Below are 64,879 nucleotides of genomic sequence, written 5' to 3' on the forward strand. Positions count from 1 at the left end.
CCTTTGTGTTCTCCAACGTCCGCTAAGTTGTTTTCGTTAACAAGGGACTGTAGTAACGCTGCACTAGGGTCAAATCTGGCCGTGAATTGGGAACGAACATTAAAATTTAACGCGCAGTTGAAATCTCCAAGTAACAGTAATTTTCTATCGGTGCTAAAGTATGGTTCCATAAGTAAAACGAAGCCATTACGTGCATTCACAGCGTTGGGAGCGTAAACACACATTATGCGCCATTTGTCATTGCCATAAGTAATATCGCACACGATGAAGCGCCCCTCCCGATCCGTGGTGAGAGCTTTAGCAGTCAGACCCGTTCCTTGTTTTAGAAACAAAAAACACCCAGCCGAGGTTCCCGTTGCATGGGTGACACACACTTCGAAATCATGCAGAAAAGGTTTCAAAGCCATCTCGGTTTCTTCCACGCCGGATAATTTTGTTTTTGTTCAGCTATCACGTCTACCTGTTGTAGGAACATGAGCTCAAGAAGCTGACACTGCTTTCACTTAAAGTTAAGGCATCTCACATTTAAGATAGCTACACAGAGCTGAGGGACGCTGGACATGCAATCGCTCATGGTTGAGCGTCATCGCTCATTGGGGTGTCTTCGACCATCTTAGGGCCAGAAAGTGGCTTCGAATACGGCTTGTGCCGTGTTCCAGCTTGTCGTCTTTCGGACAGTTTTGATCTAGTTAAAGGGCCGTCATTCAATGCCGCGTTTGTAAGGGCTTTAATTGCGAGTATGGGATCGGCCGCATCGTCAGTTTCGTGACTTGAGTTACCTATATCCTCAACCTCGGGGGTGGTTGTATTTCGTTGGTCGTTTGTGAGAGTCTCTCTGTGCTCTGGCGACTAAGAAGTGTTCAGTGTACTTTTTGGGTTGGTCGGAAGGCTGGCGGGTTGTTCTGTACCCGCGTCGGGAGGGGGAAGGCCTCCTTCTGGCTGCTCTGGCGGGAGTGGCTGAAGTGTAGGGTCTGGAGGCTGTCATCACGGGGATATCCCCACTCGGTTCAACCACCTCGCTTGCATTCATCAGGTCTTCTGTGGTTGACTCGTCCGCTGTTCCGATCTTCAGCCTGTCGGCGTAGGTGAGGACGCAGTAAGCGAGGCTGTGTCCGTACCTTTGGCACTTCGTGCACCTCGGAGTCCGACATTGACGGCGAATGTGGCCCACGCGGTTGCATCGCAGGCACAGGGGAGGCCGACCGGGGGTCAGTAGCAAGCTCTGGCACCCGTAGATAGTCAGTAGATGAGGAATCTTGCTCACGCTTATGTCGACTCGGAGCGTCACCTGCACCTCTCTGTTGAGAGTGTCCATTCCTTCCATTCTTTCGCATTTCCATTTTTCTCGTACGATAAAGCGCACGCTGCCGAAAGGTTCCAGTGCTTCAACAACTCTGCGGTTTTCCATGTGGGGGGGGGGGGGGGGGGGGGGGGGGGGGGGCTAGGCTAGCCACAAAAGCCTGAGCTTCACTTCTTTTTTGACTCTGGGTCGACGGCGAGGCATTTTCGGCCTTTCACTTTCAGCTCTTCGCAGGAGACGAGCTTGGATTTCGCGAGGGAAGTCGCACACACAACCATCCAGCCATGCGACATCTGCTATTGTCCCATAGCGATGATGTCCTTTCGGTCAATGACGCCACTCAGAGCGTCACGGAAGTCCGGAGCTCGGTAGGGTCGAGGGGTGAGATCTCCATGCAGGAACACTGAATTCAGAACGAGGTTACCTGTAGGCAGGCGTGGCATCAGCACTCGGTAGTCATCCATCGGAGTAAGGTAGCACTTGCAGCAGTAGACGTATTACCTCGGCCGGAGGCCGATGTGTTTTCTTGGGCGGAGAACATGAAAACGCAGCGTTCGAAACGGCGTCTTCTTCTTTCTCCCCCTCGGCCACCGATCTCCTCGCAAAGCTGTATAGTGTACCTCCGGTAAGAGTTTTAGATGTGCTGCTCATGTGCAATGAACAAAACGGTCACCCATCGCACAACTACCTCATCTAATATCGTTACACGGCCCCATTTTAAAGGCCGACGAGTAGCCGAAGGGAAGGAAGCTCTCCCTTGTATTTTCCTTTCCATTGGAAAAAGAGGGTGACCCTCGCTTTTTCGGAACGGAGTACCTCTGGGCCACTCTGGACCCTTTCCTTTGTGGAGAGGGAAAAAGAGTGGTGGAAGAAGAAATGAAATTCCTTCTTCCACTATTTAGCTGAGATTGCAGGCAATGCAACAAGCACGAGAGCGCGAGATCACGGCTTTGAAACTCTTCCGCTGAACCAGCGCTCGCGCTAAAAAGGCACGTCTGAAAGCCAGGAGTGCTGGCTAGCTCGCACTTGTGTCCTTGGCTGTAGTCGCAGCTCAAAGGGACACTCACAGTACAGTGTTCTAGAGGGTGTAGTGGCAAGAGCGGCGACCGCTTACAATGAAGCGCGTGAAGACGGTCGATGTAGATACCGCGAGTGGCGCTGGAGTTCTGTGCCCTAGGAGAATTAATGGCACGTGTGCGATGAACGAAGAAGACGACGAGGGTGACGCGGTACGCTTCTCCAAAATGTAGCACCGTAGAACTTCTTTCGCAGCTGTTAAGCCTGCAGCCCTAGTGATAGCGTTGCTGAACGATGTGTAAGTACTGGGGGGGGGGGGGGGGGGGGGGGGGAAGGGAAGGGGGGAGTCAATATTAATTAAATAATCTCTCTCGAAACCCGGGAATATTTCAAATAAAGGATAGCACACACTCTAGAGGCATTAGTCCAAAGGCAGAACTACAATTTACTATACTTCGTTTCACCTTATGCTGTACCGCAGCGAAGGCTAGAAGCGCGAGCTCATAGCGTTGGCAGCTGCTCTTAATTCACGAGAGCGTGTGCCGCCGAGATGTGCCCTAGAGCAAAGAGCTCGCGCTTGTAGTCTTTCCTGCGGTGCATCAGAAGGTGAAACAGAGTATACAGAACAACATTAGCAGTTGTTTCGCACCGCGAAAAGCTCCAGTCAAACCACAGTAGTAAGCGCCGAACAGCGCTGATGATGGGGCTGACGGGGGCGCGCTCCTAGGGCACAGAACAGCAGCGCCATGGTGTCGTCTACGCGCAAAATCTTCACAAAGCGGCCGCCGCTCTTGCCGCTACAACCCCCTCTAGAACACTGTACTCACAGGGTACGTGTGCTCGCCAAATGTTTTTTTTTATTTTTTTTTTTTTATTTTTAATTTGTATATGACATATGAGAGTCCAACCACCCAGAGCACAACTTCCGGCTCGAAATCCGTTTCATTTCCGCCCGAAAACTGCCAATCGAGTCGTGCTCACTCTTCTCTCTGGCCACGTGCCGTTTTCTATGCTTTAGACGCAACCACCAAATATAATCAAAGTCATGGGACATTGAATGCACACACTCAATACTGAATATGGAAGAATATACCCATTTTTGTGGCTTCTATAAAACTGGAATAATGTTGATTAAAAAAAACGTTGCACAGCCACGTAACTTGTTTCTCTAGGTTTCTTCTTCTTCCCAGTCCAGCTTCAATTTCAGATTCAAGCAGCTGCGTTCTTTTTTTTTATGTTAAAATATACGTAAAAACGCCTCACAAAAAAATTTTTAAAATGTATTTTTTTAGGGGGAATTCAGTATAGCACGCGTTTCCACGTGTGTAAGGAAACCAAGAAAATAGTGCTCCGTAACTTGTCAAAATGTTCTAGCGGCATTTCCAGAAGCTTATTAACCTCTGTGTGTCTAAACTTTTTTTTTGTGTGTGTATACGATCTTGTAACATGAAACGTACTTGGGCAGGTGTTCGGCATTTCGTGAAGGCTGGGTAAAGGTGAATTCTGGTAAAAGCGTGGCTTTTTGAGTGGGGAATAGAGGCCGTCGCAAGAAGAAAGCGTCTGCACCAGGAGGGAGTCGAATGTCACCTGTGGTATTTATTAGAGCGGCAGCTGTTAGTGGCCCGTTCCCCGATATTGTGAGGGCGTAGGTGTAAGCGCCGTCACTTGGGAATCTAGATTTAGCGGAAAAAATGACACCGCATGAACCATGCACCAATTCACCTTCCCAGCTAAATTTGTCGGAAGAAATAATGTCAGGTGACGAATGTATTATTTCAGTTTCCCCCTAAATATGAAAGGAAAACAGATGACGACCTTAAAATCCCTTTTCATCAACAATGTGCCAACGCTAAATGAACGCAACGTAATTGAATTATCAAATCAACGTATGAAGCACGGTCGGCTCAATGTGAATCGATCATCATCGCCATATCATCAAATAAGCAGCTGAGGTGTCGCTCTCTAAACGCGTCACGTTGTGCGATCATCGTGTTTTTCTTTTTTTTTTTTCCCGGGTTTTGACAAAGTAGAAAGCTCTACAAAAATATTAGAAGTAATCATGTCGACCATACAATACGCAACATGACATGCTTAAAACGATATTTAATGCGCCACACATCCAAGCACAGATTCTATATGAGGAACACAACTTTGAGCCTTCTACACTTATAGTTTGCAGCACCATTTTGCAACACTAACCAAGACCCTATCTAACGTCAATGTCTGAATGCATCACGGCCATACGCGACTTTGAAATGCTATAAGGACCCACAAAAATCAACCAGATGAAACGGCACATCATTGCCACTTTCAACGGCTAAGTACCGAATGCCGTGCAGGTCGAAATGCAGCTACTACTTCAACGTACGTTGGAGAATGTCTGAAGAGAAGACCCCATCCCAAGTCAAAAATCGCATGTTCCATCATCTCTGAGTTCTTTCATAAAAAGATATATCCCCCTCCCCCCCCTCCCCTTCTATGCCACAAGTACACCCTTCCCATCAACCATTTCTAGACCATAACACACCGGCATACAATTTAAAGAAAAACGATTTCACGCATGGAGGCACCGCAACTCTCCTTCTCTCGCTGAAGATTTTTTTTTTTTAATTCGGGCATACACAATACAACGACCTGTAAAACAGAACTGGGAGAAGGCCATCGTCAAGATATCTAGGCTCTTTTTTTTTTTTTCGCAACATTTCACTTGAGTGCTAAGCAGGTTGATCCCCAAATGAAAACGGCAAAGTTTGGATGGATTTTCTATACGTTAACGCGCGACAAGGGAAACACTTGAAGTACATACCACAATTTGCTGGCCAAAAACAAGATGCACACCATGACCGGTACAAACATCGACAAGTCCCTGCCCTTCCATCTCTCAGATTCGTCGCGCAGCTGTACAGTTTGTCTGTTTCAATAGGGCTCGCTATCACGGTAATGTTCGAACGGGAAAAATAGGAATGCTGTATGTGTTCCTGCCCTGTTAATATTTTCAAACGCACTTGCCGTTGAGTCCCGTTCCCCATGCAAGGGACCAAGACATTTCAGCCAGTTTACAGAGCTCCCACAATGATTGTAAAAAAGGTATACTAACTTCCAATGTCTTTTTTATTTTTGTCCACACACACAAAAAAATGGCAATGTCATCAGCTAATGACAGCACACGTACCTCACTTGGCTGCAGTTGAAAACCTCGGATAATTTGACTACTAGGAATGTTTCTTCAAAACAGATTAAATAAAATGCAGAAAAGAAGGGGGAAGGGGGGGGGGGTGCAGAGCTGGAGTGGTATGCGCTTAGGAAATTATTTCTTCACAATAGATTAGTGGTGCGTCCTTCATACGCCACCTACAATCGCGATACACTGAAATACGAACAAGAGAGCGCGTGGTTTTCGGTACAGAGCGCGACACTGTTAGCACGAACAAGCGATCGCCGGTTTTTCCAGTTTTTCTCCTTGAAACCAAGGGGTGTCATCCAAGTTATTACTGCTACGGAAAGAGCTCGTTTAGTTCTATATCGTAAGCGAAAACTTTTCGTGCTCGCTAATACTATTTAGAAGTAAAATGCGAAAATGCGCCGATGTCGTGTTCGCGCTAACAGTGCCGCGATGTGTACATGCTGTACAGAAAGGCGACGGGCTAGGCAAGAATGCGCATGCGCAGGAAAGACAGGCGTACGAAGATTCGCATTCAACTACGACATATTTAGACGTTTCCTTGGGCCATCGCTTGGTTTGTGAGTGCTTGGCTTTGCGCACCGCGGCGCTAGGGGCCCGGTCGCGCCGCCTTTGTCTCTGCTCGCAGCTGCTTGGCGTTTAAAGATTGTCGCTGCCACAATGTTCACGAGGTGTGTTGTTTCGGCGCCACCGGCGCCGCGGCGCGCCGTGACGAAGTGCTTACGCGTGGAGTCAAAGAGCTTGCACACCGAGTGATGGTCAAGTGGTCAAGGCATATCATAGTTGGACGCAAATCCTCGTATCTGTGGCCTTACAGTGCATGCGCCATGTTCCCTAGACCGTCGCCAGGAGGCTGCACAGCACGTCCAGAAAGCCACGTGCTTCCTTGTTCGAATTACCATTGATCACTATTGTACGCCCTCGATAATGACAGAGCCTACGCTTACATGCTTTAATACATTAAGAAAAGGTCTTGCGAAACCTGATCAATAAATGTATGTAGGTATATCTGGAGTATCGCAACCGTACGATGCGTACTGTCACAGCATTCGAGAAAACTTCTAGGGACATGAATATTGGTCACAATCGAACGCCCTTTCACTGCGCACGTCTGCTTGGGTCCTACCGCAACTCGGATAACTAATTGTAACCGCCTGGTGGGAAGTTTCATTAATACTTCGTAACCAACTTTTGTTAGAAAAATGGAAAGATAAGCCGATACTTTGTCAGGGACCCAGAAACAATGTCATGCGGAGGCCTTATTTTTTATGTGGTATTGCTTATAGAATTATTATAATGTGCGCTAGGGGTTCCACTGGCAGTAGTGTATTGTTGCAAATCAAAGCAGAGAGCAAACCGTCGAAAACTGACTTCGGGTAATTCATTTCTAAGAAAAAAATAAAATTGATGATGTGTGTATGTTTAAACACCCTATAACTTAGCCTGCTTCACGGGCGACTTTTCTTCCCTCTGGAGATGAGTAATTTAGCCAGTGCAGTACAACCACTAGCCTGGGGTCTTTAGCGTGCACCACGCAGTACTGATACACGACCGCAGCCGGAACGATGCTTATCCAGATTGAAACGGGCAGGGGTGTGGATGGAACCCAGCATCCTAGGGTTCTGAAGCGCAAGCTTTCGCTCTGCGTGCTCCGAGCTGGTGTGCGGTTTAGTGTGCGCTCGGTCACTCGGCCACCGATCGCGCTTAAATCATTTCCATGAGAAGTAAGTGCACTTTCTTCCAGCGCTTGAATGTAAAATCAAATATCACGAGTAACTCGTACGCGCTAGGTAGCTTGGAACATTTCTCAGTCGAGCAGATAAAAAAATTGTTCAATTGCAGCGGTTTTTTTTTTTTTTTTTGATTCGTGTCATTGAACACAGTGCTAACACAGCCTCCTACGTGTACTTATGTGCACTGTCGGACACATAGCGTGAACACGGCGTCGGCGCTTTTCAGCATGGGAAATATATCTGCCAACCTAACGAAATACATGTGAAACAAAAACAAGAGAAAGAGAAACAACTACAAAATAACACTAGGTCAGTAACTCTAAGTGCATGTAGACAATAAAAAAGGCCACGTAATATATTTCAATTTACAACATGCTATATGCTTGTTGTACGTTCAAAACATCACCGGCACGCTTGAAATCTTTTAAAAAAGCGAAACGTCAGGGAACAAATACTTGATAGCAGCTGCCGGTGATAGAAATAACAAAAAAAAAACTTCCATGACCCACTTATTTTGTATTTCACGTTTTTAATGTTTTTAACCCCTCACAAATCAGCACGTCTTAGTCAATTGTATATAGTGACAGTACGGGCGTATTAGCTATATATAAGCGTCACCGGAATACTAGCGAAGCTTCAACACAATCTGCATCAATTAGGATTATTATTTAGCTTAGAATCGTCGCAGGTTTTAACACCTGCTATGAAACAGATGTTTGGTCCATAAATATAGCCAAGCTTAACATCGTCTACTGGATAAGAAAAATATTGTAACTAGGGCAATTACACATTTACAATGATAATAATGTTACATACTATTCCGTACGAGCGAAATAACGAAAGTGATCCATGTGTTGTTGTTTTTTTTTTCGGCTAAGAGACAAAATTCACGCGCGTTTTTCCATAGGAATGCACAGGAGCACCGCAAAAGTATATACTGGTTGCTGTACGCTTCAATGTGCCCATCGAACGTCGCATAGACTCTAGTGCCAGTGGATCCTCTAGCGTACATTATAATAATTGTATGGTACTTGTGTAGCCAATTAAGTCAGGCGCAAAGGAGTTTTTGACAGTTGAGCTGATAAAGAAGCCCTGCAACAACTTTTTGACTGGTTTTTAATTTGCTCGGATCCTGAGCGCACTGAGCGTAGTAACTTAATAAAACGTTTCTCAAATTTCGCTTCATTTTAAAAGTTATAGGCAAATTAGAATTACAAAAACAAGCAAAAAATAACCTCCTTCATGACGTCGTAGGTCCTGGCTTGAGTGGTCGTGAACTAAAGGGGGGATGGTGAGCTCATCGAGCGCTCACGGCTGCCGCACTCCGTGTCGACGGCTCGAAAGGGCGCTACTAAAGCACGTGTTGGATAGGCTGTATGAAGCGGGTGGCCAGGGTGGCTCGCATTGCATTTTCTGCACGATTAAAGACTAATTCGGCATAACACTTCATTGGCCACAAACGACAGCAAACACGGGGTAAAGATCAGTTCAGAACGGGAGCCACTTTGCGCTGCCATACCGCCAAATGGCACAATCGCCAGCCAAGCCCGCGCCGAAATCCTTCGGAAAGCTTGGAACCGGTCGGATCCTCAAGGCGGTATATGACCGCAGCGCCGCCGCGTACATCCGGGACCTTTCTACGCTCGCAGTTAGTCGGCGCCTCATCCCACTAGCCCTTTCTAGTATGCGCCGTTTTTCCCGCCGCTTGGTGGCGCGTATGTCGACGGGTCATCTCTTGTTTCCGTACTTTATAAACTGCATTTCTTTCTTTTCTGATCTAAAATACTGAACAAAAACTACTTTCATACATAACTGAAACGGTTCGCGACACTTATATTTTGTATCTCGACTAAAAAAAAAGGATTTTAGCTGTTCTGACCAGTAGTAAGCCCAGGACCAAAGACGTCAGATATCGCGCGCTTTCGGCAACGCGGGTCGCCCTCGTAGCTGGAGGAGGTTTCCGCGTCGTCCGGTTAAAATATGACGCACTGATATTTAGTTACTCTCTCTGTGCCCGCTGGCTTGCCCGAACCCCAAGAGACGTGGAAACCGCAAAAAAGGTAGACGCTTAAATACGATTGCAGGGCCCCTTTAAGGTATAGTTTCCCCAGGATCGTGTCCGTCCGCAAAGAAATGTCGGCACAACACTCTGGCTGCCGCCGGCGCTTATAAATGGCGGTAGCTGTCCAGAGTGTTGTGTTTGCCGGTTGTCTGTTTGCGCCGTCGCTCATCCACGTTCGCAAGTTTGGTCTCAGGGCGCCGCCATCTTCCCCAGAGGGGTGCGCTCGGGCGCGGCCATAATCCGATTACGACGCCTTAGCAAGGCTTCGTAATCGGATTATGATGCGTCCAAGCGCACCCCAGCCGAGCAAGATGGCAGCGCCCTGAAGCCGAACTTGCAAACATGTATTGTATAGATCGCGGCAATCTTTCGAGCCTTTCCACTCTGACTTGCCGACTTGCGGCCGGTCATTACTTCATTCCCACCATAGCACAGCTTCGCTGGTCTTCCTTCCTCACCAAACTGGAAAGGCTGAAAGTCTTCTTTATTTTTCTTCTTTTTCGCTGCCTTACCGACACGCCTACCTTACGCGTCTACAATAAGCAGAGCCAGAAGAATGCACAAAATCGGGGCATATATTTCGATTCAACACACGAATCTATAATATTGTGAACAGAGCGCGGAAACCACCAATGCTCGAGCTAAACGCCACAAAATGAACAGCGTTGCCAGCTGCGGTGAACCTCAGATGCACTCTCAGTCAAGCTTGGCTGGCTCCAGCAAGGTATTACTATCGTGACGACTGTACCTTCGCGAGTGTTCTCTACACTGGCGGCCTAACGATGGAGATCTCATTGCAATGTCGCACCGGTCCCAGCACTGCCGCGTATTCTAGTGATAGGCATTTTAGCATCGGCGCCATACACCTCATATTCCTGGAGAATAGGTAGAAGCAGAATGTAGTTTTCTGTTATGTTCTCACAACAACGGGCCTCTCTTTTTTAGTCGCAACGTGCCAGCGAGTACGGGTTTTGAAATCTTACGAATAGATGATGAACTATTAGTGTTCTCGATATCCCCAGCAATACTGTAACGGAAATCAAACACATGCTATAGACCTTACGTGTATAATGTAGACACCCGAGCTCGTTTGCTGATCGCTGTGGGTATCTTAATCGTCGCCTGGCGGGTGTATTATAGCTACTCGAGGGATTTTGAGGTCCAGTGACCTTCCCTGTGGAGAAGAAATATAGCGTTGTAATGCTAGTCATGTATTCCCTCAGTAAACGTAAACCTTGCTTTTCTTTGTTTAATTCTTGCTCATTTTTTTTTTCAGTTATAACTTTACATTACGCTTTGAAGGTATACGGATGAAGTCCATTTCACTTACATAGCAAGCCTATGCACTTTTTTCCTGCGCCAAAAACTCGACTATTCGAAGCGAGGACGAACTTAGTGCAGTAGTATGTATAAAGCGTAGGTACCCTACATGTATTTACCCGCACGAAGCCTATAATGTGAGCCCAAAGTTCCCTTTGCATGCGAGTTAATCGCCGGACAGACACTTGCGTTGTACAGCAGACCGGCCCCGCGGTTATCCTTAAAGGACGTTTCTCATCACTTGGTTGGTAATTTTCCTCAAACGCAGATGTGCAATTTGAGTGGAAGAGCTACTATCCAAACCATTAGGCACGCTGAAGTCTCGCGTTCCGTCACGCCGGGCACCATATTCGCCGATTTCTTCGACAGCCCCATCACCATCATCTGGAAAGTGAGTGGCAAAAACGATTATCAGGGTCCTCACTTGCAACCTTCGAACATAATATTAATATTGCAATAAAGGTAATGCTACTCTTGTTACTATTACTATAGTCTGATGCAACTCTAGAAGGTAGGGCGGAGGAAAGGAGGGCCGGTGAGGAAGAAGCAGACCGAACGCTGGAGAGAGGATGAGGTTTTCCCCTCTCCTCTCCAGCGCTCCGTCTGTTTCCTCCTCCCCGACCTTCCTATGTTTCGCCCTACTTTTTTAAGTCGCAACGGTCCATACTAGCATTAATAACAAAATTCATAAAGATTGCTTCTAATAATGTCGTGCGATACCGGTTCCAATCAGATAGGTCATTATCATATTTGTCTAAAACAGTTTAAAGAAAACCATTGTCGTGGCCTTTCCCTTCTACTTTGAAGTCATCCATGACGCAGTGTTATTCGATTTGAACCGGTATTGGCACACCACTAGTACTAATTATAGTTCTCGTCATCGTTTTATCATCATTGATTTCGTCATTATCGTTATTATGGCCGCTATCGTCATTGTCATTAACGTCAGAGAAATCACGAAAAGATAAAAATTTTGTTAGGGTAACTAACAGATACTACACAGTGAAATTCAAAACTCCTGGTGTATTCGGAAACTTATTCAATGTCTATACGTGTTGTTACACCTATTGATAGGCATTGTAGCAAGTTTCTACATAAAGCATTAAACCTATATAATTCGTGTAGCTGAAGCTTTACCCCTAATAAAGCAATATTTTATTCTCTTTATAAGACCCTACATTTCTAATTTGTGACAACTTTTTAAAAAATCAAATACGCGCTGCCTTGGGAAGCACTTGAGCTGCATCTGACAATTATAATTTTTCCAATCGTAGAGAGAGCTCTAACGATAGAAATGACATAAAAAGAGTCATGTGCCACTGAATCGCTCTACAAGGCTGTTTGTGTTTGGTTTCTAAACAAAAAGAGTTTATAGAACAGAGAATAGTAGGGCTCTGTAAAGAAAAGTAACAGCATTCAAAGCATCATGCATATATCTTCGCTTTCTTTCGAAACAGAAACAGAGTTTCATCGAGGTGTTTAATTTGTCCCTCAAGGATACCCAGATATTTCGGCAGAACCCAAGCTGTAGTTGAACCAATAATTTTTCAAATGTACATGTGTTGCATTTCACAGAAACGTTAGAGGGAATCACATTCAACGAACATGACGTATTATTTCATACAGAAATATCAGAGCCCAACTTTGGTTTCTCAATAAAGTTACATCTTAAGGATAGATTTTTCAAACTCAACAATAAAGCGGAAAACAAACAGCGCAAGGACAAGGACAGAGTAGAAGGCGGTAGACACACGCAGGGGGAAACGCGGTCTACGAAAACTCCCTATTAGGGAGTTTTCGTAGACCGCGTTGCCACCTCCGTGTGTCTACCGCCTTCTACTCTGTCCTTGTCCTTGCGCTGTTTGTTTTCCGCTAATATGAATGACCAACTAGCCCAATCGTCAACACTACTCAACAATAAAAAACAGCCAAATTTAAAATAGTCACGAATGACGTTGTAAGGCAATTGTAAATTTTGGAACACCTTGCTCCAAGCATATGTTTTTTTTTTATATTAAAATTATCGTAAAAACAGAAACAAATGTAAATATATACCCAGGTCTGGCAAAGTACTGCGATGCAAGAGATACATTGTAAAAGTTTTTCACTACTGAGATACACGTACATTATTTTTCAAATATGTCTTCATATAGAAACAGATAATAGAAAATATATCAACGAAAATATGCGATACATTTGTACCGCAATACTGCCCAGCCCTTGTTCAGAACGATCCTTTCGAAGACTTGAAGGGACCGAAACGGCCATTGTCATAGCAACTGAGACAAATCAGCCAATCACTTTGCGAGGTTTGGTCGTCTGTCTGCTGGTATTTTTAGGCGCCTACGGGCCGCCCGCGTTCATTCATATTCGCTAAATTGCCACAATTTACCATCAACTTCTTAGTATTTTATTTATTTTGTGATATGCGGACACACAATCACGCACCATAAATGCGTTTTTATACTATTAAAATGCGTTGAGAAAACTAACTCATCCCTCCAAAACGGTTTATTCCCCAAAAAAAATTCATTTCCAAGTATTTAGTTGTCATCATCACCGCCACGGGGCTGCCACCTGAAAATACGGGCTGTCGCTTTAAACGTTTCTAGTTGTCCAAGTTGCTCGTCCGTTTCGAGCCAGATGCTTTCGGAGAATTTCGTGTCGCAGCGCCAAGAGGTTGTGAAAGCTGAAAAGCAACTCGCCAGCAACGCCGAAATCAGGGGAAGTGTCCCCGTCTGAAGCGGGCCTTACTGTTTGGCTAGAAGACAGAGAAGGTAATGACGCCACCTTCTCTGGATCCCATGACTTTTGCGTGGACTATTTTATCAACCGCTTTCTGAGGGAGTTTGTAGCACGAGTGCGCCACAGGATTTTGTGCCCCAGTAGTATTGGTTCTTCCAGCAATATGACCCGATTAATTTTCTTCGTGGAACCACTTATTGAGATAGGTTTACGAGGTGCTGCATGCAAAATTACGCTAAACAAACAAAATTCAAAAAAAAAAGTGCGAAAATCTTCGCCGGCAAAGCGCGCTAGTGACCTTGTTGGCAAACAAACCACAGTCAATAAAATGTGTTCCCACGTAAATCGTTTAGTGTAATGATCCACGTTATTTTCCGCTTTGAGTGCGGTTAGGGGACCGCAAGTGTGGGGGGTGCTCTTGTCACTGACGATACTTTTCGGTTTGATTTCAGCTATGTACAGCCACGAAGAAGTATCCTGATCTTCAGTTCGGCGTAGCCTTATTCGGGCTCGAATTCGAAGACAGCGCGGGAAAGTGCGCCAATAGAGGGATTATGAGACAAGCCGCTGGATTTTGGCGTGCACGTGGTGTGTCTTACTACGTGAAGGCTGAGCTCAGAAGTCCTCATTTTGAAGATAGAAACCCCAAATGCTGATTTAAGCAGGGCATACAATAAAAGCGACGGATGTCGATACCTGTAATTTTTGTCGTGCTCGAATTTTCCCTCTTCTCTAACCAGTCTTCCGAAAACTTCTCCGCTCGTAGTTATGCTCTGTTTCATCCTAAGTTTGACCGCAGGCGAAGCTATGATTTGATGGAGCCAATCAAGTAGCGGTAAAAGTGCATCGTCACGTCGCTCATCGTTTTTGTGCGCTTGCTTTGACCGGCTAAACAAATCACGCGCAGCAAAGTCGCCGCACTCTTCCGTGGCCGCGATTGATTTATCAGGTGATGGCCGACTCACAAAGTCAACTAGCGTCGTAAAAATGCACTTTTGGCGCTATTTTTGCGGAGGAGCTCTTGAGAAGAATAGCGCAAATATACTATACCGGATTTTTTGTTCTAAGATAGTCGTCAATTAAAAAAAATTTAAAAAGCCGTGAAATGTGCACTTATCGCCGTGTGTGCAGATCCGTTACACAGCCAGGGGGACATAGTACAGATGGTTAACCGTAAAAAAATCAGTCGGCTACCCGGACAGAAAGCCCAGGTTACTTTTCATTATCTGGATTATGAAACTGAAAATATGTTGCTGGGAAAGTGAAATCCAAATTGCGTACAAAGAAATAATTGCTCAAAACTGCAAATGCATGTCTCACCCAGAAACAATTCTATTTCCATAATCCACACACCGATACGTTATACTGTTTATTTTTTTTCCAGCTGGGTAATTAAGTAAAATGTGTTAGTTATCGTTTTAATTTCTAAACAATAACCATATTGGTTTCAATTGGAAACTTCCTGAGCGTCGTCGAAAACCACTCAATCAGTAATGTTGAGAAGTACTTGGAACGGGTGAGAAGCACGGTAGTGCGCAAAGGTGCAGCAAGAGAGGTGCTACCGGTGCGATAAGGCGCCCGCGCGAATTTTCCGTCTCTTATCATAGCACCGCCTTTAGCGCTCTACTACATGCGATCGAAGTATTTCTAAAAAAATATTGATTTAGCTTGTTGTGGATCATGCACAGCAAATTCATAATGGGAATGATGTCTATAGTTATTAATTAAAAAGTTAATGAAATTAGTTTCAATAATTAGCCGACCGATCGTTACTATTAGCCCAATATACTATGTCCCCCATGGCCACATAACTCACTAGCACAAACCACAAAAATGTAGCTTTTATGCTTTTTTTTTTAATATAATGCAGTGTCACTTTTACAACAAAAAAACTGCATATATTTTACTAAAATATTAAGGTGGGCTAGTTGGATATGCATTTTCGAAATAAATAGCGCGAAGGTCAAGAACAAACTGACGGTACAAGCGCTATTAGCGCTTGTACCGTCAGTTTGTTCTTGACCTTCGCGCTATTTATTTTGAAAATGCATATATTTCGCGCAAAATGTGTATAATATTCAGCGCAGCCTTTTTTTTTAAATTTTATTCGTTATGTCTTTTATGCGGTTATTACAAACCAGGAGAAGAGGGTGCAAATAGATTTTCTCCGTCTCTCTTTATCGCGAGTTCATCTCCCGGCAAATAAATATGTATGGTTTCATACGGCCCTCCAATCCAAGGCATTAAAATAGCATCAAAAGAAAAATTGCCAGAGACCTTTGCCTTCAAAATCCCAATTCCCACAGTGCATAAAATGCATTATGGGCATCGGTGCACAACGTGACGTATATTTTTTCACTAATCTTAGTGGGGAAGCTGAATGATTGTGTAGGTCACGTGACGTTAGTTTCCTCCTCTAAATATAGCGGGAAATTGGATTCGTGTTAAGGTCAAGATAAGTGAACTTTCACGCAAAATTTAGGGAGTAATTAGACAGTTTTAGTATAGCGCTGCTGGAGCATACGTACGCAATACGCAATACTATAGCGTACGCTGAAAATGACCTGCTCGGACCGAATTTAGCTGTGCGTTATACGTTTTCGAGTGAACACCGCGCATGATCCATGGTTAAATCTGCTAGAGCCGTAGAATTCCGCGTGCTTATAGCGCAACCATGCTCCTGGAAAGAAATATTAAAAAGTAAAAGTGTCCAATCATTTTATTTCAGATTAAACCAAGCCACAGCTGCCTCGTCAAGCGCGCTTTTCTGCGGGGTACAGAGGCTACGAGTACGAGTGCGTAGCCAAATTCGATCACGGAGCCTCCGTCAGTCGTCCCGTGGAAACGGCACCTTTTATCAATGCTATCGCGGAATGAAATTCATGACCCTGATGCCCAGTGCACAGCGAGAACCTCGGCGATTTCTTTTAGAGTCGTTCGTCCGTCGGCGATGAACTGTGGGAATAGGCTTAGTGTTGAGCAGATCGCAGCGTCGACGCACACTGCGAGCGGCGAACATTTCCACTGTGCACTCCTTCAGCTGCAGGGCGATCTGATTCGACCGCGGTAGGTCCCAGAAAGAATCGCCGAGCTGAACACCACGCAATTTCACGTAACACAGAACTTCGAAAACACCACGTCACCCTTGCTGCGCCGGTCGAGGCAACCGCCATCTTGAAACTGGCCCTCTCGTTGGGTCTAAGATCTCTCGAGAGCGTCCTGCAAGGCCCGCTAGCCAGCAACGCAAAATCCCCAGCGTTGCGTGCGTACGCAATACGCAAGCCCTTTTATTGCGTTCTGTGCATGCGCACTCACGACCCGCAATTTCTTTGCGTACGCAAAGCTATAGCGTACGGTCCACTAAAACTGTCTATTAAATCGGTGTATACGTAACGTGATGTCGGTTTCCCTCTAAGTTTAGCAGGGAAAGAGATTTTGTGTTTTTGCCACAAGACGTGAATTTTTCCGCTAAATTTAGCGGGGAAACTTAGTTGACGTAGAGGTCACGTGCCATTAATTTCCCAAAGGTCCATAGGCTGCCCTAATGTTAGGCGACGTCACGGCACGAAGCATTTTTTCCGCTAAATTTAGCGTAAAATGTACAGACGGACGAACAGCGGGACGGACGGATTAACAAACGGATGGACACAATTTCGGAAATGGGTTAGCGTTAGAAAGATTTTCGAGCTTTGGGAATCGCCTTAATTTTAGTTATCACATTACTTCGTCTTATTCTATTTTATTTTATTTATCATACCATTAAGGCACGAAAGCATCACAAGGGGGAAAGCAACAAGAAAAGTTTAAACCAACAACAACATACAAATTTGGCGCACTGCATAACAAGAAAGTTATATCAATAAAAACATATTAGGCACTCTCGCCAACAAAATTATTGGGGATGGCACATTTGAAAATCTCTGTGTTCGTGATGCAGCTATCGAGCGGGAAGGTGGTTTTACTCCCTGGATGTACGAGGGACGAAAGATGAATAAAAGGTGATTGTGATAATACATTGGTTGCCCACTTTATGCTGATGGTCAGGACGAGAGGAAATATAAAAAAGGGACGAGAGATTTTTGTGTCGCGTACTATAGGATTGTGGTAATAAATTTTATGAAACAAGGAAAGCCGAGAAGAGTTTTGACGTAGAGATAAAGGTGGCAATGAAAGCGTATTTTTCATAGAGGAGACGCTGGAGGTGCGTTGGTAGTTACTCAGGATAAAACGAACAGACCTGTTCGGAATAGCTTCTAATGTAGATGTAAGAGCAGCTTGTGCGGGATCCAAGAAAGAAGCTGCATACTTAAATGCGCACGGCATCTGCTTTTTGCCCTTGGAAAACGAGTAGGGTGTCCCCTACGATATGTCCATGCTTCTAGGCCTCCAGAATCTATGGAGGATGACAATGAGTTTTAGTAATGTTGATGTGAATACAAATACAGTAAGCGAAAGTTTAATTGAAAGTATGGTATATATTCGCGAGGTATACCATGTACTCTATGAGCCCCCTGATTGGTTGCCAATTCTAAATGGGTTGTGTTTAAAAAGATTTTAATGTGCTGGCACCCGGGGCTAAGTGGATGATTCGCTTGTAAACAAATTGTACGCATGTGAATGACTGTGTGCGTTTTTATTTTGTCTTAACCGGAAATAAAGAAGAAAATATTCTAACTTAGGATGAATTAAAGAATTGTAAAGAATTATCTTAATTAAAACAGGGGTTAATAAAAAATTGCGTTTGAAACATCCTAACTTGCGTTTAGAATTATAAGAAATATGGTGAACATGAGTTGTCCACGACAGGTCAGAACACTGTAAAAAATTTCCGTAATCTTACGAACACATTTGTCGCAATTCTGACGGACTTTGTGTCCATTTCTTAGTTAACGGGCATAAAACCTATTTCTTGCTATATCGAACGAGACACTTTTTCAGTAAAATGGGGCGAAATTTTTTTACAGTGTAAGTAGAATAGAATAGCATACAGTTGTGTGTCAAAGCGTACTATAGTAGAGGATAAAAGTGTTAAATATGCTTTTATCGTTCAATCCTGCTAAAAGATATTCCTTATAGTAAAAAGGCCAGAGGCTACCAAGAATCCTGCAGTACCCTGCAAAAGGAACAAATAAAAGGGGTGGGGGAAAGCACCGAATAGAAATTAAGTAAAAGTACATATTTCACAGTAAAGCATATATGCACTGCTCTACCTCACTGGGAGTGAAGGTGACGACGTCTGCAGACAATTTCGAGCTTGTGACGATTGTTAGGGGGGTTCTGCGTGAGTACACATAAAGGGATTGCCAGAACAGTGAAGACCACACCAAGAAGAAATGCTGTTGCTCTACGGTAGGAAACGGTTGAAAGGCGTCGGCCCAATTCTTGCGACCCTTCAGTGCTCTCTCGTGACCTTGCAGTTCCACAACGTTGTCCAGGACGCACAATAAGACGACCCACTAAAGGGTCACACTTGAGGTCACCTCTGGCCCACCAGTGAAGGGCCAGAATTCTAGCCAATGTCAGAGCAGTCAGTGATCCGGAGCGAGCTTAGCTGCCGAAGAATAGCGTAAGCTGCCCCCCTTTGCTGAACACTTTCAACTGATCTTACAAGATCAACCTCATAGGAGTCTCATACGGAGCTGCAATACTTAAGGTGTGGCAGGACCAGGGTTGTGAAAAACAGCTAAGTGTGCTATGGCCGGTTCCACTGGACACGCAAAGCACAAAAGCCCAGTGTTCCGCATGTTTTGGAGAAAACTGCCAAAATTCTGCGTGAAAAAGCATAGGTGGCTGTTTATAGTAGACCTTGTCGATGTTGTTCAGCAAACCCTTGTGGTTTCTGCGGTCACCTGATAAGCAGCACCAGCATCACCTCGTCCGTAACAGCAGTGGAGTCGATTGCAGGGAGGCATTATCACACTTAATAAACACGTTGAGAACAATTATACTGAGCACACTGTCCCGTCGAGCTGTCGAGCACTTAGGCCACTGGAAATAGTTCCATGGAATACATTTTACTCTGAGCGACTCAACTTGAAGGCTTCTAGTATGCACTCATTTAATTCATTTTAGTGTTAATGTGCACCAGTGGCTCGCTGGGGAAGTCGTAAGGGAAAGTCGTAAGGCGAGTCGTAAGACTGAGCTTTCACGGAAGCCGGGCACCACGCAAAGCATAGCAGCACCTTGCCATGCTTGTGGGAGGTTCCAGTTCGAGATCATGGCGTCACCAAAAGGGTAGTCGGAACGGTATCACGACGAGCACACCTCTAGAGTTCTTAGCACCATCCTTTTTGTAAACATCATGCTCCAATGTATCATTCGACAATGTGACCGCCATAAACCGAATCCTGCGTGCACGTTTACCATACCGCTAGAGCTATCTTATGATGCGTCTCGGACATTGAGTGAAGGAGTGCCCATTTTGAAAAACACACTGCGAGTTGAAACAACGAAAAAGGCTTGCGTCTTGCCGCGGCGCCTGTAATTAAGTCAGGCAGGGCTGAGACCAGGGCTGTGGATTCGCCGCCGAATAACTGGAGAAACAAACCAAACGACGTGAGGCTGGCAGACGCGGTTCATGGGAGCCGACGACGTTTGAGGAACCCTAGTGGGGGCTTGCTTGCAAGGAGAGAGTATACCCGCCGACAAGCCCGCCACATCTAGACATGCAGCCTGATTGTGGCTGATCTTGGTCGCGGGAGATGGATACTGGAGAACCAGTACACGACAAAGAGGTCGAGCACGGTACACCGGACCGCTGATGAGACGTATGTCTAGGGGCTAACGCATCGGGCGCATAAGACACCGAACGTACAGAGGCTACGGAACGGGTGCGCATTTTCGGCACCGATTTAAGGTCCAGGGGGCACGGCCAATGACGTCACGGACGTCCAAAAATATTTGGTGTTTTTTGACGTAAACACGTTTTATTTTGAATGCCACGGACTGCATTTTGAAACGTCGGTCGGTCGGCGAGTGTGTGCGCGTGGTCGGGTGCTCGACGGTGCACTCGCTGGTGTTTGTCGACGGTGTACTCACTGGTGTGTGTCGACGTGCCGCCTGTGCTCATCGCGTATCAATTGCCGACATCCAGAAACAGTGCTTTCCAATTTCGTTCGCTCGGCGCCGTCGGTCACTCCTGTTGCAAAAGAAGATTCGAAGTGACTACAGCACCGTGACCGTCCGACGACACTTTTGCAGAGCGTTCAAGTGCCGTCAGACGGTACTTGAACGCTCTGCAAAAGCGACACGTATAAAACGAGTTGTCAGAACGAGATTTTCGAACCTGTGGTGTAGATTAACGATTCCACTTCCGGCAGCCGAGCGCGACGGTTGTCTAATCATGAGCTCCGTCGGAGCGGCGATAACGGCACGCCTGGCCGCGGTATCTCTGTCCCTGAATCTGCCGAAGATTACAGGATCATCCTACCACCTCTGCCGACTGGTTACGTCGTAACCAATGCTGCTTTTTTGCACTGCGATGTAAAGCAGCGTCCGTACCGGATCCAAGACTTTCGGGAAGTGCTACAGCGTCTGGATGTGCTGAAAGACCTGGTGTCCGCTGGACCCCATGAGATGAGCCAGGTCTGGTTGCTGCGGCTGCACTCTTTGGCGGCAAAACAAAGGTTAGTGGACGCCAAAGAACTAACCGTGAAAGGGGGGTGGTGCCTCGTGCTCGACCCAGCGAGCATGGCAGTGAAGCTCAAGCTTACTGGGTGCCCTACGACGTCCCAAACTGCTTGGTAAAAAAGGAGATGGAGCGCTACAGAAAAGTCAACGAAATCACTAGGGACTTCTTCCGCGAGAAGGGCTTCGAGACAGTGGAGTCCAACACCAGGACAGTACGCCTGACCCTGAAGGAGGGCTAAACTGTAGAGAGTCTGCCGCACGAAATCCGCCTCGAGAGCTGCAAGGTGCTGGTGGTGGTTCCAGGGCGAGCCCCGCTATGCCTACGATGTAGGCGTACGGGGCACATACGCCGGGACTGCCGCGTCCCCCGCTGCACCGAATGCCACCGGTACGGACACGAAGCGGAGGACTGTGTGAAGACATAAGTGTCCATGGCGCGCGACCGCCGGGAAGACGACCTGTCGGACTTCCTGATGGACGACGCGGAAGCGGAGGAAGCAGTTGGAGGTCTTCTGTCGACGCTTCCATCTTCTGACAAAGCGGTACCACCTGCGCCAGTGGGCACCTATACTCCAGTCGCGGTGACTGGAACGGGCGTCATTGAATGCGCGACGCAAGCACCAGGGACGAACACTAAGGAGACTATGCAGCCTCCTACGCCCAAGGAAGGGAGCGTCCAGCTTGTAGCATGCGCGACGGGAGACGGAGAAGGCAGTCAACTCACCCCTGACGCCAGTGCGTCGGAAAACAAGGACGTCGAAATGGTCCCTGGTCAGCCTGCTAAAAGACTCTGGAACCAGGCGTCATCCTCCTGGTTCCAGAGTTTTTGTTTTGTTTTGTTTCTTTTGTTTTTGTTTTGTTTCTTTTGTTTCTAAAGAAGTCTGTGGCATAGCCTCCTCTATACGGAGAAAGCCTGGCGCGTCGCGTGAAAAGACGGCCGCCGTAAATGGGAAAGGAGGGGCGGAGAAACGGGAGCGGAGAGAACCTTGCCTGCTAGCGCCACAAAAGAGCGAGCGGCCAAACGCAGAAACAATCTTTTTTTTCTCTCTCTCTTTTCTTGTCGCTATCGTGGAGAGGAGAAACTCAACGTCCACCCTTTCCCGTTTCTCCCTGCGCCCTTTCGAATCGCCGCGCCCGTTTCTCCCGGAGTACGAAAACGACGGTGACGAAAACACAAAAACAAGCGTGGTTCGGGAAGCGGCCGCTTATGACCCAAGCGCTCGCTGTCTAGGTCTGCCCTTTCTGCTCTGCGCTACCATATTGGTCACCGTTCGGCGCGCTCCTCCTCTCCTTTTTCCTGCGGCCGCGCGCCCTATGGCTCCGTCGTCGATGTGCCAGGCTTTCTCCGTATAGAGGAGGCTATGTCTGGGGACCGTAGAGCAAGTCGTTAGTTGTGATTCGGGCCGTTTTGTGTTGTGTGATTTTTTTATTTGTTATAAGTTTCGCGTGTTGTGCATGTATGCCCCTAATAAGGCAGAGGAGCGTTTAATGTTTTTCCAACATATTGAAAACTATGTTCAAACTGATAGGTTAGTTATTTTGTTGGGCGATTTTAACTGTGTGTGCGCGCCGCAGGATAGATCCAATAGCGCGCGGTATAGAGGCGCAAGTACTGTATTTTGAGCGATATGGTGGAGCGTCATGAATTAGAGGATGTGGCTCACTGCGCGTCACGCGGCATGGGTGTGCGGTTCAGGCACTTTCAAGGTGCAAGTCATGCGCGATTAGATAAAGCGTACGTTTCCCCCGAGATTATTGGAGCGTGTCAGCAATATTCAGTAGATCACGTGTCGTTTAGTGATCATTCTCTTGTTTCTTTTAAAATTTGTTCTTCCAAAAAGACGTCTAAGAAGTTCGTGTGGGAGTTGTGGAAATTTAATGCAAAACTTCTCGAAGATGAATTGTTCGTAAAGGCGGTCCGTAAAAATCTTGAAGATTTATCTAGGGCGAGAAGTCGAGATTTTGGGGCTCAATGAGAATTATTTAAACAGGAAACAAAAATGCTATCTATCGAGCGCGCTGCTGTATTGAAGCATGAACAACAGAGAGAAACACGCGAGTTAAACGGCCTGCTTCAGAAGCTGATGCAGGAAGAATGTAAATCGCCCGGATTTTTTGCCGACTCAGCATAAAAAAGCGTCTTGAATATCTAGATACAGAACAATATAAGGGGGCGTTGGTGCGTGCGCGGTGGAGACGATTGTCACGCGGCGAGATACCCACGAAAAAAGCTATAGGAACAGAAAGAAAATACGCGAGAAAAAATGAAGTCAGCGAAATTGTGTACCGGGAGGTTCTGTCGAGCGATGAACAGATAATAGAACGCGCGTTTGAAGACTACTATAGAGAACTTTTTAGTTATCGTGCGCCCCAAAAACATGTGCTTCAAAATGTGTATTTGCCGCTAATGCCGAAGCTAGCAGACGACGTAAAAGAAATATTAGAGCAGCCAATATCGTTAAGGAAGATTGAAAAGGCCATAGACAACTTGCGACCGGGAAAGTCACCCGGCCCTGATAGTTTGATAGCAGAGTACTATAAAACATTTCAGGACCAGCTAGGCCCCGTTTTTACACAGTGTTTTTTCCGAAGCTTATCGCATAAATGTTTTTTCCCCGTCGTTTTTGTGCACACACACGATTTTCATTCACAAAAGCGCCGACCGTTTGAAGCTTCGACTTGTTGGTTCTTACCGCCCTATCGCATTAACTAATGTGGATTACAATATTTTGATGAAAGTACTAGCGGAAAGATTGCAAAGTGTCATAAGCCATATTTTCGGACCACACCAGACGTGTGGCATAAAAGGCAGAAGCATTTTAACAAACGTGCATGTTGCTCTTAGTGTCCTGGAGTGTCGTGACACTACGGAAGGAAGAGTCGCCATGTTACAGATCGACCTGGAAAAACCCTTCAACCGTGTGTCGCATGAAATTCTTTTTGCCATTTTAGAACATGTGAATGTAGGTTCAGTTTTGTGCCAAGGTATTCGTATGGCGCACCAAAATTGCGCCACCCGTCTCGTGGTTAACAAACACGTCACTGAACGTCTAAGTCTTTTTTCTTCCGTGAGACAAGGATGTCCCCTTTCACCTTTGCTTTTTTGTATTTTTCTCGAACCTTTTTGTTTGAGCATTATTCGGAGTAGTTATATTAGAGGGTTCAAGTTACAATCTGCAGAAGTTCGTATTTTGTCCTACGCAGATGACGTGGCGATTTTTTGTATTGACAAAGACAGTGCAAAAATAGCCGTAGAGTCAACAGAAACATTTTGCCAACATACATGTAGTTCTATTAACTTTGAAAAATGTGTCGGGTTTTGGCACGGTGATTGGCCTTCCACGCCGGCTGTGTTTGAGCGTGTTGTATGGGCCGACTCCCCGTCTCGTTATCTTGGGGTACCTTTGAATCACCACCTCAGTAATGAATACTGGCCTGGTGAGGCTGACGCTTTGCGCGCAAAGGCGAACAAGGGGGGGGAGGGGGGGGGGGGGGGGGGGGGGCAGGGCAGTGAGTTGTTTGTTTTTGCTCGCGCTGGTGTTTGCAATGCGTTTCTTGCGGCAAAAGTGTGGTATGTTTTGCAAGTCTTGCATTGCTCGCGTGTAAATATTCAGCGTATACACCGAGTTTTTGCTGTTTTTATTTGGAGCTCGGTTTGGGAGTGAATGAGCAGAATAAACTTTTTTCGTCGCGTTATGGTTGGGGGTCTAGGCCTTTCTCATTTGTTTGTCAGACAGCTTGTCAACAGATTTATTTTTTTATAATTTTTTACGAGACCAGAAAGATACATTTTTGCGCACGGTTATTCAAGTGAGGCCACGCAACGCCCTGCCTGAGTTTATCGCTTCGTCAAGCGACGAAGTACGTACTTCTGTACGCGGGTATTTGAAGGAAGTCATTGAAGCCTACCGCTTTTTAGCCACGCGGTTTTCGCACGAGTACTTGTCTAGCGTTTCGCGTAAAAGCTTGTCTCACGACTTGATCGAATTAATTTTTTCCAATACCGTTGTACCGTACGCTGTACTGCTACTGCGAAGGCCCAGGGCAGGATGTCCTGAAGCGAGTTAAAAAAATGGTGGTGCCTGCTTGCGGGAAAACGTTTTTCTTTAAATTGCATACTCAAACGCTGCCCGTTAAAACCTGGTTAGCCGACAGGGGCTTGCCTGTAGCGTGGTCAGATAATTGTTTATTGTGCAAAAAGCCAGAAACAATCGAACACGTCTTCCTGGACTGCTGGGATGCGGTGTTCCTTTGGGACGTCTTGCAAAGAACCCTCAAGAAAGACCTCCCACTAACACCACACGGGATACGTTTTTACCTGTGGAAGGGGATTGCACTGTGCCCCTGGACGTGATCATGCTGATGGACCTTCACAGAGTATGGAAGTGTCGTATGGCCGTGCGCCACGCAGACATTGATGTACGTCCTGCACATAAGTATTTTGTTGAGCATATGTGTTTCCTGAAAGAACTGTACAGGACCGAGCAGCCCCAACCCGAGTGGTGGCCACTTCTTGAGACACTCGCTTCCCTCAAAGATTTTTAGTATTTGTGACGTTAGTGAGTCAGCTGATGTGGTTTAGTCTTTAACTTGTGTCAATGTGAAACGCCCGGCAACAAAATAAAAAAAATTAGAAAAAACGACTGTAGCGTAGTTTGTTAACATGCTGTCTTGCTGAGCGTGCGGACGTTGGTTCGAATCCAGGTGAACACTTTTTTTTCTTATGTTTTTTGTGTTACTTTTTATTATTTTCAATCATTTTTTAGCTTTTGTATTAGTTTTTATTATTTAAAATATTGTTCTCGCCTTTTTGTATTAGTTTTTATTTTAAATATTTTTCTCGCCTTTTTGTATTAGTTTTTATTTTAAATATTTTTCTCACTATTTGTATTAGTTTGTATTATTTTAAATATTTTTCTCACCTTTTTGTATTCGTTTTTATTATTTTAAATATTTTCCCCACTTTTTTGTATTAGTTTTTATTTTAAATATTTTTCTCACTATTTGTATTAGTAATTGTATTATTTTAAATATTTTTCTCACCTTTTTGTATTCGTTTTTATTATTTTAAATATTTTCCCCGCTTTTTTGTATTAGTTTTTATTATTTTGAATATTTTCCCCACGTTTTTGTATTCGTTTTTATTATTTTAAATATTTTCTATGTTTCGCAGTCGTTGGCACCGTTCTTTAGGGTAAAAATCACGCAAAAGGTGAAAATAAAAAGTGGGAGCCTAAGTTTGAATCGTTGCAATGCACAAACCGTGGCCCTCTTGTTTTGTCGGAATAATTCATAACCATAGGCAAACAGCACAAGTCCTTTCAAAGAAGAAAGCAATGTAATAGTAATGAGCATATTGCGAGCAAAATGGGAAAATGTGTAAGTGGTAAAACTGCCACAGTGATGCAGCCGAAGTTTTTCTGAAAGTGGCCATCTTCACCCACTATTGAATAAGAAATACCGCCATTTTAAGGCAGTAATTTAGCTGAGCTCATAGCGCGCTACGTATTAACCACATCTCTTAATATTCTAACTTCCGGAAAGTAGTATTTATTTTGTTCTGGTAGATCAGTGCTATCCCCCGCGTGCCGCCAGGTTTTATTTATACAGGTTGCGCTCCGCAGTTTTACTTTTTTATTAGGCCTAGACACATTTTTATTCCTGAGATTCAAGTACAGCACGGATAATTAAACTAGCTTTCAGAAATGGTATCGTTCGGCGTTGTAAGAGTTATTTTTCGTAGCGTCAAGGGGTCACATTCACAAACCCGGCAGTGTGAACATCCACAATGCAGTGGTGTTTGTCGCTTTTTTTGCGTTCAAAAAAAAGAAGCTTTTATATTCGCGTTCCTCTGGTACAGCATGTCCTATAACATAAGCTATAAAAGAGACAGATATCGTTTGGCTATGGGAACATTTGAAATATTTCTGTTAGATAATCGTAACTACCACAGAAAACAGTTGATTCCTGCCTGAAATAGCATATGTACACACTCAATTTCGTAGCCTCATAAGCAATAAACACATCTCTTACTTTTCTAGTCTCTGGAAAGTAATTGTTATTATTGTTTTTGTAACTCAAAGCGCGTGCTCAATCATTCCAGGTTTTTTTTTTTTCATTTTTAGGCTCCGTTATACCGTTTTTATTTTTTATCAGGGCCAAACACCTGCGTATACCACCGGACCTTAAGTATAGTACATCAAATTAAACTAGCTTCCTGAAAAAAGTAATGTTCGGCGTCGTAAAATTTATTTTTTGTGGCGTAGGCGGTCATATTCTTAAATCCTCTGCAGCTAATTTTCTTCACCGTATTGTTTTTTCTGGCGTTTTCGCGATAAAACACGTCAGCCCTGCCATGCTGGGATAAAATACCCTAGCGTCGGCAGTCATTTAGGAAGGATTGATCAACGCAAACATTTCCACTCGCTATTCATGAATTGCCACAGTTCGTCAGAATCTCAATGACTTGACTGCATACTGAAAAAGGCAAAAAAAAAATAAAACGATGCCGGTCAGTAAACGGATCTTCCATGACGGGGCTCGCCAGTTTGAACAGCAAAGCGCCGATGCCGGCCAGTCACTGAACTTCAATGTAAATACTGGCCATCAAAGGACATATTAGCTTTCACTTCACAAAATACTTTTAATTTTTGTGATTGTTTTCTGTTCAGATAAATTCTGCATCACGTTAATACGAAACATACACTTAACACCAATGAAAAACCTGTCACATTTTTTTCTTTCTGTGTTGCCTCAAAATCGTCACTAGCGACACGTTTCGGAAAGCTATCAAAGATACTAAAATGACACTTTCCGATTGAGTGTCCCCGCAGGGTGCACCTGTGTAAGCAGGCGTTTGGTGAGTGGCGTCACCACGGACCCCGAGCCGTGCGGGTTCGCCCGCCCACGTCTGGCTGCGCGTGGCTTTCCCGTGTCCGGGGAAAAGGGCATCCTGTTGGTTGAGTCGAACCCGGGGTAGGTTTGGACCCTTCGGGGCCCCCCGGGTGAGGCAATACACCACTTCGGCCCCTGCTTCTCATAGACGGGAGTCCTGGTAAGGCCCGGCCAGGATGATTCTGTCAAGTCGCCACTTCTACTATCCCCTCTCTACTTTCATTCTTGTCTTCTCCTCCTTTTCACTCTTCTCATTTCTCTTCTTTCCTTTTTAAAATTCTCTGGCGGCAAGGGCTAACCTTGGGTGGCGACAGACCCCTCGTCCAGAACCACACTTGGGTATATTTCCTGGGCAGTGCTAATAGCATAACGTTTCCAGCAAAGCCCTTTTTGTTACGGTGCGTTATCTATTCCCTTGTCGGGCTCCGTGGTGGGCGGCACACCACAGGTTCCGAACAAACTTCGCCTCTTATGGCAACCCCACAAACCAAAACCCCCAGTTCTGGACGTGCCGCTAAGAGGCATCGTCCCGAACGAACAGTCATAGTAAAGGATAAAGAAGACGAAACATTTTCGAGATTCATGGTGATCCCCTCCGAGGTCCCTGACAAACCTCTCTCTAAGATGTCACCGTTTCTTGTAGCGAAGGTTCTTGACAGTCAGATTGGTGCTGATTACAAGGCAAAGAAACCGCATTCTGGTGATCTTCTTGTAGAAGTTGCCAAAAAGTCCCAGAGCATTACGCTTTTAAAATTGAAATCCCTAGGTGACATACAGGTAACAGTGAGCACACATAGAACCCTCAACACCATTCGAAGGGTGATTTCAGAAGATGATCTTTCCAGTAGTGCAGATGAGATCTTCGAAGGCCTGCGGGCATCTAGGGTAGTGGCGGTCAAACGCATTATGACGAGGCGTGACGGTGCAGAGGTGAGAACTAAACACCTTATCCTGACGTTTGAACGTCACACGCTTCCTGCACTCGTCAAAGCTGGCTACTTGAATTGTCGTGTCAGACCGTACGTCCCGAACCCACAGCGATGCTGCCGTTGCCAGCGTTTTGGTCACGGGTCGCGCAGCTGTCGGGGGAGGGAGACGTGTGCAAAGTGTGGGAGCCACGACCATGTGGCAGACGTCTGTGAAGGTTCAGTTGCCTGCGCGAACTGTAAGGGTCCTCACCCTGCTTACTCTCGGTCCTGCCCGCTGTGGCGACATGAAAAGGAGATCCTTACCTTACGAGCCAAAGAGAACTTAACGTAACCTGAAGCAAAACAAAGGTTTTCCTTCATTTCCAAAGGTACCTACTCCGACGCGGTGCGCAGGGGCCCTGCACCACGTACGGAGTCCAGGGACACTCAGTTCTCTCTTGAGGACTTGGCAGGCCCCTCTCAGGCCCCGAAACAATCTGCGGGGAAGCAGGGTGCCCCAGGTAACGCTGGGAGCACACAGACTTCCCAGTCGATTCAGGCACGACCTCCGGCTGACCGGCAGCCCCGTGCCAGTGGCTCTTCTCGAGATGGAGAGTGAGGCCGTCGTTCCAATTCCTCGGAGGCGGCCCGCCTTGTTACGGAGCAACAGGGCCCACCTACTGCTCCATCAATGTCAAAAGACGTTGAAAGCGTGAATGTAGGGGGGTCTCGGCCTGGTACGTTGAAGCCTTCTTCGGCGGGGTCTGGCCGTGGCCGGAAACTCGTGGTCCAGGTCTCCGACCACGTCGGAACTGGCAAACCTGCGTCAAAAGTTCAGGATGCAGTGGGAGCTGTTGACATTGCCGACTCTTCAGCTCCTTCCTCGGATCAGGAGGACATGGAATGGCAAACTGCTAAATCAAAACAAAAAGGAAAAAAGTCGGTGGTTCCTCCTTAGTGTGTAGCACATGTAGAATTGCTCTAATTCATTTATGAAATCTTTTATCCTTTATAATGGGCTCTGTAATACTTCAGTGGAACTGCCATGGCTTATTCACTAACCTTGCAGATGTTGAGTTCCTTTTAGAAGAGTATAAGGCATCTGCCTTATGCTTGCAGCAAACACACTTGAATAAATCTCATTCTGAGACGCTACAATGTGTTTTGTAAAGACCGCCCTAGCACGTCCATTTCTTGTGGCGGCGTTGCGGTGGTGCTTCCAAAACATATTCCATGTTCAGAGGTTCCGCTTCAGACGCCACTCGAAGCTATCGCTGTTCGTCTCTTGTTGCATAAAGCCATAACTGTATGTTCAGTGTATTTTCTACCTTCTCTTTCTCTGAAGCGGCAAGATCTCGATTATCTTTTAAGCCAGCTTCTAGAGCCCTTTCTTTTACTCTGTGATTTTAACGCACATAGTACCCTCTGGGGAAGTGATCATACAGATACACGTGGAAAGATAATAGAATCCATATTATTTTCACAGTCATTATGCATTTTTAATACTGGCCATCCTACATATTTTAGTCCTTCATCCTTGTCATCTACATGCATCGATCTTTCTATTGGCAGTGGAAATCTGCTACCCGATTTCTCATGAACTGTTGACCAGAATCCCCATAGAAGTTACCACTTCCCCATTATTTTAAAATGTAACGACACTCCGCAGTCTTCACCTACGCGCCATCCACACTGGAAGTTTGAAAAAGCAGACTGGAGCCTTTTTAAGCAGTCGTCACTCCTGGCCTGTTCTCGCCTCGATCAGCTTTCGATTGATGAGCTCAGCCATCTTTTAACAACCCATATTCTCACTGCAGCGTCACTCTCAATCCCTTGGTCATCTGGGCAGCTCCCTAGACGACTGAAGCCATGGTGGAATGAAGACTGTAAAGAGAGTCGCGAACAGCAAAACAAAGCTTGGAGTGTTCTAAGACGTTATCCAACTCGGGATAACCTGATATCTTTCCGAAAAATGAAAGCTCGTGCTAGGTACATTCGTCGGAAAGCGAAACGCGAGAGCTGGCAAAAATATGCGTCCTCTATCAATAGTAGTACTTCTTCCAAGGAAGTATGGGACAGGATTCATAAAGTAAATGGCTCATAGCATGCTTTCACTATTCCACTTCTTTCTAGAAATGGAAAATGCCCAAACAATCTTGAAGAACAGGGCAACATCCTTGTCGAGCATTTTGAATTCATTTCCAGCTCTCAGCATTACTCGCCTGCTTTTCTGCAACATAAAAGGAAAGCTGAAAGTATGGTACTGAATACATCCGATGGTGAACGCGAAGCTTATAATGCCCCCTTTACCTTACACGAACTGAACATAGTGCTCCAAAACTTTAAGTCATCGGCTCCTGGTCCAGATGGTATTCATTATTATATGCTTCAACATCTCCATCTTTCCACACTCGATATCGTTTTATACATTTTTAATCGTATTTGGTTTGAGGGCTACTTTCCATTGGATTGGGGAATGGCAACAATCATACCCATACTCAAGCCCGGTAAGGAACCATCCTGTGCGGCTAGTTATAGGCCTATCACTTTGACTAGCTGCTTTGGAAAGACTCTTGAGCGAATAATTAATAGAATATAGATGTATTTCCTTGAACTAAATAAACATCTAGATGTGAATCAATGCGGCTATCGTTCCTCTCGATCCACTCTTGACAATTTAGTACGGCTGGAGACAGTCGTGCGTGAGGCCTTCGTTCATAGACAACATTGCCTATCTGTATTTTTTGACCTCGAAAAAGCCTACGATACAGCCTGGCGTTTTGGTACACTGAGGGACTTGTAGGATATGGGTATCCGTGGTCGAATGCTTCGTACCATTGAGAGCTACCTCAGCAGGCGCACCTTTCTTGTTCAGATAGGAACAGCTTTATCTAAAGTGTTTGTCCATGAAAATGGCGTTCCTCAGGGAGGCGTTCTTAGTGTCACTTTGTTTATTGTCAAAATGAACTCCCTTGCATTGGCTATCCTTCCATCGGTGCAATATTCACTCTATGTAGACGACCTTCAGATCTCTGTGTCGTCTTGCAATCTGTCACTGTGTGAGCGACGAGTTCAGCTAACTATCAATAAGCTATCAACCTGGGCCAATCAAAATGGGTTTAAGTTTTCCTCAGATAAAACAGTTTGTGTGTGCTTTTCTCGGAAACGCGGACTACTTCCAGAACCTGTTCTTGCACTAAACAATTCCACAGTTTCTGTGAAGCCTGAGCACAAGTTTTTGGGTCTTACATTTGACAGCAAACTAACCTTTGGTGCCCATATTAAGAATCTAAGATTAAAAGCGCACAAATCACTTAATATTCTTAAAGTCCTGTCCCACCGATCCTGGAGCTCTGACCGGACGTGCTTTTTGAGGATATATCACTTGATAGTGCGATCACGACTGGACTATGGCAGTATTGTTTACGGTTCCGCTAGGCCTTCCGTTCTAAAAACGCTTGACCCTATTCATCATCTTGGGTTGCGATTGGCGACGGGTGCCTTTCGCACTTCTCCTGTGCCAAGTCTGTATGCAGAGGCCAACGAGCTGTCTCTTGAAAAGAAAAGATTTTCACTGGGCTTTATGTATTTTCTGAGAGTCAGGTCCATCTCTGATCACCCTGCGCGAATGGCTGTGGAAGACATGCGCTCTGAAAGGGTGTTTCAAAACAAAGCCACAATTGCGCCTCCCTTCTCTTTGAGATTGAAAAGTGCCGGTGAGAACATGGGACTCGATTGGAGGCCCCCGGTAGTGCAGTCTACTGTTGCGGGAGCACCTTGGGAGCACCCTGTCATTAAGTGTGACCTTTCACTCACGCGATACAAGAAAGCTGATACTCCTTATGGTGTGTTTCTTCAGGAATTCTTAGCACTGCAAAGTCAGTATTCCGAATATGTAAGATTCTGCACAGATGGTACAAAGACGGAATCTGCTGCTGGATGTTCCATGATTGGCCCAACAGTTCAACTTGTTGGGAGAATCAACTCCTCTGATTCTATTTTTACAGCAGAGCTCTATGGTCTGCTTCTTACCATAGGCTTCATACTTGATAAGAAGCTCTCTCGCTCCATCGTATAGACCGACTCCCTCAGTGCATTGCATGCACTGTCTTCACTAACACCCCTCAAGCACTTCCTGCTCCTTGAACTGCGAAATAAGGTTGTTACTGCCTCAAGACAGGGATACGAAGTTGTATTTTGCTGGATTCCCAGTCAAGTGGGCATTCCGGCAATGAGGCAGCATATCGCGCAGCAAGTACTTGTGTAAAGCGAACAGTTGACCTCCACAGCGTTCCTTATACAGACTACAAAGGCCTTCTCAGGCGTCACGTTAAGTGCAAATGGCGGGCTGAATGGGACCAAGAAATCGGCAACTAGTTGCACATGATCAAACCTCTTTTGAGCGAATGGCAGAGCGCACGCCACCAGGAACGCTTTTTTGAGGTTGTCCTTTGCCGGCTCAGGATTGGTCACACTCATATGACTCATGGCTACCTCCTTCGTGGGGAAGATGCCCCCACTTGTGAGCAGTGTGACAATGCCTTAAGCATTCTTCATATTCTAGTTGAATGTCCTGCTTATCATGAAGAACGGCATTTGTATTTTTCGCAACTGTATCAAGAACAAGTCCCACTACACCCAGCTCTACTCCTAAGTGATGAATCTCTTGTGACACATACTAATGTTTTCAAATTTTTAAAAAGTATCGGCCTTCTATACCGATTGTAGCTTTCTTAACCTACAGATCATGCCCATCACCCTTTTACCTTTTGGTACCCTATTACCATCTTTTATCTAATCACTGGCTACTAAAGCCTCTTTTTTCTCTCCAAACCTTTTCCAGCTATAGCCTCGTTTTTGGCGCTCTATGGCCTTAGTAGCTTTTGCGCCATAAACACCAAATCAACCAACCAACCGATTGAGTGTACATCTAGCTGTGGCATCAAAATAGTTCTTGTTTTTGTTTGTTTTTATGTGGAGAAAATTATGTGAAAAAGGTTATTTGACAGTTATCAAGCAATTATTTTAAAAAATAATTAAAAAATAACAAAACGTAGTTTAAGCATAATAATGAAAGAGTATTTCAGAGTGCATAGAAAAAGCTAGATGGAATTAGATGGCGATGACTTGCGCAAAAATCGCCTTGATGTCACCTTTTGGCGCCGCGTATCAGCTCGCTGTCTTCTGCGGTCTGAGCTCTGACCGACGCAGCCCGTACGGTATCGGGATGGATTGTTTGCAACTTAGGGTGACCACCTTCCTGCAAACGAAATGCGGGACAGCGGGGCAGTGAATGCGGGAGGCGGGAGGGGGGGGGGGGGGGGGTGGCAGAGGAAATTTATTAACGCGCAGATTACAAACCGAGGCTCTGTTAACACATTTAATATCCTGTGCTGTTTATACACCTTCTAATTGTATTGCAGGCTCAGCAATTCAGCTCAAATATTTTTTTACTCCCAGTGATATACTTTTTTTATGCCAAATGTGAAACCACCTTCCAGTGTCTGTGGTATTCATATCTGACAGCGTTGCTTTCAAAACTTGCCTTAACAATGTTCACATTTCAGCGTTTCACTAATATGTACATTTTGTTTTGCATTCATAGGTTGTTATTTATTGTATTTTGTTGAATTCTACTGATGTAACCCGCTCCCCTCTGTAATGCCTTCGGGCCCTGAGGGAACTTTTAAATAAATATATAAATAAATTAAATGTGTCGAAACCTAAAACATAAAAATCAACTGAAGCAGAACTCAATGCATCAAATGGAAATAAAAAACCGTAAATATTTTTCTGGTTATTGTTTCCTGTCAACGCTTACTTTTATGAACATAGTGCTTCACTCTAAAAAAAGCCCGTGCGTCTACTTTCACGCACAACACTCGGAAAGCCAATCACCGCGAGTTACGGAGGCAGCTCAGCGAATGACGATGCCGAAACATATCTTTAGACCGAAAAATGCAGTAGGAGTTTTGACATTAAGCAATGCAAAACGTCACGCTTGCATTGCGTAATGTCACAACTCAGACTGCGTTTTTGGGTCTAAACATATGTTTCGGCGTCGTCATTCGCTGAGCTGCCCCCGTAGCTCGCGGTGATTGGCCCGCCGAGTGTTGTGCATGAAAGTAGACGCACAAGCTTTTTTTAGAGTGTGCACAATTTTTTAGCACTATGATCTTTTTCGACCCTTGTGAGTTGAAGGCTTTTTCCTTTGTGTAAGTCGTCTTCACGAAAAAATAAAAAAATAAATCCACGGCAAACCTTTTGCTGTGACACAGCGATATTAAAATATTCACAGTATCTTATATTTAAAATTTTAGCGAGCAATTTTTCGTACAATATTTTGCCACCAAGGGGAGAGGCGCAACGGAGCAAGCTCGTCGGTTTTCCTGCAAGAACGACGGTCGCTTCCCGCAATGCTTGGATAGAAAATGGCGTACCCATGCGATTCACACGATTACCAGCGACCTCCGCGCTTCCCCGTGCCCCGTTGTTCGGCAGCATCATGAGTTGCAGAGTGAATTTTACGACAGTATGAAATGCGGGACATTTTGGAGATTTGAACATTTCTCGCGGGACACAAGCCCTGAATGCGGGACAGTCCCGCGAGCCGCGGGATGGGTGGTCACCCTATTGCAACTTGATGTTTCACCATACGCATGAAAGTCTTCGGCATCAGGCGGCTGGTCCGATTTTCTTTTGAACAAGATATGGCAAAGTATGGTTTGTGCAAAGCGGATATTTTCAGTCTAGACTTTGTCTGATTTGCCTTTTAACCGAATTTGGCAAGGAATGGTTTGTTCGAATTGCATATTGTGTGTCTGAAATTCCTTCAATTGTACTTTTAACCGGATTCCAAAAATCACGGTTTGTGCGAACTGATTAGGAAAATCACGGTTTGTATGAACCGGAATTTGTCTGTCTGGAATTCCTCCGATTTGACTTTGAAGCGGATTAGGAAAATCACGGTTTGTGCGAACGAGAATCTGTCTCTCCGGAATTCCTCCAATTTGACTTTGAAACGGATTAGGAAAATCACGGTTTGTGCAAACCGGGATTTGCCTGTCCGGAATTCCTCCAATTTGACTTTGAACCGGATTAGGAAAATCACGGTATGAGTGAACCAGAATTTACCTCTCCGGAATTCCTCCAATTTGACTTTGAAACGGATTTGAAAATTCACGGTTTGGGCGAACCGGAAGCCGTTTTCCGGTGTGACTCCGGTTTGATTTTAGTCCGGATTTTACTTTCCGAACTGATTTCAAACAATTATTTTTGTTAGGGTAAGGTCTAATATATATATATTTTTGCGACTTAAAACATTAACAGCCGTGATGTTGAAAATTTTCGAATGATACCAATCAAATATGTCATCAACATAACTGCACCGCACCTCGCACACATCTTGAGCATCAGTTCCGCTAGCGGTGAGTTTCCTGCAAAAGTGAAAGTTGCCAAGGTTCCCGTAATTAAAAAGGTAGGAGATGTAAACCTAAGGACGAATTGTAGACCAATATACTTGTAAACCAATATGTAGACCAATTTTCTTCCAAGAGACTAGAGACAATTGTAATTTTTTTGGGGAGGAAAATGACTTCTAAAAGCATACAATAATAACTGACTCTCAATTTGGTTTTAGAAAGGAATTATGAACAAAGTAAGCACTCTGGCTTCAGAAAGAAATAAGTTTAAATAAGATTCACAACAAGCTTTTGACTTTATATATTTTGTTGATTTTAGTAAGGCGTTTGACTATCTCAAGCATCAAATACTCTTGAAACATTAAACTTCTATGGAATGTGACCCAGCCAAATCACCCTTGGAATCTAGTCTATCAAGTTGCCAGCAATGTGTAAACACTGATGTGCATTAATCTTCCCTAGACTTCCCTTAATCTTTGCCTTTGCTTTTTTAATATCTTTATAAACAATGTGGTATGTTTTATTACTCTTGCGCAGTTTGTAATATATGCCAATGACACCAGCCTTTTTGTTTCAGGCATAGGCGCTGAAACCATAGTTACTAGGGCAACTGATATACTTGCAAAATTTGGTGAATGGTCGGAGGTATGTAGGAATAACACTAACGTGAAGAAAACCAAAGCAGTTATATTTTTCCCACTAAATAGGTATATCTATTTTACTAAAAGTATTAATTGTGATCACGAACTGAGAGTCAGGGAGCTCAAAGCACTAGGTATAATTTTCTCTAAACATGTGTCGTTGAATCACCATGTCAATAATTTGGTCAGCAAGTTATTTGGAGTCGGTGGCACTATTTGAAGATGACGTTCAATGTTACCTGTACATAATAAACTCACTATTTATCACGCACTTTTCCAGTCTCATATAATTTTTAACAAGCGCATGTGTGTGTGGGGGGGGGGGGGGGGGGGGACACAACAACAAATTTGAATTTACACAAAATCTTACTTAAAAAATAAGATGCTTCGTAATATTCCTGATGTACATTACCTGTGTCACACCCACTCACTTTTTAAAAATATTCTGGATTATTACTGTCGTGATTACGTTCGTGTTCGCCGTCTATAGCGAACACGACCTATTGAGCCCAAACAACGGCACATGCAACCGGAAACACCGGGAGGGGAGAGCCGAGTGCCGGCTACGGGGAAGCACGGGGCGCAATGGAAGACAGACTGGGCGCGTTCGGAGACCAGCCAAGACACTTCTCATTATGCCAGCCGATTGCATCCTAAACAGTTTAATAAAAATATCCTTGCATTTTCCCGAATTAACCGATACATCAAAATGGCGACGAGGTAGAGATCCATGAAACAAATACGGATATGAACAACTGAGTGACATCGGAACAAAGGAGACAGCGGTAACTTGTGTTACGCCCCATCTTAAACCTAAAGAAAGCATCGCGTTGGCAAAATTGAAGGGTTCGATCGTAAATCAGTATCATGGCCTTCGTACATAGAAAGGATCGAAGTGTTCTTTGCTGCGAACGACATTCCGGAATCAAAGCGAGCCGAGATTCATTTCTCTATCGTCGGACGAGAAATATGCGGACAAATACGGAACTTAGCGGCACCTTTAAACCAGGCACCAAGACATGTGTACAGATCGTTCAACTAGTGCAGAACCACATCGACCTGACGCCCGATGAAACGGTTGAAGGCTACAAATGCTATCACCGAAAGCAGCTGGAATCCGAAACCATCGCAGACTACGTAGCTGCGCTCAAGCAGCTTTCACAACGATGCAACTTCCATGTTTCCCCTCAACGACCGACTTCAAGACTAGCTCACTGACGGCATTAAGGACGGAAACATTCTCGAAAATCTGGTGACTGAACCGACGCTGACATTCAAAGCAGCGGTGGATCTTGCCACTTCGATGGAGGTAGCCATGCAGGATGCGAAGGAAATAAGGAGCGAGACCAAGACATAAGAAGATGTCAATCGTTTGGCGCAAGGGCGGAAATAACAGACGTCACTTCCGAAAAAGGCAAGCGAAGAAAATGGGAAATCTTGCACAAACATGATCTATTGTTGCCACAGTGGAAACAAAATAATCACGACCCTGAAACCTGGTTTGCAAAGGACAAGATTTGTAAAATATGCGGAAGAACAGGACATTTCCAAATGGTTTGCCCTGACAGGAACCAAGATAAACAAGACTCAAGAAGGAAGGATAAACAAACCTTCAACAACCATCTCACTACAAAGAACTCGAGAGACTAAACTCTTATTTTATTTCACCGACTCAAGCTACCAGAAAACCAACAGAGTAGTTGTGGATATTTGCAACAAACCTCTTCAGATAGAGATCGAAAGAGGCTCACCTGTGACTGTTATCAACCTGGAGACGTTTCGAGAAATTCTTTCAGATATCCAGTTAAAACCTTCGGGAATCACGCAAAAGCCGTGCATCGGCAAGCCCATCGTTCCGGAGGTAATGATTCAAGTGGAGACTCGGTACAACGGGCAAGTCAAGCGTCATGAAATCCGAGTGGTGAAGAATGGGGGACCACCCATACTGGGAAGGGCATTGCTTCAGGACTTTCAAAGGAACAGGAAGGAAGTACAAACCTGCATGCAGAAACCTTAGCTCTCGCAAGTGTGCTACAGAAACATGGTTCCATCTTTGAAGGTCCAGGAGAACTGAAGGACTACGCCGTGAAACTGCCGAGATGTGGCGTTTTTACATGAACTCATACAAGGTCGTTCTGATGTACCTGATCTTTTGAGTAGTACAAGCTTACGTGTGCCAGCTAAACATACGCGACTCTGCGATACTTTTTATCCTGACAAGCAGATTGAAGGGTCACCAATGCATAGAATTCAACTTTATTGTAATAGCCTTCTGCAGCATGATTTATTTTCCATGCCTTATTTTACTTTGAATACCGAGTTGTGTCTGTAATTTGTTTTATTATGACTGATGTTTCACTCCTGTATTTCACATCTTTGCATGTTCAACTTATTGTGACTTTTATGTGCACCATTATCAAGGCCTCACGGTGTTTAGGGCACGCAATGAATACCAATACCAAAAAAGGTGATCGCAACTACTCTCATATTGATAAAGAAGCGGTGAGTCTAGTTGAAGGCGTAAATAAATTTCACCAGTATTTTTTGGGGCGGACTTCACGCTGTGGACAGATCAGAAACACCTGGTATCCATTTTCAATCCCAGTAAGAGAATCCCAGGCATGGTTGCAGCCACAATGCAGCTTTCGGCAACCATCTTGTCAGGGTATGGCTTCGACATAAATATGTGCCGACCGATAATTACGTAGACGTAGACCAGACAAGACGCTTCTCATAACACCAACCGATTGTACCCTAAACACTTAAATAAATATATCCTTGCATTATCCCAAATTAACCGGTACATAACAATTACCATTACAAGTATGTACGAGTATAGTCTTTCATACACTGTCCGTTTTGCAACAGCCGAATTCATTGAGTTCATAGAATTCATTGAATTCATCTGGCGCACGTCGGAGCTTAATAAAAAAGAAGAATTCTCAATTAGTGCACGCCACTCTAAAGTATGCGTGTTCCCCATTTCCACACGAACCGTGCTTTGCAATCAGTGCATCATAAATTTCCTTCACTACTAAATAAATACCATTTAGAAAACAGAGGTATATACCATCTGACCACACCTGAGCAGTATAACTTTTATCTAAACAAATTTTTTGTGTATGCTGCGTTGCATGTTTCTTGCTTTTCATTTTGTACTATGTGATGTATAACGTTTTTTCTTCTTTTTAACTTTGTTGTGCTTTTTTGTGCTTTATTGCGCTCTTTGGTGCACGCCTAAGTTTGTACCGTGAGGCTTAGCAAGTTCAGGCGAGGTCAAGGTCATAAAATAAGGTTTACTGACGACACTACCGAAATACAGTAAGTGCCAGGAGCGCGTGTGCTGACGGCAGGCTTTTCCCGCGGAACACGCGAGAACATGTCGAGTGCTCACGAAGGCAGAAGACACTGCGAGACTGTCACCAGAATTGCGGCGATGAGCTCGTGCCGACGGCCCTCCCTCCCTTGGGGTACGCCCTACCGGTGATGGCAAGGGTAGGGCAGAGTAACCCGGAGTAGATCCTCTCACAGGAGGCAGAAGCCTACAATTATTGTAAGACACCATTGCAAATGTTTTTTTTTTTTTTTCTTATTTTATTTTATATGTCTGTCAAATTGGTGTACTCGTTTTGAATTAAGGCCCCTGACCCAGTCAAGTTACCTCGTGGGAGCGTTTTTGTCTGGAGGCCCGCCAGAGTATTTTTCTGGAGAAAAACACCTCATCTCAATCCTCGTTGCCCGAGATGTTTTTGTGATCCAGAATTTATGAAATCCCGATGTACCCTCTAGTGGACCGGAGAGTTTTTGCGATTGTATTAGTTTCCTTAACGACGTCGTTTCTGCTGTTCGTTTGATCGCATTCCCTTACGGCCTTTTTGAAATCCGTAAATACGTGACCGTCGCTTTCTATTACGTGTCGCTCTTTTTTAGAGAGAAAAAAATAGCATGAAGTTCTGCCGCTTTCACGCTCCTGCTGTATGGGAGAAATTTGCTTTCCGCAAGGCCTGTCTTTGTCGAGTACCGTGCTCTTGTTGTGGTAACGTCCTTTCCTCTGGAGTTAAACGTGTTGAGAGCAGCTAGGTTTGTGATGATGAGGATGAGGATGATGATGCGGCTGTTCCCTCTAGATCGGGCGGGCTCGAACAATATTACTGCTCAAGCCTGTTGGCATTTGCCTGTTCTTGCCCCCTAAGGTAGATCTTTTTCAACCAGTCCTCTAATCATCTCTTTGTTGCCTCGACACAAGGCCTATGCGGTCCATTGGAAGCCGTAGTCTCGTTCGAGGCAGGCCTGTCCGCTGGTGCGGCTGACCTAACCTCAATGGTTTGGTGTCCATCTCTAGAAATAGTGAAGCCCAATACTTCGGCAAGCTCCAGGGTGCTGATTTGTTCCGAAACAAATCAGCACCATCCATGTGAAAAGGGCGACAAATAAATCGCGGGTGAATCCCCCTTAACCTTAACGAAATTATATATCCAGACTATTCTAATGCAGCACCCCTCATACCTCATGCTGTATATACATATTCAAAAGTAAAAAGTAATCAGCTTCTGCCACACAAACAATAAAACTGATTACTCTGGTTATGTCGTGAGTCTTGCTATTGTTAGGCTAGCATTAATTTTGTACATATTCTAATAAACGATCAACCAGCAAGCACAAACACGTCTTTCATAAAAGCCACAAATTGGGCGACCCTTGTCCGAAAATATCAGTAAGCGGGGAAGCGAGCTCGAGTGCTGCATTTTACAAAAAACTAGATGCCTAGACGGATACCCTATTCCTTGGTTTGTTCATAATCAAGATTTTTAGGCTGGCGTTTTTGCCATTTCCAGCAGGAAGAACATTAATGGGTGCAGCAGACGCACCTAAAATAATCAAGGCCTGGAATAATTAGTCAGGATGTACCAACTCAGCAATTGGTCCCCTGATGTCAGGCGTCATTCAACAGGTTCATTGGAGACAAAGGCCAGCACTGGTATCGAAATAGCGTCTTCACTCGATCTCACTTTAATGAAGTCAAAAGTATATCGCAAATATTTGATTGTTTCAGGTGCTGGTGCTCCAAAAAGGGGAAAGCCTTCTAGGAGAACTCTTCAGCCTTGTCATCGAGGCAGCTGTCATGTTTCGGCCATCGGTCATGTGCTGTGAACAAGAATAAAACAAATAAAAGAATATCAAGACACGCATTCGCTGCAACAGCAAAACTTATGCAGTTGGCACTAAACATTATTAGCATAAAAAACCGACTGCTGGGCCGGCGAAAGGGCGACACCTAGTACAACATTCATGCAAGCACAGCGTATACGAGATTGTTTATTGGGAGCCATCTCTTTATGGTTAGCAGGCAAAAGTTGCTCCCTGTACCTGTTTTCAAATCACCATTGCTTTGCTTCAGGCCTTTGCTGGCCGAGCATAAACGTGTGCAGAGTTTTTTGTTTGTTTTTTCCTTTGTTTGTTGAGAACAAATATATATTTTGATTCGCTATTTTCACGTCAATGTCGTGTTAAGACGCTAAATCGGCAAGTATATCAGACAAATTAATTTTTTTTTTCCGAACAATAACTGTTTTGAATAGAACCCCTGATATCGAAAGACGGAAACAGCCGGGCTCCCACTCGTTCTCTGCATTCGCGACAACGCAACATCGAATGTCGCAATTTTACAACTCCAGCCGTCGAGCACTCGTCCTAACTGCTTTTAGTGCCAACTGTACTTCACATTATTAGCCTTGATTTCTTATTTCCCTTAAACACGCAAATTGGATGACACTCCCTCTCACAAGCTGTCTTCGATGCTGACAAAGGCGCGAGAAAGTGACTACGCAAAATGCGTTCGCTGAACGAGCGCTCGCAATATCCCGTATGTTGGGCCCTCTCGATAGACTCGTACTTGCGCTTATTGCAAGCTCGCAATAGTCGCCGACAGCCGAAGAATCTCGGAGTAAACCTTATTATGTTCGCGCTTCGTGAATCGTTCTTTTTCGTTCTTACGGTGGCAATCTAATAGACACCGGAGTAATAATAGGATGCCGTGGACTCGCACCACCCCATATTTCTTTAGCTGTCAGCGACAGTACTGGAAACAGCTAGCGAGACTGCGTGGTATAGTTTATCCGCAGGTGAATATACATTCTGCCTATGTAAAGAAACTTTCTTGATTGAATTCAGGGTTGTCACAGAAGAGACCATAAAAAGTGTTGTAATTGGTAACTTGCCAAAACATCAATTCAAACTTTTAAGCTTCTATTTTTGTAAGCTGAAATTTAAGAATTAAATTAGACCGTTGAATGTGAAGCAATTACTAGACGCGTAAGAAAATTAGAATTAATTTTGCCCCATCGCATACGTGTTCATATACTTCCCAGTCATGTGCAAAATACTTCAAAATCATGCGTCATCTTCACCCGCACTTGCCGAACGTTAGACCTTGGTGCATCTCGAAAGTCACTAAGGCCCGGAACATATCTAAGCCATCTTTGCGGTGGACCGACAATTAACGTTTGCATCAATAGTTAATTTGCCTACCTGGAACGGCGAACAGGTGTCCAGGGTGCAGTCTGGTAGCTGCGTCCACAAACAGTGTTGTGCCCGACACGTAAGACGCTCCCGCAGAGAGCAAGAAGCAGACCGCAGAAGACACCTGAGGAAGAGGTTTCGCCAAACTCACATTTCAGCATCTTACGCAATAAAAGGACGAACGTCATCTGACATCCCTCAGATGTGGACGCAGAATCATTCTGGACCAACGGGGGTCCTTAGACGTGCAACCAATATCTGGGTTGCACGGCGCCTTCCCCGCAATACGTCTCTGTCGTATTGAGGGCAGCTCAACCGGAATTTGAACTCAACACCTGTGGCTTCGTTGACTGAAGCTGTACCGCAAAGACATAGAGTTCGCTAAGATGGTTAGCGCCTCCATGCATTCAGGTGGTCGGTGGTGCAGGGTTTAATAAAAACGATTTTGTGAGTATTACTGTGTCTGGCGCATAGAGTTTTCCGTATACTCGTTGAGAACAAAAGCGATATACTATCATATAAAATATACTGGTGGGAAGTGGGGGCGAGGCATTGCGCTCACAACGTCTGCAGAGGGGTTTTTGCTTCGCACATGTACGTATACACCTAAACGAGCCATGCTCTAATTTCAGACAGGCGCTACTATTTTACTTCTAGTATAGTGATTTTATTTTTATTGATTTGATCAGAGGAGAGCAATTCATAAATATCTTTGTCCAGGTTATTTAGGCTGCTAGTTACTTGAAAAGACATTTAATAATTGCTTTTAGCCTAAGCCCTAATCTTAGTGTAAGTCGAACACAAACCTCTTGTGGCGTGCCTGCCCTTTTGGCAGCCATTCGTGGCAGCGTTTCATCAAAAATTCTACGCTCATAGTTTTTTGCTGCCGTAGCGGAGTAGATTGCTCCCTGCAAAAACACAAAAAAAAGTGAATTAGTGAACTGTTCAGAACTCCAGCATAGTGAACACTCACAGGAGCGACCGCGTTGACCCTAACTCCACTTTCGGCCCACTCCACGGCCAGAGAACGCGTCAGATTCTCCACACCTGCTCGTGCAGCTCCCGAATGCCTGCAAGATAAGCGTTGCTTCATCCCAAACTCAACTTGCCAGAAAAAAAGAGAAGATCGCTCACGATGCCAAGGGAAAACCACGCGTATTCTCCATGGTGATGTTCACAATCGACCCGCCATGGTCTTTCATCCACTGGCTGTAAGCTGTCCACCACATGTGGGAAACATAAAGTGGATCATAAGCATGCAACTACTACGAATAGAAGCACTAAGTTTTCTGGTGTACTTTAAAACCAGGGTCGTATTGCTCTGTACATCACACAAAAGACGCGATGTTCGCTGCAGGCGTGAGGACAAAATGACCTGCGGACACGCATGTTGCCAACATGTTGGTTTAATACGTGTGTATGCTTGTTCCAGCATGTCTGCAGGCAGTTTCTATGAAACCAATGTGAGAAATCCGCCATACAAGAAAAAACGCGGCTTAGAAGGTGAACTCTTCCGCGGTGCTCAGTCTATCTGCAGATACGGGCTGTGGGAGGATTTCTTTTTTTTTTTTTCCATATCTTTCATGACGAGATTTGGCGGTTTTTCTGATCGACAGTATATTAATGATAAGTTATAAAGAATACAGGCTCTTTGTGAGCTAATAAAGCAAACATTTGTCAAAGTGTGCTGTGCAAGGTATATTTATAGATGCAGATTCGCCACTTGACCCGGACAATACACTGGGAAGGTAGTCTGCACAAATTGCGCACTGTAAAAAAAACAAAAAAAAAAATTTTTACCGGGATTTGCCCTTGCGGGTACACCGGGTGCGGACTATATATATGTGGTCCGAAAATTATGATACGTGTTCTTGTAAGCGAAAAGATCGTAGACAATTTCATGGTAAAATTGATTGTTCGTTTCCTAAGGTCTGGGACAACGATAATGAATCGCGGGTACCGCACTGCAGTGAACCAGAAGCTGGTCATGTAAGCATGTTTTATGATGTGCATGCGACTTAAAACTACATCTGGATCTTCATGGAAGTATATAAAGCGCAGTTGTGAAGAGCACAGCACAACTAATTAAGATGAGGTAATCACAGGTTGTACTTTCTCACAGCAGAGCCCAAAGCTGCGGAGACCTCACTGAAGACCCATCATTGCCAATGAATGTACAAACGCCACTTTTCAGAGGGCGACAGAAGCAAGGTCGTGCTTTCTAAATACTCTCCTGCTGCAGAGGTGGTGGTAGTCCTCATGTTCAAAGCTCATATATAAAGTATCCCAAGCGAACCTTCTACTGTAAAACAAGCAAAAAAAAATTGGCGTTTACTCATAGAAAGCTCACGTATACCGAATGTGCGCTCAGAAAGTGAACTTTACAGTATAAAATTTCTAAGTGCAGTTCTCGTTTCGTACAAAATTACAGCAAAACGCTTGCTAAAGTCAAGGTTGGTTGCGTTTGTATACGTCTGGTGTTAGCGACGCTATTTATTCTGGCGCCCTCTCCTGATAGGCGCAGCCAGCAGACAACGCACTCTAATGTCTGCTTTCTTCGGCTATCGAAAGGTGGCGCCACAAGCAGCAAGTCTCGCTATTTCGGTTGTCAGCGAACGCTTGCAACCTTGACTTTGGCAAGTTTTTCTCTCTAATCTTTTTAGAAAAAAATAACTGCGCCTTGAAATTATGTATCATGAAACTTACCTACTCAGTGCACATTCGGTGAAAGTTTAAGCTTTCTAATATCAGACACCATTTTTTACGGTTCGTTTTACTGCGGAAGGTCTGCTTGAGTCATCTTATAGGCCACCGCTCAAAGTCACAGATAGCCTGCACTATACAGTAACTCTATATATTCCGCTTTAGCCTGCAGAATTTCCAAGGCTATAGTCCCGGACTATGCAGGTTTAACAGTTGAACATTTATGTAATACGAACTAACTACAGTTGCGTACTATTCAAGAATTATGTTTTTTCTAGATAGTTTGTTATAAAGGGGCGTGACAGATTTTGTGAATTACATAGTAGCCTGTTAATAGTGATGTATGCATGATAGAATTTTTTTTTTTTTGTGAGCTCATAAAACAGGCATTTTGCAGGTTCTGCTTTGTATGAAAAACGTTTTATGCGAGCAATGGATTAAATACGGACCATGTACCAGGTGCGGAGGAGTGTTTCTTCATAAGAGATGCATCTCAAAGCTTAAAGACTGGGCTGATGGCATTTCTTTCGATACCAGGTTAAGACTAAATGGAGTATGCTTGAACGAATTCAACTGGCTTTTAGTCTAGAAAGGAAGGGGCGCGGCTAAAGTCCATCATTCAGGGCCGCTACAGCGTCTTGGAGCTCTCAACCGGGCAACCAGCTCGCCCCTACCTTCTCTGCAGAGAAGGAAGCTCCCCGTTAGGTTGGTCTCGACGACAGCATTCCATCCTTTTAACGAGATTCCGTCCGCCTTCGATAGAAATTGGCCACCTCCATTGTTGACCAGGAAGTCGAGGCGGCAATGACTTTCCAGGGTAAGACTAATCAACTTTTTCACCTGGGCAAAACAGATTTAAAAAAAAAGACATTACATTTTCGTACGCTTTGCATGCTATCTTCACAACCTTAAAACGCAGTCTATTCTAGTGCGCCAAATATCCCCCCTCACCTTTAAGTCTAGTTTTGTGTGTGAAATATAAAAAACAAACAAATTAGACGTTAAATGTTTAGACAGGGGGAGTTCGGTCCACTTTTGTGATTTGGCAACTCTGATTCACAATGTAGAGGGGAAATTCTGCCAAAAAAGTATGACTGGTCTTCTTAAGCGTTAAAACGGTACGAAAATTTTATTTTAGCTACCTTAACTAACTCTATTTTTGGAATCTCTGGTTTTCACCCTTTCCGCTATGCTATTTAGTATCGCGAAATACAGAACAGTTGTTGAGAAATCGGCAAGTGAAGACGATGCCAAAACCAACATTCAAATATACCCACGCTTTTCTGTGCTGTGACGTTAGGGGAAGGCATGCAGGCTTGCAGTTCGAGCCAACACCATCGAGAAAAATGAAGGCCTCAAAACGCCCCACTGTTCCTCCACGGGAGGTCATCACAGTCGGATGGCGCAAACTCAGCAATTGTACCCGAGCCCGATGTCCAGCAAACTGCGACGCGTTGATTGGATACGAAGCCCGGCCGAGCAATGACGCAGCAATCGTGTCCAATATGTGTCTTCTCTCGATCTCACTGTGATGACGTCATAATTCTAATGCACAGGTCTTTGAATATTCTAGGTGGTGTTGGTTGAGCGGGAAGCCTAAAAATAGACTATGGCGAGCATCTGTATCATGCTGCTGCGCGGGCATTAGAGCGAGCTTCCCAATCATTCATTCGACACCATTAAACTGCTTGTAATCAGTTCGGAACATAGTCTACTGTACAAAGATTGAACCCCGCCTTCGACTGGTGTCACTTTTTTTATTGTGCCCGCAGAGAGACTTTCATTTTGAAAAACAAGGTGAGGACGGAAATCGTAAATTCAATAACTTCGCGAAAAATATTGATTTTGACCTAAAATTTGGGCTACTACTTCAGTGATATATGTCGGTGTGTTTAGCAACTTTTCACGCAAATCAGGGACTATAAAAAAGACGCCGGAACGCCCCTTAATGTGCATCACGCCTTCACTACAGCACATTGGCACAATGCTCGTTCAGATAGAAACGGCCACCAAAAGACATTTGTGCTTTCTCAACTTTTTCTTTTATAGTCGTCGAGTTTGAAACATGCCTCTTCTCACCTTGCCATTGATTAAAAAAAAAAACATTATATTTGTCTCGCTTTGAACAGGGTATCGCCAAGTCTGTGACCATTGCTTACCCACCTGTTCTTCACTGCGAATGTTGCAAGGTATGAACGAGATGCGAGGCTGTCCGTCTTGATCAATTAGTCCGTTTCGCAAATCGTCGACCGCACTCCTCAGATTCTCTTCGTTTCTAGACGCTATTGTGACGCTGCAACCTGGAATGAAATATTCGTTTATATAAAGTGTCTATTTTACAGCGCTCCTCAATCGTAACGACTTAGCGGGAACACCTGACATTGGCAGGGGTGCGCTATACTAACAGCCGTCATGCCAACTATTATTCACGTGATTGAACATGTCGAACCACCAAACCGGGCTATAGGGCAACACCATCTAGAATAATCAAACCCTGTGCACTAGAATTTTGACGTCACCAGAATGAGATCGAACGAAGATGCGTAAGTATTAGGCTCTGCCTTATATACAATCAACGCGTCGAAAGAAGACCAGCGTCGGGCTCGGGCCAACTTGCTCAGTTGGCGCAATCCGACTGTCGTGACTTTCCATGGAAGAAGAGGAGGACGTACGCACGTCACGTTCATTATAGGTGGTCTTGTCTTGGAGGGCGTGGTTTGGACTACTCCTCTCAAGTTTGAACGCCGTAATTTTAAATTTTTTACCTTGTCCTATAGCGGGACCGGACGCGATTGAAAGCGAGCTTTGCGTCAGTGTTTGGCTGCAATTCGTGTTCAGTCAGTGAGAATACCATTGACCTCTCCGACAATAGATCGATCTCACCAGCCAGTTTGGCTCCGCCACAGCTGCCGCGAAGCATTGAGGGAACTTCAGTCTTTCTGCACGTGCGACAACCTCGCTGGAGCTGTGCGCGTGCATAGCACGAGGTGGCACGAGCCGTCTCGGTCACCGGCGCCTGCCTCCTGGGAGCTACAGTAATGGCGACTTTACGCATGCGAAGAATGTTTGGTTATATCTTTCTATTTATTGATGTTAAATGTTAATTTTTTACATCAAGGACAACATACAGGATACCGGAGGCTTGTAACAAAAGCTGTCACAAGGGCAGCTTGACAAAGCCTTAGACCTCCACAGCTACCTTGCTGCAGCGCAAGTGCGACCACCGGAAGTTCCGGATCAGTCATCTAGGGCCTGTGTAAAGTATGCCGGGTGAAGCGTAGCAAAGGCTGGTACCGGCTGCGTCTTGAAAGATCCGTTTTCTGCTGGTTCGCCGTCATTCGCCGAAGAACTTTTTAAAAACCCTGTACAAACGGTCGCAGCGCTACTTTTAAGAATCAGGAAATTATTATTATTATTATTTTAGGAAAGCGCAGCACCCCAGCAAAAAGACACAACCCGTCGAACTCAAGTCCCAGCCAGGCGACATGACTAAAGGACATGTCTCAGCACGAGGAAGGGCTGCGTCTTTGTGCCTTCAGTACGACTGAGGGAATTCTGAAGCTATTAATCACAGTTAAGCACAAGACACATGCGCGAAAAATCCATCCGATTCGACGTCCAATCCGGCAATAAGACTGTCTGATCCGAAAAGTTTGGTCGTATCAGACGTCGGATCGGCGATCCGGCGTGCGTCCGACGTGCCAGATAGTTTCACATGGCGAACGGACTGTCGGAAGCGTCCAGCCAATGACAGCACAGCTAGCGCGAACGTCATGATGACGTACTGGGTCTGGCGGGACGAACAAGAAGACGCGACTGACCTGAGCGACGAGAAGCCGGACGCGTGAATCCCGCTGACTTATTCGAGAAAGATGGCCCCAGCAAAGAATGCACGCGCTAGCGAGAACGAGCTCCTAACTTCGCTCGTGCGAGCTGAGCCGTCAATCTGGGACCAGAGATCGTACCCTGTATAGCAGGGGTCTCAAACACGCGGCCCGCGGGCCGCATGCGGCCCGCGACTCGCTGGAACGCGGCCCGCAGGCAACCGGCTACGAGTCCCGGTTCCCATGTCCCGAGCGCTAGAAATGGCATGCGGCATAGTGACTTCATCTCGTCGATTCATTTTCGCTCGAAAAGTAGCTCTGCTCTTTTCACCTTTTCCTATCTGTGAATTGGTGATCACTGATCTTTTGCCCTTTGTTTCACTTTATTTTCGGCTTCCCAGCTTTTTGTAATGCACAACAGTTCCGCTGCTTGGCCGCGAGCGCGAGTTATTCGTTGAAGGATGCATCTCGGCTGCGCTAACTCTCGATCAACACGAGCAACTGCCAAAGATAAAGCTACGAGCTCGTTATTCTCGCCTTCAAAAAAATATCCCCATTAAAAGACAAGTATTTGTTCAGAATGTTGTAATAAAGATCGTCAGGAAAGCAAGAACTGTCAAATTAAGTCATTGTTTTTAGAGACATGTTGAGCTTGGTTAATTGGTGAGTGAATTGAGCAACAAGAACGACAGTGTACGTGCTTGTTCTATAAATATTGCCAGCACGTTGGCGGTGCTTGTCACCTTAATTCATGTTATCACATCTGGCCAGGGCCCAAAGTAGTCATATAAACAAATCAAATCTAAAGACGTCGCTGGCAAACTACAGCGAGTTTCCAAAAAGCATAATGCACGAGGAACGCCCCCCCCCCCCCCTTTCCTATCATGCGATGGCCCTCGGCCTTTCAGGTGTGGGATATATGCCCCCCCCCCCCCCCCCCCCCCCCCCCCCCACTGAAATGAGTTTGAGACCACTGCTGTATAGGAACGCGGACCTAGCTGGAGCGCTTGGATCTCCTGGGCGGAGCCGAACGGATCGTCGTGTCGCATGCAAGGTCGGAAGCGTGTGTCTCAAACTACCGCGTGCGGCAATTCGGAACGGCGTTCGGACTGTCGGATCGGACGTCGGATCGGACGATTCTGCCGTCCATGTGCCTCGCGCTTTATACTGAGTCAGTGTTAGACAAACCGCATGTAAACAAGGTTCTTGCACTAAGGTGCGAACCGGTAGATTAGCAAGAACGCTGGCTAAAAATGTACCCTTTATTTAAGTGAAACAAAAACTAACTTTACTCACCGTAAAAATAAAGTACGCATCGCCCAACGCTCGGGAGATCTTTACCCAAATGTAAAACTATAGCGCTTGAGAACAGAGGAAAAAGTGAAAGCCGCTTACAACTCCCTGTAACGCCGAATTGGAGCGCAGCTCTTGAGGAGGAGGAGGGAAGGGCGCTGGGGGGGGGGGGGGTTAGACTAACCAGGGGGGGGTTGCGTGACCTTGGGGGTCACCTGACCCCCAATGCCGATGATGTCATCACTGACGTCACTGATGACGTCATTAGTGACGTCACTGAAGACTTCACCAGTGATGATGACGATGACGATGCGAATGTCGGTGACGTCATCAGTGACGTCGCTGACGACGTCATCAGTGATGATGACGATGACGATGCGGATGCCGGTGACGACATCAATGACGTCACTGATTTCGTCATTAGTGATGATGACGATGACGATGCGGATGTCGGTAACGTCACCGGCATCCACATCGTCATCGTCATCATCACCGATGACGTCACCGGCATCCACATCGTCATCGTCATCATCACTGATGACGTCACCGGCATCCACATCGTCATCATCACTGATGACGTCACCGGCATCCGCATCGTCATCGTCATCATCACTGATGACGTCATCACTGATGACGTCACCGGCATCCACATCGTCATCGTCACTGATGACGTCACCGGCATCCACATCGTCATCGTCACTGATGACGTCATCATCATTGATGTCATCATCACTGATGACGTCACCGGCATCCACATCGTCATCGTCATCATCACTGATGACGTCACCAGCATCCACATCGTCATCGTCATCACTGATGATGACGATGACGATGTGGATGCCGGTGACGTCATCAGTGTCGATGACGTCATCGGGGGGTCACGCGACATCGGCGGGGGTCACGTGACCTCGGGGGGTCACGTGACCTCGAAGAGGGGGTCACGTGACCTCAGGGGAGTAACGTGACCTCGAGGAGGGGGTCACGTGACCTCAGGGGAGTCACGTGACTTCGGGGGGTCACGTGATCTCGGGGGGGGGGTCACGTGCCTCCCCACGAAGTCACGTGACCCCGGTGGGGGGCTCGCGCGGTGCATTATGGGATATTTCCCATGATGCACCGCGCGGTTACGCCGACGGCGACGGCGACGGCGACGGCGACGGCGACGGCGACGCCGCTCAAGCCGGAAACGGGCCCCTAAGAGCTGCGCTCTAAAAAAGTTCCAAAGCGCGGGCTTTGCTTGATTCAAACACTTAACTTGAATCTTCGGAAATTATTCATGAAGACATGGCGGTCAACGGAGCCCGAAAAACATTAAGACAAATGACGTCTGATACCGGAACGAGCCCCACAACCTAACTGAAAATCCCCAAAAATTGTGTATTAATATTTTGTAATCAAAGTTCTAAAACTTCGGCATCTGCAAGTCCCACTTGCTTGCGCTACATTTAGGTGGACGATAAGCGGTCGGCTAAACGTAGATTACTTTCCTTGTGAGAAAAACATACTTCTCTTTTCTTTGAGGCACCAGGAATAAAAAATAAAGCTCGAGGTACACCTAAGCACTTCTTATGAGTTGTGAATGCGAAAGCATGCAAGCCGCTCGTCCACTCCCTTTTTCGTCTGCTCGTCCGCACTAGAGTGCCTCAATGCCCGTCTGCTTAGGGTGATGCCATCGTTTGTAGTACCCGATGCCGACAGCACGAGCTCACAGGGAAAATACAGAGAAATCACAGGAAACAAAATGTCGCCTTAACACAGTCAGCGCCGCGAGCGCGTGCAGGAACACGCTCTTTCACGCGCTTCAGAACAAAAAAATAAAAATAAGCGTTCGAAACAAAATGGCCAGATGTCATCACCGCAAGCAAAGCCCACATGAAGGCACCCTAGTCCGCTCCCTTTGTCGTCTGCTGCGTACTAGCGCGCGCGCGCTTCGGAATCTCGGAGGCCATGGCGCAGCGGTCAATGGGATCCCCGTCGACGCGCGCGAGCCAATGGAACCGAAGGCGAATCACTCCTATTGGGATCGCGGAAACTAGGAGTCGTTTTCGCGCTTCAAACTGATGACGTCAGCTCGCTCCATGAGACAGTTAATGCTTTCGTATTAAAACACTGTAGTTTACAAACGAGGCCCAGGTTGGACCACACCGGGCGTCGGCCAAGCGCATGAGCAGAAAGGCGATTAGCAGGAAATGAAAAGTGTGCGCATGCGCCGTGGTGACGTCACAGCAAAGGCGTGACGTAAGATCCGTGTGCATGTGCATGCTCCCATAAATTGCGTCAATCTAAATACGTTTCACAAAAAAAAATAATTCCTTTTTAACATTAATGTATAAAGGATGATGTCATTACTGAGAGAAAACGTCTTGTTATTTAGTTCGACAAGCACAAGCTTATGATGATCAGGCAAAAAAAAAAAATCTGACGGCAGTTTTGACCAGAAACGTCAATGATATATATATATAGTATTAAGAACGTACTTGAAAGTCAATTACGGTTCTTTGCGTTATTAGCTTGGGAAATTTTAGAAAGTTCTTGTCGAATTCAGTGCATCACACGTTTTCTTGCATAATGTTCTTTGTACTAAAAACAAATCCTGAATAGAAAAGTGCGGAAGAGTCGTTTATCCTGGGAACATAAGTAGCAATGCGGGGCGGGCATTTAGCTATTCCCGATGAATAAACAGTTTATACCCAAAAAATGCATTTAATAATAATAATAATAATAATAATAATAAGCTTTTATTTCCTCTTTTTTTTTTCATTACAAAACGAAAACAATTGTGCAAAAGAGGGCAAAAAGCTGCTGCTGCAGCTTGACGAGGCCCTAGTTCCCATACAGACCTTGGCGGAAAGTCAGCAGAAAACAAAAATACACTAGACCCAAAAAATCAAATATACAGCAAAAATCAAATATACACACTTATTCAAGATGCGTGCTAGGAGTTCGACGCTGTTATTATTTTAGGTCGATGTTACATTCATTAATCATGGCAAGTAGAAATTCCTTATTTTTCAAACGTTGTTCGTAGAAAGCAAAGCAAAAACAAAATCTAGGGCTTATTTATTTATTTGTCTTCTGTCTAGAAGCGACCGAGTCCTTAGTACTTGCACACACTCAGGCACAGACATACACTTTCATGACAAAAAAACACGCACACAAAATAACAGATTATAGAGGTTTTTCTCTGTAAATTAGGAATAATAAGGGGGCATCTCTAGCTGACATTTTACAAATATTGTTTAACATTGTGTTATTGCGTTCAGTACATCATACGTGGTATGTACATAACAATGTCTCAAGTTGTTTGGCTGAAATAAATTTTTTTAACAATTTGCAGATAATAGTTCGGATTTCGCAGGGGGCATATGTTTCAGAATGTTGGTAATGCCTAACCCCAGCAAAAGGTAATAGAGCTTGATGACCGAAGTGGCTTGTTTTGTTCCTATTGCCAAGGTTACTGCCGTTCCTAACAAAATTACTGCTCATTTTTGGTTTTAAAAAGAAAACATTTCAAGTATGACGGATAGCCAATTTCGCAACTCGCGTCGCCGAACGTGGCCGAATGGTTACCGCGCTGACTGTCGCGCGGAAGGTTAGGGTTCGATTCCAGGTAGCGAAATGTTCTTTTATTTATTTTTTTTTTCTATTCCTCGTCTTTGCAAGTTCGATAACTTTCTCGTCTCATTGAGTTAGGAATATTCTACGCGCCGAACGTTCTTGACCGAATGTTTCGGAAACCCACGCAGGTACAAAAGGTGCTCCGCGTGGCGAGCCGGAGTCAGTCTCGCCCCAGCGTTCGAACCTCCTGTTAAACGGGTTTCACATGCGGCGATTTTGGACCTAGAGCGGCGAGATTTCTGCCGTCGCGGCGATCTGGCCAGCCGCAGCGGCTGAGCGGCACGGTTCCACGCTCTCCACTTACAGCACGGCGGGAAATCACGTGACAGAAGGAGAAACACTGCGGGAAAGCTGGCGCATAGGACGGTGGCGCTTTCATAGAGTGATATAGTAAACGTAAAAAGAGGACACAGGAGCCGATTCGCGGCCCAGATAGTGCGTTTCATACCCTCCGCTACGTGGCGCTTTTCTGCAATTTGGTTAAAATTAATTAAAACTCTTTTTGTGAAAAGTATTTATTTTTTAATTGGCAATGCTTTAAAATTGTTTAAAGTACTTACAACGGCTAAATAGTTTAAATCAAATACATCACAAAAAGCACGTGATGTATGGCGCCTGCCATGGCCTGCCTGCCTGCACGCCGTCGCTTCTGCATCTTTCTGCATGGCCTTTGCTCGTCCCTACGTCGTTCGTCTGTGCCGTGCGTGCCGTCCATCTGTGCTTTCTGCTGCATCATGTTCGGTCGACTTTGCATCAATCAAGGTGACGCATGACCGCCCGCGTGCTCGCATGCTCGGCGTGAATTCGTGCAGCCGATCGGTTCGAGCTTCTCGCGCTGTTGTTTCTGCCGGGCTGTCTGGCTGCACTTGAACCTGTGTGCATGATGATTTCCGATGAGATTGTTTAAAAAAAAAAAATTTAACTTACGACCCAGCACACGACATTGTCCATGGGTTTACAGATGACGGTGTTGAACGAACCTCTTACATTGCAGATAGAGCCTTGGTTGTTGTGCTGTCTGAAATTTCCAGGAGGTGCGTTTAGCCCCTTGCATACACTGTTGTGCACACTCCAACAACGTCTTCTGTTTAACGCAGTCTCCTCATGGTCTCCTCATTTCTCTCATTCTGGAGCTTAAAGGGGCGGTGCAACGATATTCAATGGGAATGGTCTTCACTTTACACAAGCTTACTGGCCCTAGTGGGACCCAAGGATATTCGCACGCAACGCCACTGGCCAAGAAACTCCTTTGTTGCGTTGTAAGTTCGAGGACAAAACCGAGTGTTTTCATTCAATCTCTTCTTCGAAAAACCTGATGACGTAGCTGGGCGGTAGCAGTACCGCCCAGTGACGATATTTGAATACGGCTCATAGATTGGACCCGAGCATGGCGTGGACACTCGATTTGGGCTCGTGATAATCGATAGCTCGAGAAACATTCGGGTAGTGTCCTGTGTCCAATCGCTGCAATGACGACAACAGCCGAACCATAACAATGTCTTGAACTCAGCGCGTGTCCTGTGCCTTGCCAACCCCAGCGCATGGCTATGATCAACATTGGCGGCATATAATCGGCTCCAGATCACGGGGCCGCTTGTTATGGCTTCGAGTTGAGGGGTGAACTCTGCTCGTTTTTCTTTATTTTTTTCTGCGACCCCGATTGCGTGTGGTGAAAACGAACGGCTATTTCACTGATCATTAACGTCAGGGATTCGTTCTAAGCGGTATTTGCGCAAAATAAAAATATCAGTGCATCGCCCCTTTAAGACTGTTGGCTTTACAGTAAAGGCTGTGGTCTGTGGTTAGGGGGCTTCAAACATCAGCTTGGTGTGTGTGGTGATAAGCCATTTCTTGAAGTTGACAACGAACACGTTTACTTTGTCTTTGATGTTCCACACCTTCCCAAAACAACCAAGAGCAATCTCCAAGCCCACAAACTTTGCATTTGAAATGAGGTCATTGAGTGCTCTTCTATTGTTGAACTTAATAATTGTTCTATCCATGAAATTAGCTTGCAATTGGCTCCGAAACTTACTGAGAGAAACATTTTTTCAATAACCTTTCTGTAACATGGAAGAAAATTGTGCCCCACAGGTCTACTCTTTCTTGCAATCATATCCCTTGTTTATGCCAAGGAACTTCCTGAGGCAGCCATGGCTACAGCCTTTTTGTGTGATAGCTAAAAAGCTAAAAGCTAAATAGCTAAAAAGGATGTGCATACTTTTTGACTGTCTAAATAGCTAAAAAATTCAAAAAGACAGGGCAGAAGTTGTGTCATGCCAATCTGAAGGGAGAATCTGAAATACTTGATTTTTTCCACCAGTAACTCGGATGGATTTCAGCATGGCAGTTCCAAAGTAGGAGGCAGCCATAAGCCATCATTGGATGGCAAGTTACTATAAAAAGTTTTCTCGTGCTCTGTGATGAGCTTTCAAGCAGCCATGACTTGAAGTTCTTACTTACACGACGCCTGCAGCAAGACACACTTGAGAACGTTTTTAGAGCTATATACGACAAATGCTGGGCTGCAACACAAACCCAAATGTGGATCAGTTCACCTCAGGACTAAAACACCTCTGGATAAAGAAACTGTTTGAACTGTCGGGCAATGAAAACGTAGAGGATGACAAGGCTGACCTCCTAAAGGAGTTGCAAATATCTTTGCACCATGGAAGTTTAATTTCAGATATTGTGGAATGTCTTCCAATTGATAACTTCCCGCCACTAGAGGATATTTCTGAGCTGGCATCAGACATCAGGTCTAACATAATTGATGACTTGTACACTTTTTTTATTACGTTTGGGGCTATTTGGTCAAGCTTTTGCTTGAGCAGACAACTTATAGCTGTGGCTGTTCTCAGCTGCTATCGAATGAGTCTAATAACTTAACCAGGCCTCACCAGTACTGTCTTGTTCCTAAAGCATACCACGTGCCTGGAAAATTCTTCGGGAACTTAGTAGTACCATCACGGGCTGCCTTTCACTTTATTCAGCAACTAGAAAATCATTTTTTTCCCATAATAGAGAGTGTGACACATGTTCGAGGAGTCTGTGCCGCCTTGTATAACACACTTTGAGGTCTGGGTGGTTTTAGCCTCTGCCCAGAGGAGTACCACAAAGGGTTTTTAAAAGTTGTTTTGCAGAATACGCTTGTGTTGACATGTTTGATTTCTTAACCGGAATTTGGAAAAAGTTCGGTTGCACTTTTCAGTGGTTAATAAGAACGAGACAGGTTTCACTGTTAATAGTGTATTAACAGAGGCGGTTGCCAAGCCAAAAACAAAAAGTGCTTAAGTGGGCGGTGCAGCTTGCTCTTCAAATATTTGCTTCCCCTTTTTCCAGCGAATGCGTATCACGGCTCCCTAACAAAAATATTTGTCCACTTTCTACAAAATTTTGATAGAAAATAGTGTATAGAGGCTAAAAATATTTGAGAAAAAATGTATCCACTTTTGTATCCACTGTCCATAGTTTTTTAGCCGCTTTTTTCTGAAGCCATATTTCTTTTCTGAACAATTTCGGGGAATGTTTAGGGACGTTGAATCTTGTCAGATTTCGAATAGAGTTCTCATTGTTTGGTAATGGCTTGCCCGCAGTGACTTCGAAGCTATGCAAATTGGTGTTTTTTTTATATTTGCCGGAAATCGGGAATTTGTACTATCCGGCGTGTGCTTGGCACTGTTATTATACTCTTATGACTGGTAATGATAGCGATGTCTTATTTATTTTTGCACTTACTTCCCGTACCCGAGTCGGCGTGAAAGTGAATGTATCATACAGCATGTTCTCCGTGGAAAGGTTTTGTTAACTTGATTCCGCTAAGAATCTATTACGAAGTGTACGATATGCCGAAGTCGTTCATATTCATTTATTTTTGTGAGTATCGATCTCTTTCGTATAAAACATACAGAGCTTCTGAAGTAAATCATGTATACATGAATGTGGTCCAATAAAATGTGTTCGAACCACTTACTGTTGTTGACCCCAAAATGCTCCACCAGCCAGGAGTCAATGCGGCGATTGTGTAACTTCAATGCTTTATAATAGAAAAAGAGCAAGAAATATATATACTTATGCTTTGTGAAGTAAGTTGAAATATTGTTTGATACATTTTGCACGGACTCTATCGTAAAAAATAAAGCAAAAGTGCGTCAGTAAAAAAAAAAAAAACAAAAAAAAAAACAACAACAACAGCGGCTTCGGGAGTCAAGGAGCTCCCGAGAGCCGAGCGAGGCGGGGAGGAAAGAGAGAAAGAAGGGTACCGGAGAACCGGAGCAGAAACGCCCAAACCGAAACCGAAACTAACTTGACCGGAAACGGAATCAGATTACGCTTAATACCGCCCGCTAGGAGCGCTACCTGTCACTGGTCTATCTGGGCCGCTGGGGCCTATGGCAGTGTCCGCTCTTTACCTTGTGTATATTACTCTATGGCGCTTTCGCGTTCTTGACGCAGACGATAAGCAGAGAAAGTACGCAAGCGACTGGTTCGCGGTTTCCTTTTTCCAGTTGGTGTTCTTTGCTTCAGCGGTCGCGTCAGAACTGTTCGGGAGATTATTGAGGAGGGGGATTGCTGTCCCCTTCCTCGGAATTCGTTTTCTCAATAAATTGCACGTCTCTTTCTTACTTTCCTCGCCTGAGTATCAACTGTAGCGAGCGCAAGAGACGGAAATCTGAAACGGCTTGTGCGAGCGTGAGAAAAACAAAAGAAGAAGAATAAGACCTGAGCGACATTCACGTGTCTTTTCTAAGACAGATCGTCACACCAAGTAAGACAAAATATATCGCGCCCAGTTCAATGAACTGCTTATCAGTGGAGTGTCGAAGCGCCGGGTTCTTTGGAGGTTCGGGTCGGCCATATCAGTTGGAGTCGTTGCATCCGAGGAAGGCGCTGCCCGTGACGCTGCCGAGGATGATCCGAGGTTTTATCCTCCGTAACAACGAAGTTTGAAAAACAAAATACAGCATAAACAAATAAGACCAAGGTTTATTTAGTATTTTTAACTTTTTTTTTTTATTAAGGTGAATCTAAAGGGGTACTGAAAACTAAGGCATTAAAATTGTTGTTAGAAGCCGCTGTAACCGACTGTGCGCATCTGTTTGCTGCAAGAAACATTGGCCATCGCAACGCCAGAAAAGGTTCATGGGAAATGAAACCTCGCGATCCGTGCCACCGCGCCGCTAGCGGCAGCGATTTCGGCCGCGGAATCGCCGCATGTGAAACAACGCCGACTTCGTCACCCGCGACGCCCTGTTGTTATCGTCTGTTTCCTTTTTGTTTTGTGCGCAAGTTCGCCTCATTAAACGTTTGTTTCCTCAGTAATTCTTTCTTTCCTCACCTCGAGAACTGCTTGGTTACGCAATATCAAGCATGCTTAGCTATTTCTTTTTGTAGCTTCTGCTGGCAGAGGCATAAATATATGTGTATATTCGAAATAAATAGAATGACGTACCCCTGCACATGGTGCAACCTAATTATATTTATACCAAATGATATGTGACAAATAATTAGCGCGCGCCACTCTTAGAGCACAGCGTGGCACGCCGACACTCGTTGTCAGGATCGAGTAGCGGTGGGCACGCACAGTTACAGTGCGAACCTCTATGCTGTATTGGGAATTCAAAGCTTTGGGGCCCTTATTCCATAACTCTCTCATGCCATTCAGTGAATTGACATTAAATTTGCAGTATGGCAGGGATGAGACTTTTTTTTTTCTTCAGTCAGCGTTTGTTTTTCAACTTTGGTTTGGCTTGTAATAGAAATTGCGTATAAATACCCAAATAAAGAAGCTCCTCGGTGATTGCCTTTCCGATCCCCGTTGCTCCTCCTGTTACCACGGCCACTTTGTTCTTGAAAAGACCCGGTCTGAAGATGCTGCGCAAGCGCCGAAGCCCAGTTTGCCCGCTCATCTCGACGTGTGTTGCCACTTTTGCCGGTTCGGAAAAGCTTCGTACAGAGCCACGAGAGTTTTCCGTCCGGAGATCACATCAGCTGTGCGGGATAAAAACACGTAATTACCAAAAAGTAAAACAAACATAAAAAGGCACGTTCCTATTATTGAAAGTTCTAGCGCATTTGCTGGACGTCAGAGAAGCCGATCTGGCGCACATGTGAAGCTCGGTGCATCTGCACTGTAGCGTATAAATGGCAGCCATCTGTGCCACTGTCCTCTGCGCAGAGGTACGTGTGCCCTGAAGTCACGGTACTGCGGTGATGCTGCTGTCGGCATGGCACATGTGCATAAGCTTCACAAATGACGTCACAAAACCTAGGGTGCTATCCCGTCGGATGTCGCGATCCTGGCGGTTGTTCGTGGAAAAACTGGCGAAAAAGCAAGAGCGAAGGTGAGTGTCGCTGCTATGCGTCCCGATTCCTGGCTGGCGAAGCTTCCGTGGACTATTCAGCATGGAGAGCAACCTGCAGCAAAAACATGAGTCTTCCACGTCCAGTACAGCTGCTGAGACGCCGCCAAAATGGCGGCCGGTGACAGCACGTGACGCATCTATGACGTCATTAAGCGGAAATCTAAGGATCACTTTTTTGTACACGTTAAACAAGTGTTGGACAAAATACTCGATAAAAGTATTTAAGTTAAGTTACTAAATACCTGCTTCATAAAGTATTTAAAATACTACCCAAGTTACTTTAACTGTAATGTATCTTGGGTAGAGTACAAATACTTAGAAATGTAATTCAATTACTTTTAAAGATACTTTCGCATTGCGTAATTTGAAGTGACGTCAGACACAACGGCAATTATACAGCTGCGCAAATCTGGTTTACCCGAATGCTTTATTAGCTCGCAACAACACAAAACAGGGGGGGGGGGGGGGGGGGGGGGGGCTTTATAGGGCTATCATCGCAGTCCAACTATAAGGAGCAGGATATTGTCACGAATGACAAATGATGAGGTGGCGAATAACTGAAGAAACTCAACGTTTAATGGGGCGAACTTGTGCCCAAAACAAAATAGAGAAAGGTTAGCGTCGCAGGCGTCGACGTTGACGAAACAGCAGGGTCGAGCGCTGGGGCGAGACCAGGGTGTAAGATAGACAGGTGGTGAAACGAGAGCCAAATGAGTGACCGGATTGTGTCCCCCTCGGGTTTCTCTTTTTCTGTGGCGCCATCTATGTGGAGCACAGCGAACTCTCACTCCAGGTGGGCGAACGCTGGCGACCGGTTAAACTTAAGTATAGAGGGACTTTAGTTAAACTGACGGAGAAGGTTTCTCGTGGGTTTTCAATGGAGGACTGTCGTGCTCTCAGTTTATTTTGCGCACTCTCCCATAAAGTTCCATGCAAATTCGATTCCAATTTTTTTTCTTCTCGCCGCAGCGCCATCTGTCGCAAATCGGGGGTACCCGCAAGCCACCCGCAAGCAGACGAGTACACAATCCGGTCACGGCGCTGCGGTAGGTTTTTATGGGCCGTTTCCCCACCTGTCTATCTTACACCCTGGGCGAGACTGACTCCGGACCGCCACTCGGTGTACCTTTTGCAGAAGCGTGGGTTTCTGGAACATTCGGCTTAGAACGTTCGGCGCGTAGAACATTCGAAATTCGATAAGACGACAAGGTTCTCGTATTTACGAGAATGTCAAGTTTAAAAAATAGATAAAATAAAAAAAGTAGGAGTCCACTCTCTAGAATCGAACCCGGAGCCATTGCGCGAGAGCCAAGCGCGGTAACAATTCGGCCACGCGCGTGGCAATATCACTGATGCATGTTACAAAACATTTCTGGGACAACAAGAAAGAGGTCGCTTTAGCTATTGGGGGGGGGGGGGGGGGGGGGAGATCAGACCGTGGCACCCTAAGCGGTTAACTTTAGAACTACATGGATGGGGACAACAAATACAATGACTCAGCACTCGGCTGACTTAACCAACCGAATGCGGCGTCAGCTTTTGGCTGGAGTTCGTGTTCTCCTGTGAGTGGGAGGAGGGGCCTGCTTGAACAATGTAGCATGTACGGTGCCCAGCTCAGCACAAAAGCCCAAACGGGTCAAGCTCGCATCCTCTGACGACTGCTTTTGGGAGAGATCCGGCAATTAACGTCACTTCGCTAATTGTTGGTATATTCACATTACACTGTGCCCCGCGCTCAATTAAAAAAATATGACATGACATGCCCACAAGGCCTCTGGGCATGTGGAAAGGCCTTGTGATAGGTATACACCAAGGTAAAGGGGCAATAAATGGGTGAGAGCGCCTCGCCAATAGGGACATCACTGAATATCATGTCTTGCGGCGCACCTTAAACGGATCGTTTAACTACAATCTGTGACAGTTGTAACAAGGGAGCTGCATGTGACTACGGCGGTAGCCGCACGTGAAGGGACTAGCTGGTGCAGAGCCAGAAGAAGAGAAGGACGACGGGGCTACGAGGGGCTTGGCAAGTGCTGCTGTTCCGGCGAGCTATAAACCATATTTTGTTATTCTAACAACTGGCGACGAGGTTAAGACTACGAACCATGTTATTATAACAAGTATGTGAAAAATACCGCGAACATCATGCCAAAGTTAGAGCCGTTCACGGGGGAAGGTGGTCAGGAATGGGAAGAGTATGTCGAGATTGTGGATCAGTTCTTCATCGCGAACAACATCGTCGCAGACAAGCAACGAGCCGTGTTTCTGAGCAGCTGTGGCAGGCCAACGTACTCACTCCTGCGCAGGCTGCTGGCACCCATCAGACCTTCGGAGGCCCCTCTCGCCAGATGTCTTGAGTTGCTTACAGAGCATTACTCCCCGCGACCGTCGGTGATTGTACAACGGTATCATTTCTACTGCCGCACACAAGACATCGGGGAAACCGTGAAGGAGTTTGTCGCCGGCCTGCGCCAATTGGCCGATCGGTGCGAATTCGGGGCGGAGTTGGCGAACAACCTTCGGGACCGCATCGTGCACGGCATCAGGAATGACGTGATGAGGAGGAGGCTACTGGAAGAGCCTAACTTGACGTTGGATCGGGCGGTGGAGTTAATCACGAGCATGGAAGCCGCCGCGAGAGGTGCTGAACAGATCACCGGCCGAGCGAGCGGGACAGCCGAGACAGCGGTGAACCGCGTGACAGCACCGTCGACATCGGCGCAGTCAGCGGAAGAGCGACGCAGCTGTTTCCGTTGCGGCGGCAAGCACCGGGAATCAACGTGCAAGTTTGTAAATAGTGTTTGTTTCAAATGCCGGCAACGAGGTCATATATCAAGACTGTGCCAGAACAAGACAAGCCACGAAGGCAGAGTCAGCAGCACTTGCCAAGCCCCTCGTAGCCCCGTCGTCCTTCTCTTCTTCTGGCTCTGCACCAGCTAGTCCCTTCACGTGCGGCTACCGCCGTAGTCACATGCAGCTCCCTTGTTACAACTGTCACACAATCCATATTCCCTATATGGGGAGTTCACTATAAACGAACTTGGGATATAATATGAGTGAATGGATAACAAAGAAAACCCACATAATAGCCACGGCAGTGGTCGCACCTTCTTCAAGTAGGTTGCGTTCAGAAAGGCCAGCATCATCGTCAAGGACAACAGGACTCCCTGCGAATTTAAGCGCCTGGTCACCACAGGACGTTTTCAGTGGGCACAGAGGAGCGGCGGCTATGCGGTCGCTTTAAAATCCCTTCTGCTTCATTCTTCAGATTTTGGCCTGCCTTAGGACAAGGCTACCTCCTCTTCGCCAGCCAGCCACCATCTCTGCACCGTCACCATGCTCTGTATTCCTGGCGGCTAATGACGACATCGCGTCCGTGTTCGATACTACAGTTGCGTCCCTCCCCTTCACCAGGCCAGCATCATCGTCAACGACAACAGGATTCCTTGCGTAAGGGAGTAAAGGAAACAGAGAGGAAATTGTGGGAAGAGAGAAAGCAGGGGAAATCAGCTTTACCAATATACAGGGCACAAAAACAAGAAATAAAGAAGGAACAGCTGTATGATAATTCAGTGGGGAGCTCTTTGCTGTTTGAAGCTAGAACGGGAGTGCTGAGAACGAAAACGTACAGGGCTAAATTCCAGGAAGTAGACACTATGTGCGACGTATGCAACCGCGAAAGGGACGTGCACGGGGCTTCGTCCCA

The 64,879-nt window shown here is 45.5% G+C and overlaps 1 protein-coding gene across 1 annotated transcript; it reads right to left on the minus strand.

Moving 5' to 3' along the window:
• Nucleotides 1-41,934: 41,934 nt before the first annotated feature.
• LOC8026026 (peroxisomal trans-2-enoyl-CoA reductase-like) lies at nt 41,935-60,717 on the minus strand. Its single transcript, XM_040217764.1, has 8 exons — nt 60,585-60,717; nt 48,237-48,373; nt 46,748-46,913; nt 44,505-44,586; nt 44,344-44,440; nt 44,177-44,278; nt 43,380-43,494; nt 41,935-41,996 (listed from the first exon to the last, which is right to left on the minus strand). Exons 1-8 carry the CDS (start codon nt 60,715-60,717, stop codon nt 41,935-41,937), a joined length of 894 nt encoding a protein of 297 aa, XP_040073698.1.
• Between the last annotated feature and the right edge of the window lie 4,162 nt (nt 60,718-64,879).

The sequence above is a fragment of the Ixodes scapularis genome, unplaced genomic scaffold (genome assembly GCF_016920785.2).
Source record: "Ixodes scapularis isolate PalLabHiFi unplaced genomic scaffold, ASM1692078v2 PGA_scaffold7__128_contigs__length_106722199, whole genome shotgun sequence".
Classification (NCBI taxonomy): Eukaryota; Metazoa; Arthropoda; class Arachnida; order Ixodida; family Ixodidae; genus Ixodes; species Ixodes scapularis.

Excerpts from the sequence above, each read along its gene's own strand:
- LOC8026026 (XM_040217764.1), bottom strand. The coding sequence starts at position 60,717 with ATGAGCGGGCAAACTGGGCTTCGGCGCTTGCGCAGCATCTTCAGACCG. Across the intron at positions 43,495-44,176 it reads GGGCAGGCACGCCACAAGAG|GTGTCTTCTGCGGTCTGCTT; the intron begins GTTTGTGTTCGA and ends CCTCTTCCTCAG. Across the intron at positions 41,997-43,379 it reads ACACCTGTTCGCCGTTCCAG|CACATGACCGATGGCCGAAA; the intron begins GTAGGCAAATTA and ends TCTTGTTCACAG.